General features: G+C 46.0%; 1 protein-coding gene and 1 long non-coding RNA gene across 3 annotated transcripts in view; both read right to left on the bottom strand.

Moving 5' to 3' along the window:
* Window positions 1–28,752: 28,752 nt before the first annotated feature.
* Window positions 28,753–54,533, bottom strand: LOC119402184 (uncharacterized). 2 transcript variants are annotated; one of them, XM_037669301.1, is made up of 4 exons: window positions 54,339–54,533; window positions 42,700–42,846; window positions 38,492–38,648; window positions 28,753–28,894 (listed from the first exon to the last, which is right to left on the bottom strand). In XM_037669301.1, the coding sequence occupies exons 1-4, from the start codon at window positions 54,366–54,368 to the stop codon at window positions 28,866–28,868; spliced, it is 363 nt and encodes a 120-aa protein (XP_037525229.1). In that variant the 5' UTR covers window positions 54,369–54,533; the 3' UTR covers window positions 28,753–28,865. The 2 variants fall into 2 exon arrangements, 1 of the variants encoding a protein (XP_037525229.1); XR_005185665.2 differs by lacking the exons at window positions 28,753–28,894; window positions 38,492–38,648 and adding an exon at window positions 41,701–41,904.
* Window positions 54,534–62,010: 7,477 nt separating this feature from the next.
* Window positions 62,011–72,089, bottom strand: part of LOC119402870 (uncharacterized) — a 13,488-nt gene continuing 3,409 nt past the window's right edge. Inside the window, exons 3-4 of the long non-coding RNA XR_005185978.1 lie at window positions 64,168–64,261; window positions 62,011–62,214 (exon numbers count right to left, since the gene is read on the bottom strand). This is a non-coding gene — a long non-coding RNA (uncharacterized LOC119402870). The remainder of the gene's footprint in view (window positions 62,215–64,167; window positions 64,262–72,089) is intronic.

Below are 72,089 nucleotides of genomic sequence, written 5' to 3' on the forward strand. Positions count from 1 at the left end.
ACGTGGGACTTGGTGGTGTAAAGTCTCGGGGTTTTTGCAGAGGCAGCTGTCATCTTTGCGGATAGTGGATCCGTATCGTGTGAAGAACTCGTCCCAAGAGGTCCAGTTTCTTGAGAGTGAGGCTAGCGCCTTTCTATCTGGTTTAAGCGTTGATGTAGAGGACTTATTTTTTTCACTGCTCCACGAAATACTGCTTTCCTATGTGCGTGATTGCATTGTAAATGATGATGATAAGCAAGTGTTTCAGGACCCTTGTGGTATTTCTGTTGGGGCTTTTCTCCAGTATTGTACTTGTATTTGCGGTCCACTGTGATTGGCTGGTGTGAAGACGTTTATACGCAGAAGTCCGGTGTATGTATTGGCTCTAGTGTTGCCCCGGTCTTACGAGAAATCTATTTAAGAAGAGTTGACAGAGAAATTGAAGCAGACCTAAATGACATTGCAGTAAGAACATTTACGTATGTTGATGATCATCTTGTTCTTGTTGATTTACCTCGATGTGTTAGGGCTAGAGTGGATGTTCTGAAACTTTTCAAGGAAAAAGGGGCCGGGCCTAATTTTACTTTTGAGTTTCCGAACGAAGGTGCCATACAGTTTCTAGATCTTTTTATTCGCTTATTTGCTGGCTTTACTCACCAGTTTTTGGGATTTTCGACCTAGCCACTCTAAGCTAGTAAAAAACTGCGTTGCTGTTTCGTGTGTGACATCACCATTAAAGAAAATATGCCCACACCTTCTTGCAGAAAGCTCCACTAAGCAACTGGAGCGGCTTTGGTAGGCACGCTTTCCTGCGGTCATTCTGGCTCGCCGTTGTGACGGGATTCTGCGCGGCTTGAAATCAGAGCAGAAAGTTTCGGCTTGTGTTGCTAGTGAACTCATAAGAAGGTACTTATCAGTATTCATTACCTGCATGCTGTGTCACACCATCTCAAGAAGGTTGGCGCGACGTACGGTCTTCAAGTGGTGTTTTCCGAGAGAAAAAAAAGTTAAGCAGTATATGTGGGGCTGTCGAAAGAAAGGTGGAGGGCACTGCATCGAAGTGGTTTGAGTGTAAAGTCAATCATAGGGACGGCTTATCAGACTGTGTTATGGGAGTGGTATATTCTGTTTCTCTCTCTTGCGGCAACAACTACATTCGGCAGACGGGCCGCTGTCCCAATGAGAGGTTGCATGACCACCAGTTGTCCACGAAAGGACAGCCTTTTATAAACCTGTCATTACACTGCCGTGATTGTTATTGCAGCCCCATTTTTCGAGGAACCAAAGTTCTTGCGCGGCACAAAGAACGCACGACACGTGAGCTTGTTGAAGCTTATTTTATTTTCAAAGCAGGACACAGTTGTGTCGCCAAGCCCTCCGTAGCATTACACAAAGCAGAGATTGGATATCTTGATGCGCACATGTAGTTCTTTGTTGTTTAATCGCGCATACGTGGGTTTGTCCTATATATTTTTCGTGTTTTTAATAAAAAATTTCATTTGTAAGTATGCGCTTGTGCTGTTCTGTTCTCAATTTGTCGACGTTTTTTTTTTTTTGCGCAGTTTCCCTCATAATAAATTACCAACTCACCCAGGAGTCTCTTTCTCCTCATCACCCTCACTTCCTTTTCCCACCGCTCGTTACACTCTACTAAACGTTGCTATCAAGGAAATATATCCAGCCAAAAAATTGGCCGCGTATCTGCGTGCTTCGCTGCAAATGTCGTGTAAAGACGATAGAAGAGGCGCTGTGTGAGATATGGACGCCATCTGGCATTACGTCGGGAAACATGAGTGCTGTGTTGCGTGCTGGTAGTCCCGGCGCAGCAGCAGGCGAAGACCGGCGGTGACCAACGCGACCGGCGGGGACGCCAGCCAGCCCGAAAACGCGGTTTGGCGCGAAGCGCTGAAGCAGAGAAACGTCCGCACTCAACGAGTACTCTCCACACACTCTTTTATTTACACGTCGCCTGGGTAAAACAGGAACGCCAGAGCGGCGCCCACAACCGGCAGCCTGAAGGCCGCCCAGAACGCTGCTTTTTCATTTTTTCAATATTTTTTTTTCACCTTCTTGGCCTTCTCAAAACTAAAGTTTTTCAACACCAACCCATGGCATTCGTACAGTGCAATACAGAACCGAAACCGAAACACAACCATGAGCTCGGTCGAAGGGCACGGAGGAAGGCAAATTTCAGCGCAGTCGCATTTTCAGCTTTGTTGAAACAGCGCTCACTAGACGACGACGAAGTAAAAGAAGGCACAGGACAGGCAGCGCCTGTCCTGTGCCTTCTTTTACTTCGTCGTCGTCTAGTGAGCGCTGTTTCAACAAAGCTGAACGCATACCAACTCGCTCAAGCTTCCATTCTCATGCATTTTCAGCGCAGCTTAAGAAACTAGGGTCCTTAAAATTACGTATGTATGCATTTTCTATTAAAGGAACACGCCACCTAATACTTACCTAGTGATGTTGCACCTCAGATATGCATGATATTTACTTTTTGATCGACAACGTTCACAAGTATGAACAGCCCTACCAGTTCAAGACGGCCGGCCCTTGGGCAAGTGGTTCAACTTTGGCCGAGTGGCTGAATCGAGGGACGTGCCGACAAACAGAAAGACAGAAAGACAGACCAAAATTTCTGCGTTTATGTTCCCCAAGAAAGACTATCGTCTTTAAAACGGACGAACGCAGGAAACGGTAAAGGAGACAGGAAAGCGGCTAGACTACCAACTCTTTAATCACCAAAGTGAGGCTCAAATATATACACTCATGTAGTCACATGGCCATATCAAAATCGCCTTCACGTCAATCGACCCAAATAGGCATAACACAATGTCATGCAATTACTGTGTGTCATCTTCGCATCCTTATTTGCATCTCGATATTATAAAAAAGAATGCAGGAAATATTGTTCCATTCTGCGCAACGCCACAGAGCTATAACTGTAACACGCTTCGCTCTTCTTTTCAATGTGAAATGCCTCAAGTATTTCACGTGCCATTGTTTCATGACTTCGGCCCAAAATTCTGATGTCATTCAGTACCGGCTTATACCTGCACTGTTTACAGTGAAGAGCCAGGTTCGATCCTGTTCCTTCTTTTGACGATTTGAAATGTTCCCACGCTCTATTGCTTACACAACGACGCGTCTGGCCTACGTAAGCCACCCCACCAGTCAGTGGTATCTCGTATATGCTGGTGAAGATAGTTAAGGTGCCTTCTAGATGGTGTTGACAGCATCGTTAGAACAGCACGGAAAAAGGACCCATCATGAGAAGAATTGTTCTTTTTTTTTTAAGAAAATGCCTCGTGGTATGCGGCGTCAGCTTGGTAGATTTCACTAGTAATGTTCAAAACAAGTACTGCGCTATATCCAAGATTGCGCCATTTAGTCAGTGCGCCAATTCTAGTCATACCGTAGCGAGGTGGTCGATCCTAAAGTTAGTATAACATAAAGGCGCCCAAATCTGGACTGCCAGCGAAGGATGAGACGTTTGGCGTGCTTCGTTTTCACTACGTGCACTTACGCCCTAAAATTACGAGGCTCCTTCGTTTCTTCTGTTGTAAGAATCTGCATAATAATTTGATTATGTAGAAGTCAACTAGAGTTGGCTCTCCCGAATTACTTTACATCAATAGCGTCCGCACGTCATTCTTGCTGAGAAAGTGTTATCAAGCCTGTACAAGTTCATTTACTTGACGCATTTTTCATAGTTACTAGCAAAAGATGTCGAGTTTCACAAAGTGTGAAGTATACAACTAAACGAACAAATTTTTTCTATACGATTTCTTATTAGTGGTGTGTGCAAGCTAGCTACAGGCTGCTGAGCCAGGCACTTCATAAACGTACTGCCGCAAACAGGAATAAGTCTCACTCAAGCACTACTAATTTGTCTTTACAATAGCGTAAAGTTGACTTAACAAGCGTAACTAGTTTCCTTTCTCGCCTCCTTTCTTTGGCAAAGTATGAGAACACAAAATACGTACTTGGATCGTTTAGCCTGGCAACTGATGTTACATAATTTGCAACTGCCTCGTGTTGTAGTGCCGAGCGCTTTTGTCGTTTCTGGGTCGCCGCTATTTTAAAGCAGAAGAGAAATAAAAATAATGATCAGCACAAATATTCGACCTAGATACGAACCTAGTTGCAGAATCATGAAACTATAAAAAGTATGTCATGCGACAAAAGGACTATTTTAATTGACCTATTATCGCAACGGAACGCCAGAGAAACCTTCGAGAAAGAACAAAACTGGTTGTTTTCACTTCGATTGTGTTTATACATATTAAACAATATTACATTACTTGATGCATGAGAAACTGTTCAGAAATCAATAACATTGGTGATTACAAATACTGGGGTCTGTTGACTTATTCCGTAGGAAAGCGAAAGCTGCTGAACAAAGGAAAAACAAACTTTTCAGAAAAAATATGATAACACTATGTTCGCAGGTGGCACATGCTGGGGAACATTGATTTCAGGAGAGTATCATAAGCTAGAATCGCATGGCGCAATCTCAGGCGCGATTCACGCGCGGCTGGTGGGGTGCGTGCGTCATTTTGATGCGCGCCTAGCAAGATCCATCCTAAAATAGCGCCGCGGCGTGTTACTACTAAAAAACGCCTCGCGAGGCGCGTCGCATGCGCTTTCCCCAATCAGAGTTCAGAGTACAGTCACATGGTGTTTTGCGTTGTCTGGCTTCATCCAACGCCACCGAATGGCCCTGCCCTCCACGCATCTCAAAGGAAACTTCTCGCGACGGAGCCGGCGCGCGCATTCCACAAGAACACGTGCCTCACTACACGTGGAACCGGGGGGGGGGGGGGGGGGGGGGGGGGGGGGGGTGAGAGCTCAAAATTCCCAAGGCACACTGCCATAGGATTACATGGGATACCGGCATGGGAACTTTTCACCACCCCTGTACGTTTGAGCAGTGTGCACACAGTTCGTTGCTGCACAGTATTCAAGATTGACAAAGCAGCGCTCAACGAGGCCCTGACCATCGATGTAGAAGAGCGCCCGTCCTGTGGGACGTATGCGACCGCAGCTACGAGAACACGATTTTTCACGTGAAATTGTAAACAAGCCATGGCTAGTCTGTTATAATAATTGTGCGAAACAAACAGCGGCAGCTCAGCATGCGGGAGATCAATGGTAGCAGTTTGGCACATAATCTTGCTGCTTGAAATTAAACACGATAACTACAATTCGGAAAAGAATATTCCCAGTCTAATTAAAGCAAAATAATTTTTATTGCAGTGTTCTGTAGATTTAAGATGGTATTATTTGTGTGGAAACGCAGACAATTCATGTCGTCGAAAGTTACGTTGTCTGACAACCCGGCCAACGCGGCGCGCAATCACCGCTGCATTTTTTTTTTTCGTGGGTGTGCTCTGGTGACGGTGGCGACGCGGGCTGTCGCCGCGCGTCGCGTTTTTTCTTCGCGAAATATGTGCCATGCGGTTCCAGATTAACTGTCACTGGGGCAATCACTTTTGATGCGCAGTGAAGCATCCAGTGATCTCACAAAACTAAAAACGTGTGCGCCTTCAAAGCCCCAGAGCTAAAGATTCATAGGCAAGCCATGATACAGGAGGGGACTATCTGCTGAGAATTTTTTTTTTTTTGATGCGAACTATTTCTTAGGGAACCCAAGCACTTTCAGCGCTTCTATCTATCTATCTATCTATCTATCTATCTATCTATCTATCTATCTATCTATCTATCTATCTATCTGTCTGTCTGTCTGTCTGTCTATCTATCTATCTATCTATCTATCTATCTATCTATCTATCTATCTATCTATCTATCTATCTATCTATCTATCTATCTATCTATCTATCTATCTATCCATCTATCTATCTATCTATCTATCTATCTATCTATCTATCTATCTATCTATCTATCTATCTATCTATCTATCTATCTATCTATCTATCTATCTGTCTGTCTGTCTGTCTGTCTGTCTATCTATCTATCTATCTATCTATCTATCTATCTATCTATCTATCTATCTATCTATCTATCTATCTATCTATCTATCTATCTATCTATCTATCTATCTATCTATCTGTCTGTCTGTCTGTCTGTCTATCTATCTATCTATCTATCTATCTATCTATCTATCTATCTATCTATCTATCTATCTAGCCATCTATCCGCGGACGTGTGGGTGCTCTCGTGATCGCCTCCTTAGCTTGGTGCAGACCAAAGTTAGCATGGAAAGGTAAGAAGGTTTCATAAATATGACTATCTGGTTAGAAAATGAACAACTTGAAAATCCTGTCGCGTACGTCGTCGAACCGTTTCCTTCAGACATGTGTGGCACACACCGGTATACCACAGGCCACGCTAAGTGGTTATGCGCCACAGGTGATTTACAGTTATGTCTACCCAGGAATGGCGAGAACAGACATTATAATTTAAACGCGAAAGAGTAAAGAAAAACCGACATCAGCAGCGTTGACGCAACGAATGCAAAGAATAAGAATCTGGATCCCAGCAGGAATCGGACCCAAGCGTTCTGCGTGGCAGTCCAGTATTCTACAACAGAGCCACGCCACGTCTTGAAACTGCTTTGGAAAAAGACCCTATGCAGGCGTAATGTCGGTGCAGCGTCAATTACGTTTGCAGTGCTGGGTATCTAATTTTTTTTTAAACAGCACTAAACATTACATATATGATCCTATGACACAGGCATGATGCCGTGTTAACGTCAATTGTGGTTCCAGTGTTGGCTATGCTTTCCTAGGAGTCTAATAAACATTACATTTTTAAATTCGAAGCATTTCTTAGCGAACCTTTGGCACTTTGAGCGTTTCTATCTACGTATCTATCTATCTATCTAGCCGCCTACATCTGGGTTTTCTCATGATCGCCCCCTTAACTTGGTGTAGACCAAAATTGGCATGGAAGGGTAAGAGGATTTCAGGAATATGACTGTCGGGTCATGACATGGATATCGTGACAATCCTGTCGCGCACGTCGTCAAACCCTTTCCTCCAGACACGTGTGGCACAAACCCGTTTACCGCGGGCCGCGGTGTAGGGGTATGCGCCACAGATGATGGACAGTTTATACACAGGGACGACGATAACAGACATTGGTAACTTAAATGGGAGAGCGTTAAGAAAAACCAACATCGGCAGCGTTGACCCGACGAATGGAAAGAATGAAAATTACGATCCCAGCAGGAATCGAACCCAAGAATTCTGCGTGGCAATCAGGTATTCTTCCACAGAGCCACGCCAGATCTACAAACTGGTTTGGAAAAACAGCCTATGCAGGCGTAATGCCGGTGCAACGTCAACTGTGGTTGTGGTGCTCGCTATCTAATTTTGCAAGAAAGCAATAAACACTACTAGATACTCGTACGATGCAGGCGTCATAATAGATTAACGTCGGTGGTTGCTGTGTTCCCCCCGCTCTTATAGCACTCTAATAAACACAACATTTGGTATTCCCATGACTCAGCGAGGTATATTGAAGCACTGCTAGACCCCGGAGGAATGGATTAACTTAAGTTACGTATGATATTCCCATCATCGCGCCGTAAAGTGCACTTAGTCCGCCAGAACGACGCAGTGTCCTCTTCATTTCTTACGAGGCTGGGCGATGGCCTCATGCTGACTGAGGATGATGGCAGATTGATTGACAGCCGCTCTGTAGACTGGGCTACGTAAACCACATACGCCGAAGCAGTCCACGAATACGACAAGCGCCATCCACTGATGTTTGTCTACGGAGCACTATCCAAGCCTAGCAGCCTCGACGGCCTATATCGACAGACAATTTGTCGACTAAATGACCGAGGCATTCACACTTTCCAACAAGCTGTACTATACCTCATACTTCACTACACATGGACCCTTCGTCACCGCGATCACGACCGGATCTGATAACAAGTCATGACCAGCTGATGGGGCTCACTGATCACGGCCATAATGACCTTGTTCAAGAACTGCCAAGAACCTCTTCCACAAATGTACACGGGTTCATGAAACGTGCGTGCGTTCTCCATCATAAAGGACAAGTATAAGCACTACATATCAGCTTGCAGCTTCTGGTGTTGGTAATACCCACGTTGCCGTTGCCAGCGTTACCCAACTGTAAGCAACTGGTTATATGACGCATATGCGGCTCCTCAACATATATATGTGCGTTTAAAATTTATACAAATATTTAGCGTCATTTCGTAACGTTTCGCTCAGTAAAAAAATTACGCCACAGTCACCTTCCCGCCGCATGCTTCGCATAACATCGACTCCCACGGTACGTGGGATCTGCCGAATTTTTATTCCTATGACTCAGCAAGCTATATTGAAGCGTTGTTTATGCAAGTCGGCTAGAACCACCCTACAGCACATGTTGTAGGGATGTCCAAAATATCAAGATCACATGGCAGTCTCCCCAATGGACCTACGGGCGCGGTGGTCGATCGCGCTGCTCAGTTCAGAACTAACGGAACAACTTTGAGCCGTCCAGCGAGCCGTGGAGGCAGCGCGGGAGCAACAGCTCCAAGTGACCATCTAGGCGGCCCCAGGCCCGGGCCTTCCATTCGCCGGATCTTAAATAAAGTTATTTCACTCACTCACTCTATTCTGGAGAGACACGCTAACGAAAGTTACGTATGATATTCACATCATAGCGCCGTAAAGTGCACTTCGTTTCGGTAGTACTCATGTCTGTATTTTAAAGTGAGTTCTGACGTTACGTCAGGCGTTACGTCAGACCTTTTAAACGTCAGTGTACACTCTATGAAAACAAAAGAGTACGTGTGACTTTGCACGTACAAGACTCTCTTTAAAGAGTCACGATGACTCTCTTGATGGGTCAGAGTCGGCGCGCTCTACCAAAGTATCCTGACGCTCTAGGAATTGTGGAAAGACTCTAATCTGAAGGATCACATTACCACTTATGAGGGAGTCAGACGACTCTTGCTAGTAACACTCCTACGAGGGTCAAATGACACACACCGAAGCGTCTAGCGACTCCACAACTATCTTAGATTGACCCATGCTTTACTTTTACCCGATACTGTTGGAAACTGTGAAATATTTATTTTAAGCAAGTCCAATAATACTTGCCGTTGGGCCCAGCAGCTGCAAAAAAAAGAATAGTTCAATTTTAGCATTACTTTAATGAAACTCGACAAAACAACACACCTTTTCGAGCATAGTAATCTAGAAAGCGCGAAAAGATGGTCTGTGAATTCCATTTATGCAGTTGAGGTATTACTTATTCACAGGCTTGTATGAGTATAGCCAACTAAAAAGTGTGGCTGTGATGTGCATAGTGTCATTAGGTGCAAAATAAACTGCAGAAATCGGCATCATGTTTCCATATTTATTCCTTATGATTATGAATAAATCAAAAAGTGGGGACGGCTGGAGGGATCACACTTGTGATTTGCCATGTTGTCGCTCCTGTTCAGCGTGAGCAGCCATGAAAAATTGTATCTGAAAAGCAGAACGTGATATTATGATAAGGAAACAGAATTGCAGTAAGAGTTTGCAAAACCTACACAATAACTGATTTACGCAGACATAATGAAGGCTAACAACAAAACAACAAATGCAAAAGGCATGGTATGGAACCAAGATTTTTGCCGTTATCGTGTAAAACACAACTTGCAAAGAGTATTTTTGTAACACGTCACTTGGCGACAAACTTGCAGCACAAGATGATGTCAGCCTCTTAAACAAGAAACGAAATTGGTTTAGGTGCCACTCACCTCTTTTCCTACGTCGTGTTGTCGAACCAAAAGAAATGCAGGACCGACTGCCTCGTTTACAGGGTGAACGCCTCTCATGATTTTCCCATAACGAGTGGTGAGGCGGCAGACTATTGCGACACCTTCGTTTCCCCGAGTGTGACTGACTCGCTGTTAACGAGAGTGGAGAGGCGGGAGAGGTGATCCGGGATCCTGGCAATAAAGAACACATACACACTCATTATTTGTATTTAAAACCACCCTTTGTTCAACACACCGTTACTGTACACACATCTCCCACGAGCGTTTCGTTTCCAATAATTTCGCAACGAAAACAAATTTTCACGTAAAAGAAGGCGGGAACTTCGTTTCACAATATGCACTGGCTGTGCACGAATGAAAGCACTTCTTTTCTGAGAAATCGCTTCAAAATTTGCTTTCACAATAATCCCGGCTTAGCGCCGGCATATTCCGACACAGTAGCGCATCCTCCGGCAGTCGGGGGCACGCTGTGAGCCGTTACTGACTGCATGTTTTACAAACGTAACTCATCCTTAAATGCTTAACGCATGCGAGTACGAGCGCCCGAGTGACACCCAGCGCGCGCGGACGCTGTCTACGTCGACATCAGACACGCCATATGCTAGAATCACCGCACATAGCTCCCACAGTCACGTTCACTCCCTCGATTCTGTTATAACGTGAAACGTCATTGCAGATGTAGGCAAACCACGAGAACAGCAAACAGAAACGAGGGAATAGAGTGCACGGCGGCGGCCGCAACAACGTGCTCCGTCGAAATTCTCGAACTTTTAACCTTACCGGCTAGGCGTACCCAACTTAAGTGACTACCGCGTACGAGCTGGAAACATCGTACTATATCTGCATCTTAAACTACCGCCTTCAAGCGAACAAAGACCATTATGGGGATATCGGAGATCTGTTCGTTCCGCTTGTTCATTCTCCTGGGGAAGAACAAGCGCGCTGATTGGCTGAAGCGGGAGATGCCACTCAAGGCCGGGGGGTGTCGCCATTTCTTTTTTTTTTTTTTGCTTGATCTTTTCTAATTTTGGTGACGTCATATCGCGGAATAACGAGTGGGGTGATCGGAGATCTCTGTTCTGCGCCGTTCGTTCTGTACCCATTCTGGCGGCGTACGCGATTGGCCGAAGCCGGGAAAAACCACGTCTCTGAGGGGCGTAGCCATTTTTCTTTTTGCGTGATCTTTTATTTTTTGGTGACGTCATACCGCGTCATAACGAGCATGTCCTCTGCTACAAACGAACGGAGCGCGAGGCCGTTCGCACGCGTTCTCTCGAGCGAACGAACGGCTTCGCACGGCACGATGCGGCGGTTGCGGCTGCCGCAACAGCTGATTTTGAGAAAATGGCGCTTGCGACGTGTGCTTCTCTTGCGGTTGGAGGTGCGAGATGCGTTTGAAGACATGAGCGAGTTCGGCGTCGCTTTCGGTTCTCGAAACGAACAGTGCGAACGAAATGAACGGGCCTGCCACTGGGCTGTGGTCTTACGCGCAGGGACTTCTTAATTCAAGAGCGCTATACCAGCTACTGCCACGTGTCGTCCCGGTCCTCACTCGTGGACGACGGCCCCAGCGGGCCCGACGGCATAGCTATCTGTGGGTGCTCTTATATAAAAGCCAGCAGAAGCTCCTTTTGACGATCCGACACCCGGGAGCCAAGCCGGACATTCCGGTGGGACGACATTTTGAAAAACTGCGCCAGCCCTACTTTTCTCCTTTTTTTCGCGTGCGCGACTTCACATAGCGAGCACGTTAGAAAAACTAATAGCAATAAATATCAGCGCTCAAACCTATTGCTGTTTCAGAAACTGTTTGAGCTTGAGAAGAAAAACAATATCTTTTCGTATAACAACTGCATTTATTAGAAGGCGAGAAACACTTCGTTTTGAAATATACGGTCCCCTTGCCGAGTACAAACGATGCGCGTCTACTTCCGGAAAGCTCGCCGCTCAACGCTTGACGATTGGCTGTCCTCTTCCTCTCGGCGGAAGAGAGCTGCGGACCGCCCACGTTTGTGACGTAACACCGCCAGAACGAACGCGGAACGAACAGAGATCTCCGATCTCCCCCTATAACTGGTGCGTCTGTGTTCTGTACACAGACTTTTTTTAACACGAAAGTGTTCTATGCCGGGTCTACCACGGTTCTTCTGACGTATTTCCGTCACGTATATTACGTTGTAAAATATAAAGCCTAACAGATTGCAAAGAATAAACCAGAAGAAAGAGTTCTGTCACCGGGATTCGAACTTACGACCTCTCTCTCCGCAGCGCGCGGCGCGAAACGATTCGGCCGCAGACGGCACGTTCTTCACCATGCTAACGGCGAGCTATTAATGTGCACGATTTGCCGGTGGCGGTACTCAGAGATCGGTGGTGGATCAGCATGTTTTCGTTATCACTAGCGATATGGCGCGAAGGGCTCGAAGAGCGCGCTTATCTCATGATGGCGGGGTCCGTCGGGGATGGCGGGGTACGTCTTGTGCTCTCACCGCAAGTTTGCGTTGAGAGCGCGAATGTCACTTCGCTTACTGCAGCGGCCGCTTTTGCGAAAAGAGCGCTCTGCTCACACAAAAATAAGTTACAACTGTGACAGCTCGCGCTCATCCTGTGTATGTTCGTTCCGTGCGTCCTTTCTGCTTGGGCAGCGCGTTGCAAGTTTCCGGCTACTTCTCGTTCTTCGCGTGACATTACAATTTGTTGCTATTGCATTACGAAAGAATGCCTAAGCCACTACGTCTGTGAAGACACGTTTCACTGTCGTGTTATACCGATTCTAATGACAGAGGAATCAGCCATGTATATATTTTTTTTCATTTTCACACGCGCGGAAGCATGCTGCACACAATGTCGATTGCAATGTTATTATGGAGCAGACTAAAGCACATCTCAAAACAACATCTTGCACCTTCAGCAGTGGAGACACAATGAAGAGCTTGGGTTGGGGCTAGTTGGAACATACTGTAGAAAAATTTTAGCGCTGCAAAGTTGAGGACGAAAAAACATGGACAACACAGACGAAGCGCATCTAACAACTGAATTTATTGAACCAAGAAGGTCAAAAAGGAGAGGAATAAAAGACGTAACATACGAAAGAAAGGGCACTGTAGGCAAACCACGCATGAGCCAAGCATCGGTGCTATCTATGCAGTGAAACACGTGCATAAATCTAATTCAAACTTTACGTCTGTATCAATGATGTCACTTATGATCCGATTACATTTATATTTGTGTCGCTAAACATGACACTTGTCTTTCCGTGAGTGCTATAGATGGGGAGCTAACGCATGCGCCAAACTTCCCCGACATCAAGCTTCAATGATAGTTCTTCTGTTTTTGTCCTTGCTGTGCGCCACAATGGAAGTGTCCCTGAAATTTGGGTTACATTTACAATCAGAGCAGTGCTGAGCGAGATTCCCTTCGATTGCAACCCTACTACACAAATTTTTGTGTTCCTGAAGCCTTTTGTTCAGGCACCTGCCCGTCTGCCCAATGTAAGATGCCCCGCAGGTTAAAGGAATCCTGTATACAACTCCTACCTTGCACTCTACAAATTTTTTGACGTGTCTGACGCCACATTCTGCATCTCGGGCTTCACTACTGTGGGAGTTGACTTTCCTACACAAGCCTTTTTGGGCGCCGAGAATACCACTTGCACACCATACCGGGAAGCCACTTTTTTTAATCTATGCGCTACGGTGTGCAAGTACGGCAACACTACCACCGGATTCTTGTTTCTTTCCTTTTTCTTCTCGGTGCTATTAATCTCTTTTAGGCAGCATTCTGCCACTGCCGACAGGACCCCGTTTGGATAACCACTCTTTTTTAAGCGCTCTATTTGCAAGCTCATGCTTTCACTCGTTCTGTGCTGACATGATTTTTTAGTCGCCTGCATCATGCACGATTTTGCAATGCCCCTTTTTATAAGTTTCGTGTGATTAGACTCAAATGGCAAGATAGGTTTACCACTGCGTGTCTTGTACATCCAACACGTTCAGTTGTTCAGTTGTTAGATGCGCTTCGTCTGTGTTGTCCATGTTTTTTCGTCCTCAACTTTGCAGCGCTAAAATTTTTCTACAGAGACACAATGTGCGATTTGCATCGCTAATTTTATGGGAGCTTGTACAGCAACGCACATAACAGTGTCAACTCGTTAACTGACAGTTTTAGTTGGGCATCCGAGACAGCCCCGTGGACGCAGGCTGCTGTTGTAAATGGCTGGCATCCTACTTCCGCAGAGCTGCTGCAGACGCCCAGCTAAAGTTGTATAATTAGCACCTGCGAAAGCAGTACACTCGCCGTTAACAGGCGCACGTTGTCCGTGTCAACAGCTCCGTGGATATTCCGCCCTTCAAGCGTCACTTCGAGCACGGAGCCAGGAGCGACTGCCACCAAAGATGCGCATGTTCGCTCGAACACAAAACTACAAGACAGGAAACTGACGCAACCCGCGCAACCAACGCAACGCACTCCAAAAGATCGAGGAGACTGAGAGAGCAGGCGGAGGCGCCGCGCCAGCACGGCTGCGTTGGCGAGCCGCCACAACGGCGCCGAACGGCAAACGCGCGATATGTACGACGTATGTGGCGGCGCCTTCATCACGGAAGTCAATCGAAACACGCTTCACGGGAGTCCAGTGACTCCCTTACTAATGCTCACTCTCTTTTTCTGATTCTACCTTCCAAAAGGGGTCCAATGGATACCCGAAGAGAGTCACGGTGCCGTGACCCTCGACGTACCTGGTAAGGTCATGATGTGCACACTACTACGCTTACAAAAACACGTCTATCCATTTCGTAACGCTTGGCTCAAAGCCAAGAAATGCAGTAAGCCGATTCCCACACGGCGTGGGATCTGCGCATTTTTTTCTTCTCTTGCCTCTCCTTACCTAACGCGCATTAACCTGTCACCTTTTTTTAAACTAGAAGCTGCTTAAACGAGAGTATCCGGCAGCCTTTTCGACAAAAGTAATCTAAATCTCACTTTGCTCTCTGCCGCTGCAAGATTGGTCATAGAAAAGTTATCAAGAAACACAGTCATTCAATAATTTTTGCTAATTATGGAGCCTGCACCTCTTGCAGTCTGACTAGAAGACGTGTATATATAGTCGCGGCCGCACTCAAACACACGCAAAAGTTCTAGTATTCAAGCGTGGCATTGGTACTACAGTAAATCTATTTGCCATCTTGCATTGATAGTGTAAATGCAATAGTGCCTATCAATTTATCGCCGTCTCATATCATGAGCGTCGCTACGAAATAATGTGTGCTATTCGCCTCGAGATCATTGAGTGGCGCCCTCTTGCGTGTGACGTCAGAGAGGGGCGTCGCGTGCCGCTCTTCACCCGCGCGCTCGCTACGTGAAGGCTGCTCGACGCTGCCGGCCAGTCTGTCCTGTTCGAGTTATTGAAACATTAGTGGGCAAGTTCATAAAGCAATTTGTACTGAATGTTCAACCAAAATATCCAGCGAAATTGAGTGGAGTTGTGGTCAGGAGCACGTTCAGTGTCGATTACTCCTGTTGTCGTCTGCTAGCCATCAATGTGTACATCTGCATGTATGGCGACGATTACTTTTCGCGACTGTTCTAGGGCTTTGGCGCACTCGACTTTACGGCCCGTTTTCGATCACTCACTGCAGCGCTCGCGCTTCAGGTTCCGTGTCTGCTAAAAGCGCAATATATGTACACCGCATGCTGCGCTTGTTCGGTTGCCAAGCCTGATCCTTCGGTTCAATTCCTTTGTTCGGAGTTTTAAGCGCATGCGAAACGCCGTGTGATGTCATTCAAATAAATGAAATCGTCGTTATAGGCAACAACCTTTGATCAAATTCATGTTTTCAGCAGCTGCTGTCTAATCGCGTCGTAAGTACTTGAAATTAAAGCAAGAAATAAAAAGGCTGAGAGCCCGAGTCAAAAGGGGATGCACGACGGTGATATGAAATATTGGTAAGTTGTGCGGAGTTGTTTTTTTTTTATGCAACATGTTTTAATTCCTACGCTAGTAAGTCGACGTTTTCTGTTCATAGTCGTCGACAGTATGGTGAAAAAAATTAGTGTAACCATACTAACGTAGTTAATACAGAGCTTTCGCATCGGAAAGCCCTAATAAGATCTGTTTGCAATAAAATAGTGTAAATCACTCTCACTGGACGACTCCTGGTAGGGCGTGGTGGATCAGTGTACTAAAATGAATCGCAGGGTCCCTTATGCATTCGCCGAAGGTGAAACCTTAGCCTAAGGACGAAAGTCTTCTTCTTCTTTTGCTGCAGTCGATGTATTGTTCCTTCCCCACCCCCCTTCGTATGCTTTCTGGGCGTACCGCGGTTTTGCACTGCCTCAAGAATCGGAGGCATTGCCAGCTTTCTACACATCACCTGGTTTTGCGTTGCCTCCGCGATCGGCCCACCGATCACGGAGGCAATGCAAAGCGACGATGTCATGTGATGACGTCATCGTGTGATGTCATGATGACGTCATAAGTCGACGTCATCATGTGATGATTTTTCGCATCACTCGTGTTGACGCTGCCTACACGGGATGCCGACGGCCAATTTTAGCGTTTCATGAGGAATCTAAGGCTTTCAACTTCAAATATTCAATCTTGTTACAGCGCGGTAACGAATAGCAATAACCAGCCAAAGGTACCAAAAGAATGGCGAAAAAGAGCTCTCTTTCTCCTCTTCGTACGCATTCTCCTATTTTTTCTGCTATTTACCAAGCTGTACTATCGGTGTCAAATGAAGCATGAGCAGTGGAGCGCGTTTCCCAAGCATTAGGAACTTTATAGTGCGCGCCGTCATGTCATTCCCATTGACAGGCCCGCACACCCGATTAGGCAGCACTGCGCTATCGAAAGTATGAATGTGGCTCACGAGCGACAAATTGCATGATCGCATCTCTAATCATAAGGGTGCGAATTTTACCACGCGCACCACTGCTGAAGTTTCATTTGGAGCCGATAGTACGTGTGACAAGTTTTAATGTGCATCCAACTCGCCCGATCTACGCTAGTTGTCGGCATTAAGCCGCTGGTCGGTGAACTGATCAATTTTTTTTTGTCGGCAAACGTTTTGTGTGCACATGCCCAGATGACTACAATTGTGACTGGAGGTGAATTTTCGTTCAACTCAAGTCTGTTTACACAACGCTAACTTTTCTTGATCGTGCTTCGCTTCCAAAGCAGCGTATTACTATCTTTAACTAAGCGTATAGACTCTCTTTAGCGTAAGCTATTTCAACGCCATCCAGCCTAATGAGTGGCGCTACGAACTCGGAGGCATGATCCTGACCGCGATGGCTGTGGCTATATAGAAGATACGTTAAACGTTAACGTTTCTTAAACTCTTGTAATGTTAGCAGCCATCTACAGAAATATCGTTAGACGAAAATACAGCTAGTAGTCGTGGAACGCTGCGTGACGTGAGCGAACTGTAACGAAAATACTGCTTTTCTAGCCAGAGCCTAGCAGACGACAAAAGCCGAATCCCCGCCTTTGCGTCACCGAAGCGCCGTTCACAGCGCCACCATCGGTGGCGCACGAGGCGAATAAAGTGAGATTGTTGTTACTTGGCCGTTACGTTATCCATGTCCAGTACATAACATTGCGCACCTTACGTCTGAAGGAATCCCCCCCAAAAAAAAATCTTTATAGAAAAGTTCTGTCGCTAATCCGCTTGAGCGAAGGTATTAGATCGGTCTAGTTATATTCTTGCCGTGAGATTGTTAGGATAATGACGCTAGTATAATTATGGGCTATCCTAGTCTCTCTGCAATGAAAAACGACCATAACTTGCGCTTCGAATTGGAAAATGGCATGGAAATCCAGTACCCAGTACAAAAAAAGCAATGTATCGACCAATTTAGTATCTTTATTTCTCCTCCGGAAAATGAAGCATATTTTTTACAGCGACCAGCTCAATAAAGATTACTTTTCCCACTACGCGTTAAGGCCAATCTGGAAGCACTTCTCTCGTTCGTAACGTAACACTCACTCACGACAGCATAACTTCAGAGCGAGTATGCCGTTTACCTCTCTTAAGCTGTCCGTAGGATTTACTGGTTCTTTTGAGACTTATAATCGATGTGATGCAAGATTTCAAAAAAGAACGTACCCGGATTTCTACTCTGTCTATGATGACTTTGTTGTTGTAAAGCAGGTGTCGGCTTCGGCAATCCGCCGTTGTATGGCTTTCCGGCAACCATATAAGTTGGAGCTTGCTCGAGAATAAGGAGAAAGGAAAATAAGGCCAGTGCTGCTAAAATGTTCATTTGAAAAACTGGCTTCATAGCTCCTCCAAATTTCTTCAAAAAAGCAACGTAGTGGATTGTGCACAAACTTCTGTACGTCTGGGTTCTACGTGTCGAAGGTAAATTTTGAGCCTGCCAAAAGGCACATAGCAAGCACAATACACGTGTGACAACGAAAACATAGGTTTTAGCATTATATACATTTTTTTCTAACAACGCTTCTCTTTGTCACACAGCCAGCGTGTTCGTTTTGTGTATGTGTGCTAGCCACTGTATTCCAACTTTAGCACAAAACTGACACCTGCCTTATAGCGCTGCACAATAACGCATACATATTCGAAGAAGAGCTCTCACATGATATATTAAAAACGACGGAAATTGTTGCTTCTGTGCTCTGTTTTGCCAGGATAGCGCGCAGCTGTAAGCGTACAGTCAGAATTATTTTCAGCGTTTGCGCTGCACGATATTTACTGTCGATCGAGCATTTCTTTTGTCAGTAAAGCTCCTGAAATAAATCAATAAATCGGAATGCTTTAATTTACAGAAAAACACTTCTGATTTTGATATCGCCCTACGCAATGCATATTTGCTGCAGGCCCTCGACATGATCCTATTCCGTGGCTACAACACACACATCAGTAATACCCTTCAACGTTGTAACACATCAAAATATGTTGCGGCTAACACTCCATACCATCCAATGTCTTTGTATAAAAATCCTGTGGACTTCGACTTTCCTCTGTCCTTTCTGAGAAAGCGTCATGAAACTGCAACAAGAGCGTTTGTTGGAGCGGAGAAGAAAAGGCGCTGCCACATCAGGTTGGCGTGGTACTCCCTATGCCAACGAATAACTTGTTGGGCATCATGTGCACACTGGGTTGTTCGATCAGCAGGACTTGAACATGCGCTGTTATCACGGTAACCTCAGGAAGCTAGGTCACGTTACGGAATGAAATAGTCCAAGTATCATGCGGTAGCGAAAACACCTAGCCGTGCATGTCCCAATAAAAAATTCTACGTAGCGACAATGCAGCAATTTGTTGCATAACTTACCTGGGGCAGTATGGTAAGAGATTGCTTTATATTCTGCTGCCATATATAATTGTTGGGGTTTAACGTCCGCCCTCCATGATATAATAATGACGGACGCAGTAGTGGAGGGCTCCGGAAGTCTGGACCACCTGGGGCTCTGCAACGTGCACCTAAATCTAAGCGCACGGGCGTCAAGCATTTTTGCTTCCATCAAAAAAGCGGCCGCCGCGGCTGGGATTCAATCCCGCGATCTTCGTGTCAGTAGTCCAGCACCATAACCACTACACCGTGGTTGGTAATATTCTGCATAAAGTTAAGTCAGGCTCTGCAACTACGGCGCCGGTGTCGATGCTTATTTTTCAAAGGATTTCGAAGATTGAAGAGCCTAAGCACAAGTAAGTAAAACTAAAACGGTGTCATATTAGAGAAAGACAACATGGAAAGAATAAGTAAATTTGAATATAATTATGCGTGAGACAAAATAATTGGTCAAATTAGCCTGGCGATGTAGCCATAATTTAAAAATGGCAGCAATCAGCCCCAGAACCGAGAATCAAAATTAATCACCAGCAGGGCAGCCTACTCGTGAGAACAAAATTTACCGAAAAAACAAGGATGGGCTGCAGCGCATGCGGCAGACATTTTGAAATAATGACTGCCAACTTACCGTTCTACTTGAACAACGTCGTACAACCATTCCGTTTTGGCAGTTCTAACATTATTGTGGCTGAAACATGCAGGGAACCAAGGAAACTGGAGCAGAAATTAAAGATCACGCAGCATGCAATGGTTTGCAAAAGGAAGACAGCAGAGGGTATCACAGGACAAACAGGGGTAGCCAATATATTAGTTCACATTAAACGGGAAAATGGAGCTGGACGGGACACATGAGTAGTACAGATAGTCGGGGGTCAAGCGAGGAACAGATTTGATATTAATGGATGGGAAACACTGACGAAGAACTTAAAAGTTGAAGGTAGGAGAGAGAGTGTGATGACAGTAGAAATTTTGCAGACATAAAATAAAATCGCCATTCACAAGGAGGGGTGAATTGGAGATCAATGCTGCAAGCCTTCGTCCTGCAGAGGAGATAAAAGTAAGCTGATGATGCTGAGAGTGTTAACGTGCAAGTGTTCACTTATGCAGGGCTTAGGATCATAACGAATATCGGAATATCTAATTTTTGATGCCTTCCTCGCAAAATAACGATTTCAATATGAAACACGTCTTTATCACATACTCCGGATTAACTTCAACCACCTGGCATTTTCTTAGCGTGCGCTTAAATATTGTGGGCATTTATCAGGCCCTTCTTCACCATCTGTACATGATCATCATGACACGGAGTTTGCTTTCATCGCTTGTGGAGACTCATCTTGAAGTTGTTGTGTGCCTTGAATGTGGTCAGTTGGCCACGCCTATAGGGCGTATTAAAGGCGTGCTAACTGCTACGTCACAAGTGGTCGAGGGGCTGGGTGTCCTTGTGCTTCGCCTCCGTCAAATATCAGAATATGGTAGCACGAAGAATATCAATATATTTTCTATTCCAAAGCTGATGACGTCATAATTCAAATTTTTTGCCTTCAGAACAATTGCTATTGTGTTAGAACGATGTTGACAGTTTCACACTAAATCTTTAGAGTTGCACTTGAAACTCTCGAACAATGTTCCAGCGGTATACCTGCTTGAAGAAGAAGGCTAAAAACAACTGCTATGTGAATCCCACCGCACCCCGGCAGTTAGAAGGCGTCTGGCAATGTCGACATAGTGTGCAAGCATTGCAAGCATCTGCAAGCATTGTACTTGTGTGTGCCCTAACTGTGATATACGATATCTATCATAGCTAGTTTGCGTCCGGTGAAGTGCTGGATAACGCTAACTTAACATTCACAAGTCGTTTCGTTCAGTTTATTCTAACAATGGACCCCAGCAGGCATGATGGTGTGTTTAAAATATATAGTACACCGAGCGCCAACTACAGTATTGCGTATGGAATTAAAGGGGCACTGACATTAAATTTCAAGCTCAAGATGTGCCCTTTAGTCAATATGTTCGGTATGAGTAAGTCTTTTTGGCCAAATACGAATGGCGCCCGTCAGCTGGAAGACATTTTATTTCGAGGGCAAACACCATATAAAAGCTTAAGCGGACGCTCAGCGCCCTGCAACACTGACATTACTGCGAGGTTTTCAGTGTGGCCCATAGCACTCGGATTGACGAAGATCTAGCAATGATGACGTCGGCAATTTGAGCGTTTTTATTGTAGCACCGAATGGCGTCGACACCTGGCAGCGCTCTCACTCCCTCCTACTTCTCATGTCTTACCTTCGTCGCGCCGCTCCTAGTGACTGGTCGCCTGCTCGTCAGCGCTATTCTGATAATTGGGAGCGACGATCTATATCGCATTACGTTTTAGCATATCGGAGAGCCATTGTGCGCTACAGTCGTGCTCTTCTAAACGCTGATGAAGCGGAGAGTGTGCGTCGTTTCATGATTTGCGACGAACATTGTAACGTTGAGTAAATCGCGAGCTATTACGACACTTTGTTCACACGTACGGTAGACGCCGACACGATCACAAGATATCAAAATATGGCAGTATAGGAACCTAAGGTATATAGAAACGGCATCGCCAACAGGTAACACGCTGATAGCGGTAACTGAGAAATTCAGTTTGTCCGTAGGCTTCTTTGCGCCAGTATTATACCGGGTTACGTATGGCCGAAGGCGAGAGCTGTACCTAGAATGCAATCTGTCACGAGGTTCCGGGAGGCTTCCCGCTCATTGGGTCGTGTGTCGAGTAAGCACATGTAACGCTCGTGTTCGTGTCAGCATACATCGCGAGGCCCCTAACTATGTTGCAGGTATGTACTGTGAAACCTCGGTGATACGATCACAGCTCATACGAATTTCGGTGTGATACGAATTTTTCGTTGGTCCCGGCCAAGGCCCGTTGGCCTGCAATGTAATGAAGTGCGGTTGGTGCGAACCGGTTTTCACCCAGCGACGTTTGATACGAACCTACGCTACCGCCCAGGTACGAAGAGATGCTGTCCGCGCTGTCGCTGAAGACGCGCCAAGCACGTGCGAGTGCGGAAACGCAAGCGTGGGCATGCGCGGCGCACCGCCAGATCGTCAGAATCACGGTGTAAGAAAAACACTTTTCTTGCGGTCAGAATAAACCTTCAGAGACGCGTCACGGCCTCCGAGATTGTGTGCGCGAATATTTGAGTCTCTATGTGCCTCCGGGTGCCTTCGCGTTTAGATTACAGAGGACATTAGCGCTATGCTTTTTTTTCTAACGCGCCGACGCGGGCTGCTGTTATTGTACTGTGTTTACACGTGCCTGCCTCGTGCATCAGACATCCTATGAAAAGTGGACGAGCAACGCAAAGAAGGCGAGGACGATCTTGGCGAAGGAGTCAGGCCTCACAACGTCAACATGCGCGACCGTTGAGGTCGCACTTGTGCAGGCACGGCCGTAAATCTCCCAAAAGCATCCCCAACACCTCCGCAATAACAAAATCATAACACAGGACCGTGGTTTTGTAATTTTGTGGCCTTGATCCATCGCGTCAAAGCGCTTCTTTTGTTACTTTCGCTGCAGTACTACAGTTCCATGCAAAAAAGCATACTAAAATTAGGCAGGGGCTACTGCTGTCGCGGGTCACAACGCACCTGGTTCATTAAGTACGCGCGTACGGGGCCGTATATTTACGAGTGCTGGTATCATTGACGACATCTAAAAAATTAACTGACAATCATTCAGTGTTCTTCCCGACGTTGCTGCGGCCCTTAAAAACAATAAATGAAAATGTACGCCAGCTTTCTTTTGTCGCATGTTAATTTTCCATGCATTCTGGTGATACGAATTTCGGATGATACGAATATTTTTGGTGATCCCGCGAGATTCGTATCACCGCGGTTTCACTGTACATCAAAAAAGATACAAAAAAGTGTGCGCTAGAGTGATATGTTCATGGAAAACCGCTTACATTGAACCGGATACACGTGCAAATGTGTTGGGTGGATCAAAAAACGCTGTGCGCGCGCCTTTATCGAGGTTGCGCTCCGCTGCTGAAAGCCGTGTCGCTTCGTTTGCAGCGACCCAGAAAGCACATGGAAGTAGACACAGACATATGCAGCGAAAAACAAAACGTTGACGTCGGGATGCTGCACTTGGTAAGTTAGTGTTGCAGTTTAGAGCGTAGCTATGATATGCATTTTTGGGCTTGGCAGTACAATCGTACAAGTGAGGCCGGAAACGATGCTTAGGCAGCCGCTGCAGCTTCCTCTACTGGCCCCCTTACTGTGCTGCTCATTCAGTGAATGCGTATTGCTCATTGCACAGGGAATTGCCTTTCGTGGGATAATTGTGCGAGAAAATTTAAGTTAAATCTAGCGCTTCGAGTGTTTCAAACGCAACAGAATAAGAATATATATATACACGTTTATTGTGGCTTCACCGCAATACAGCTTTGTGTTTATGTAACGATAAGTGCTAATCTGCACGAATGCCCAGCGTGAACACCAAGTCGCAATTCACTACACGAGGGACGTAGCCCGAAATTATTTTCGGGTGGGGTCATATATACACGCATGTCTGCGTGTATATATGACCATGCATAACTGAAACTTTTTGGAAATTGTTTGAACCCCCCCCCCCCCGCTCCCAACACTCCGCGCCTAGGCCAGTGCACAATACACTTAGTTACGCGGTGGCGCCCTCAGGACATCAATACTGAAATCCGGACTTGTTCGTGGTTTCAACATTCATTCGCCATAAAACAATAGGCTTATAACAAAAGTGTCCCATAAATTAAGAGCATAAAAAGCTGTGTAGTCTTCCCTGATCACCGTTCAGCTGATAAATATACAAGCACCTCTTGGTTTTATTGAAGTCAGTTTAGCACTTTTATTGTTTTTTACACACAATGCATGTTCTAGCAAGGCAAATAATTTGTAAAAGAGTAGAGTATACACATGACACAGTACTACACTGCACTGCTGGGCGGATATGAATGCATGAAGGATCAACTTATTTGTGTTTGTTTGCAGCACGCTGCTGAAATATCACCTTGGCCCTTCGCACCCCTGCTAGTTCAGGACGCATGCAGAGGAGTACAAAACGCTATTGGAACTGACGGTAACAGTTAATGTGGTTCGTAAGTACACAATACGCTAACATTGTTATTAAGAAATTAAGAAGTTCGTTATCGCAAAAGCGCAAGACCAATACAATATCAAAATGAAACAATACCACACTGTTGACGCATACTCGTTATAAATTATAGCTTGTTTAAGAACATATCAAAATTTTCCACCGTCTTTTATTGCCTTGGAAAGATCAGCCCATAATTTTGTTTCAGTGTATAATAACCTTCGCTTATCGTAAAAGCTGGTAACAGGTGGTATTTTAAAATTTCTGTTCAACTGTGTTCATATGTCTCTGAGCCACGATGAAAATACTATACTTGGAAGCGGGTTATTGTCGGATAGTATGTCATGAACTTAACACGCTGTTTTGAAATCCCTAATAGGGAACAACGATGTCATTTTAAACTTGTTGAATAACGGTTCTGTGTGTTCCTTAAACTCAGAAAACATCATTTAAAGTGCTCTTTCTTGCAGCTTGATCACTGGATCTAGCTAAGACAATTACCTGTGTCCCCATGTATTTACACAATAGGATATATGAAATGGAATGGAAAAAATGAAAGCGAGAACTACCAAATATATGAGCCGTAGCATGCATTAGGGGAAATGCTGATGTGCTTGATATAGAGTGAAACGTGTATGACAGCCGGCTGCTGACATTTACTACGGGTGCCCTGTAATGGCGAAATGCATTTAACGTTATACAAAGGTGTTTAGTTACTGTAACTGTTCTTGTCACTATCATCAAAGTTATTGGTGGTGCTTATCCATATTGGGTGTAAATCTCATGTACTTTGTTTAGATATATTTAGCGGTGATCTTCTGTCCATAAAACATTTCCTTGTGTTCCCTAGTTCTCTATTGGCAATAGTTTCTAAGTGAATGGCATTCTTTCGTCCGCTTAAGGTTACGGTATAAAAAGCTGGCAATATCGCGTCACATTTATCCAGCCTTTGGGGAATGTCGCTGATGTACAAGGAAAACTTTATTGAACTCAGCCCTGACCCTTGCAGTACGCTGTGACTAATATGCAGGAAATTTCACGAGACACTGTCAAAATGCAGGTTCTGGTACCGTTCTTGAGGATAACTAGGAAAGAAATGATATGCTGTCACCTCGATATCCATAACGTTGCAACTTTTTTTAGTAGTTGCTAACAACTGATCGTGTCAAAGGCTTTTTTGATATTCACGAACATGCCAACCTACTGGGAGGTTTGGGGTTCAAGTTCCTATATACTTTGGAGGCTGAGGGTTCAATACATCTATGCACGTCGAATGTCCAGGAGTCTGAGTGCCTGTGTTTAACGGATGTCGAGGGTTCGAACCCCGAAACACTTGGTAAGCTGTTGGTTAGATTAGTTTACCACTGTATGTTTCCTATGCAGCCCTGCGTATTTCTATGGGAATTTTTTGAAGAGCAACTTAAATGCTGCCAGTTAGTCAAATTTACTAAGTTATATTTTTACGTCACAAATTGGGCATTTATCATATTCTTTATAAATCCCAGGGTGTTATGTTAGAGACACGGTTTTGCCAGGGAGCTCACAAAAGAATGCTTCAGCACTAAAATCAATGTTGCTGAAGTTAAATGCGTCTGCCCTGCTGCTAAAATGAGGTGCCATAGAGAGCTACTGTCTGGAGATGTAGGCTTGTTAAAAATTAAATGGTGTAGTTGAACACACCAAAACTAAACAGTGAGTTATGACGAAAGAGCATTTGAGTAATTTTTTTAGAAAGTGTGACGTGCAAACTGAAACATAGTATGCTCAGAACTGAAGTATAAAAGAAGTGTTAGTTCGCTTACGCTTCAGCCAGTCAAGTCAACACCAGGCTACACTGCGTCATTAGTTCTCTGGTGTCCGTGTTTGCGCGTCTTTCTTGCACAATGACCCTTCCGACTACTCAAATTGCTGTCGCTTGAAGCTCTTCATTAGTTTCCGTCATCTGGAGGCGGTTTTTATATGGCGCTCGCGCCCGCGCAGCACCCGCGCGAATGCTTTCAATAAGCAAGCATTTGCGCGGTTTTCCTTTTGGCAATCCCACTGCAGTTGCCAGAATTCAAGTTGCGGTACCGTGTTCAGCAGCTCAGTGCCACAGCCACCCAGTCACAGCGGGCTTGGGGAGACATTCTTGTGAAAGCACCATGAACTTTCACCTTTACCAGTCCTCATATCAGCAGGTACATTCGAGATTTGTGCTCACTGACAATTTGAAATACATGCACTCATTGGAAAATTCTTCTGTAAATAGTGTCAATTTTTACACATACACTAAACAATTATGCAGCAAGAGTTGTGCATAATGAGATCTGGCTGAGGCGCACAAAATAAACCAGTACAACGAACAAGATCAATGTTGAATGGCTTCTGAATAATTTTCACTTACAGTGTTCACTGTAAGTGAACACTGTAAGTGAAAATCACCCGGATAAACACAGGTTCTTGAATTCTTGCAATTTAAAATTATTTTCATTCCGCAAACCCATGAATTTCTTAACGAATGCTGTCTAATATGGACTATGGACCTGCTTGGAATATGGACCTGCTTTGTATGGTAGATAAGCGTTCATGAGGCAAAATTATTTTAGAAATCACATGCTGGAGCGACTGCACATTCATTTAAGTACGACATGTACTCATGCTCAGTCGTGGCTCCCCTCTCATGTTTACGCTGCCTTCGTCATGCCTTGGGCGATCTCCTCGCATGGCCGACCTTGCATACTGTCGTCGAGCTTACGAGCAACTGAGGGCACATGGTCGATGTACGCAGCGTAAGGCTGAGTTGATGCTTGAGCATTGCACGAAAAGTCCTTCTTATCTTCCAGCTCGCGACCAATTAGCCTCCGAAACTGATGTTTTAGTTTTTTTTGTAAAGCGATCGATAGCCTTAGATGCCTCATCAAAATCCAAAATTGACCGTCCGCATCCCTCGGCGTCGGTGCCAACACGAGTGACGCACCACCACGCGATGACCTCACCATATGACGTCGTCATGACGTCACAGATCACCACAATCTGTGACGTCATCATGATGTTACTATGAGGTCATATAACATGAAGTCACATGATGACGTCATCGCATGATATGGTCGCTTGGTCAAAGATGGGCCGATCGCAGAGGCGGTGCAAAACCAGGTGAGCTTCGAATGTCATAAATTAACAAAAACGCGCAGAGTGAAATAGGTGCATTTTATTTCTCCTTGGCAAAGAGTGTCCAAACTAAAGTGCCTCGCCAATTCGATCTCAACAGCTTGTACATAAGTTGTGCGGTCTGCAGCCACATTCAACCTGTATCTAGCTATGCTTTTTCTTCAAATATGCAAGCCTACATAAAGTATACTGGCGTGCATATGTCGTATAAAACTGCAACAAAAACTTTGCGGCCATCTCATGGAGCAGGGAAAAACCTAAGTCAGCTGCGCCGCAATGCACTAGTGTTATACGCAGAAGCATATCAAAAATGAAAAGGGGCTGCTGTCACGGCCCATAGTGTGCCTACAAAAAAAGCCGCACCTCCCCGAAGGGGATCGTGAGGAAATGCGAATGCATTTGGGTGCACCCGATGAGTGTGCGATTAATTAATGAAGAGAGAAGAGAGTGTGCACGTAAGCATTATTTATTCATACATCTGCACCTGTTCGTGTTATCGTTGTACCTGACGGCCACAATCACCGCCTTGTAGTCGCTGATGTGCACGGTCAAAGGGTCTTTGAGAAGCATACGCGCGGCACAGTTTCCCGTAAAAACCAGGTCAATGCAACTCCCGTGAATGCGGCACAGAGACAATGCATAGAGTGCTTGGTCTGCATGTACTCCACCAGCCACTCGCCACTCTCCTTGCGCACGTCAACGTTGAAGTCGCCGACCAAGACAATGGGATCGGAGGGTTTGGAGCGCACACGCACACTTTCCATAGAACGGCGTCCCGAGCGAGGTTGGGCGCGAGGTACACGGTCACCACAAAGACTCCGTCTCCGGTGTAGGCAAGGGTATACAAGTCCTTGTACGGAGACGCGTCTCGAACGGGAGACGTGGCAACGGGGTGCGATATCAGTTCCCGTACTCGCATCGTGGAGCGAGCTCCGCGATGCGAGCGCCCTCACCGGGTACACTCCTCCTCTCCCTTACCTTCCGCTGCTCCGCGACGCGAGCGCCATCACACGCCCGCGCGCTCCTCCTCCTCCTTACCCTCCGCCGCTCACCACCTGCTCCGGTTGCTAGGCGCGGCGCAGCTGTTGCTAGGGGCGAGGAGGCGCGCGCGCGGAGAGATCTGTGCGCACGCCGACCAGGGACGCACGACAACCCCCGACTAAGAAATGCATTCGGATTTAAAAACGTGTTCATTTTTTCGAGGATGGATTTCGCAGACCACCCAATAATGGCTTCGCGGACCCGCATTTCTGAACCACTGCTCTCTTGTGTGTTCTTTTTCTGCTGTAATGTTTCCAAGCTGTTGATTTTACGGCAATCACATAAGGTTTTCATAATAGGGGCGACAATAAATTAATGAAAAAAAACGAATTGAAGACTTTCATCAAGAAGGACTTGTCAATATTTGTTTTTGTTTTATTTTATTGTTCTCAGAGGTCAGGATATGCTTCTACGAAGTAAATATACCGACATCAAACCAGATCCGTGCAATTGTTTGTATTACTTGTGCCACTGATATATGGTCTGTACAAAATACTTCATTCCTCTTTATTTTCTTCCACTCCGTTCAACAACATCTGTAAGAGACGTCCTCCCAGTTACCAGCATGAATCCCCAGATAGAGTAGTTGAACTCATTAAAGGGAAAGAAACCCGGCATTTCACGCTGTGTGTTTACTGCATCCGTTCGTGTGTGGGACAAATTGACCATTCTATCGCGCAAAACCTTTAAAAAAACATGGCTGATCCCTCTGCCATAGGAATTTGTATATCACGAAAGCGAAACGTGTCTTCACAGACGTAGTTAAGCGTTTGTCGTGCATTCTTTCGGCCCAAGCGCGAAGGAATAAATGCTACAGCAACGAATTGTAATGTCACGCGAAGAACGGCAAGCAGCTCGAAACTTGCAACGAGCTGCTCAAGCAGAAAGGACGCACGGAACGAACGTACACAGGATGAGCGCGAACTAAGTGTCGCAGTTGTAACTTATTCCTGTGTGAGCAGCGTGCTCTTTTCGCAAAAGCGGCCACTGCAGTGAGCGAGGTGACCTTCGCGCTCTCAACCCAAACTTGTGGTGAGAGCACAAGACGTACAAACCACCGCCATCACAAGATAAGCGCGTGCCCGACCGACCCCGCCCTGTAGAGGCGTGCGCTCATCCCCGTGGCTCGACGACCTTTAAAGCGCGCTCTTCGAGCCCTTCGCGCCATCTCACTAGAGATAAGAAAAAAAACGCCAGGCCTGCGCGGAAAGCGCAGCACCGTTACAGCGAAAGCTGGAAGAGTGGCATTTCTAGAGCCCGTTATAAACACTCTTGTGGCTACTAATACAAGCACATTAGCAGCGTACCCACTATGCCACAAATCATAACTTTTGGAAAGTTGGGAAGCACCCACTACGACATTATTTGTTATTTTGCGGAGAAGCGAAGTACCATTTGTAAGGCATTATGTGCATTTTGTTGATGCGACGGTTGATGACAATGAAGAATTAGGAGGGAGCTCTTTGTAATGGGTTGGAAGCTTTAAACGACGCACTAGTTACGTAATTCATATTGTGTGACGCCCGGTCGTTATTTAACTGTCCCACCACGCTTTATAACATACGTTAACCGGAGAAACGGTGAGCAAGAGAGAGAGAGAGGGAATTAACTTTATCGAGAGCGTGAGGAAATGGATCATGAGAGCCTTATGGGCTTCCTTGGCAACCAATAGAAGTGCACTTCCGAGGAACCCACTACGCTATATATCATCATAATTTTTGTGAAGTAAGAAAGCAGCCACTGTGCAATTTTTCGTCATTCTGCGGAGAACCGTGGTACGCGCTAAATACCTGTAAGGTATTATGGGCACTTTGTTGATGCTGTGGCTGATGACGATGCAGAATTCTCGCAAAGGCCTTTCAAGCATTCAACAACCCACTCGTTGCGCAATTCGCATTGTGTGACGCCCGGTTACAGAATTCGCGTTTGTGTGAGGTCTGGTTATTTTACTCTTCTACCACACTACATTACATATATTAATGTGGTTCCTTCTCGACATGAAGCCTTATCGTGCATTTTTGCAACGCAGTTTCAAGCACCGGCATTACTGTAAGTGGTGTCTGTTATTGATGTACATGTGACGTTAATAAACCGGCAATAAAGAAAAAAAAACCGACATGGCCTTGAGGTAGAACACTGGGCTCCCACGCAGAGGGCCCAGGTTCGAACCTCGTTCCATCCAGGAAACTTTTTCTTATTTCCTTTTTTTTCTTATTTCGTGCGATAGCAGTTACGGACACCGGTGGCGGCGGACAACTACGGCGCCAAAAACGGCCATTGAAATGATCTCATAACAGCTTTCGCTGTAAAACACGCTGATGTACCACCGATATCTGTGTACCGCCACCGGCAAATGGTGTAGATAAATAGCTTGCCGTTAGCATGGCATGGAACTTGCCGCCTGTGGCCGAATCGTTTCGCGCCGCGCGCTACGAAGCGACGGATCAAAAGTTCGACTCCCGGTAATGGAACTTTCTCTTCTAGTTAATTTTTACAGCGAAAGCTGTTATGAGATCATTTCAATGACCGTTTTTGGCGCCGTAGTTGTCCGAGATGTTTAGAATTTGCCATGCGTTTGATCCGAGACGGTTGTTCGACGGCGGCCGCCTCGGAAGGCAAAGGAGGACGCGGCGCGCCGGCGTCTTTTAATACTTGTTTCTTTCCTTGTGCGGGCGTGTTGAGTGAACGGTTGGCGCCGTGCTTTCCCGCTGTCGTCTGAAAGCGGCCGCGCACGCCTTATTAACGCGCTCGTTTTTGACTGTGCTGCGTGATCCTATATGAATAATGATTCTATGAAGATAAAGTGCTAAGCGAATAAAACTATTATAGTTGAAGATATACTGTAGAAACAGTCCAGTATCAATACGGTAACGAAGTACTATCGGCGTCAAATGGAACGCGAACAGCGGCAAGCATTCGCAAAGGTTTAGTACGTGCCGTGCAGTTATTACCATGGACATGCGTCCACAAGCGGTTTGGCAGCACTGCGTATATGCACGTCTGTCCATGGTGATGACCGGAGGGCGCGCGCTATGCAATTGTGAATGCTTGACCATCCCATCCAGGGCAGAATTAGCAGGTGAAAATGACTTTTAATGCCACGAGTTCAATTTGCATGTCACATTTGCATCACCGTAGCCAGAGTAGTCAACGCAGGGCAAATAAACAATTTTTTTTGTTTACGGAATTCACTCTACGACTTCTAGCGAGCTAATCAACAGCACGTGAAATTTTTCCAAAATGCGCGGATTTACATAGAATTACATGACTCCAAACCCTCGCTTGCAGCCAAATAAGCTTGAAATTGGAATTTTGCTATTTTTAGTTTGATCATTATTATTATTATTATTATTATTATTATTATTATTATTATTATTATTATTATTATTATTATTATTATTATTATTATTATTATTATGACAGGGAAGTTGGCCCATGGGCATGAGACATTTACATAACAACGCAAATGTGCGTCGCACGTGAAGAAGCAAGTTCGTTTCGACCATGAAGTTTAATAAGAATCGGTGGAACGATGAACGTGCCAATCACTGTAATTTGGGAGGGCGAAACGGTCGATGACCGGCTGCTATGAGGTGGAGAAGGTGTACTTGATTGTTCTAGATCTGAGCTCGACCTCAGCAAGTGTGCCACGTCCACTGCAGTGACAGAGGTATCACAAAAGGGGCATGTGGATGCGTGCGCTGTGCTTTAGTGTTGCGGACTATGGGCAATCACTGCCGGTGTAAGTGCAACCTAAAGGCGATGTCTCCGAAGCACAACCTCAGTGTTTTTCATTTTCTTAAGTATCCACATTGGCGGCAGCTGATACTTCTTAACAAGAAACGAATGCTTTGTATTCGACAATATTTCTTGCACAACTATAAATGGCGAAGAGTCACTGCGCTGACAAAAAGTCGTTGTACCGTGTATATTTCATCTGAACATGATAGGTGAAACACGCGCGTTTACCCATGGTGCACAGTAGAGCCACATATCTTGTGTTTTTACCAGTCGTTAATAACTATGCGCTGAAAAGATGGACATAGTGTTACTGTTACGAGAAGCGGGGCTGGTGAACGCGTTACTACTTGTCCTTTTTTTTTTTACTTTTCGAGAAGTTTTTGTTATTCTGCGCGCATGTTTATGGTTATTTAGTGCTTTTCCAAGTCGTAGTAGTGATATGTCCTAACGGATAACAAGGGAACTTAGGGATCTTGCGTAGGCCTTTGAATCAGCGTTTGATCTGCGGAACGTGCGCAGCATGTCCGAGTTCATAGGTAACATTGGGCTATACGTAGATATTCATATATCTTCCAGCACATAACTTGCGTCTGTTGCTATTCCGTCACAAAACGCAACTCTTTATCCGTCGCGATCTGCTAATAGGAGTGACCGACGGAAGAGTCTAACGTAAATCTGGGCTCACCCTATATGTTTGAACCACGGAGAAAGAAGTATTTGAGGAGGAGAATCTCTAGGCCGCGGCAGCGCGCGAGGGCGGCGCGATAGCGTCACGGCGGAATGTGGTTTACGCCGAAGGACGACAGATAACGCTTTCGGCCTGTTGCCATCTTATACACGATCTTCTATGGACGAGAAGCATAAAAATCGTGATAGCGCCTCGTACGATGTAAAATTTCCAAGATTTCTGTCTGTAACATCAATCGCTGGATATGACAGATATTTTAGCTGCAGTTACTAATCGATACTGCCAGAATTATAGGCCGTATAGCGCTTGAAACGAACTGCTGGTAGTCGCCCCTGAGCAGACGACGTCTGCCGCCGCATGCACGCGCTCCTCGCTCGCATGCTGTGCGCGCGCATGCGCAGGTGGCCTTGGGAGGGAAAGTTCCCTTCGCGATTTGCTGGTTTCTTTCTCTTTAACGCTCTCAGTGGCTTCCGCGCGTTGCGCTGGCGGCGCCGACTACTCGGTGTTTGCGCGCGCTTTTCACGCCGCGACAAAGGAGAGTGCAGATTTCGGCCAGTGCTTCTTCAGGATGGGGCGTAAATGTGTCTTGCCCAACTGCAGCAGTGGGTACGCGTCCTGCAAGGAGAAGGTAATTACCTACACAGTTCCTAGTGACCCAGTGAGGTTGGAAGCGTGGGCTCGCGCCATACCAAGAAAAGACCGACAGCTGACGCCTCGTGACTACGTTTGCGAGAAGCACTTCTCGGACAGTGACATAGACAGCCGGTGTTATTATGGCGAGCTTGCTGGCGAAGTTCTCCTTGACAAGCCGAAACGGCCAGTGTTACAAGACGCCGTGCCTTTAATCTTTCCGCACGCTGTCCCAGCTACTTGCCTGCTGTTCTCAAAAAAGATAACGTGAAATTTCGACCACCTGGGGTTTTGTAACGTGCACCTAAATGTAAGCACACGGACCATTATCATTTTCCCTCCATCTAAATGCGGCCGCCGCAAAACCTAAATCTGAATTGATGGCATATAGTGTTAAGTCCCATCAAACGTTGAAATAGATTACACCTCACTCCTTGAGTTCACCTTATTAAAAATTATAGATTTCGCGTTGTACAAAATATATCACGCTGGTAATTTTCCTTATGTGACGCCATTTTTCTCCTTAATTTACGGAAAAAACTTTGACTGCGCTTGAGCTTCGCCTTTAAGAGTAGAACGCGATAGCGTAATCGGACCCCGTGCCCATCACTTTCTCAATTGCTACCCTCACCGACACCGACGCCGACACCGGTATTTCTGCGAAACGAGCTTTTTAACGCTGTCGCGTTAAAATTTGGAGCCGGCAAGGACGCACAAAAACACATCCATTCGGGCGTGAAGCGCAAACGGCGAATCGGCGACGAATGGCCTTGAACCGACGAGCTTCGTCGGAGAGCGCGGTGACAGGGACGCGCGCATTTTTCCTTCTCCGCTAGCAGACTCACGACAGAGGGCGCGTGAGCGCTGTGCCCGATTCCGTGACTATTAGGACGCCCGAGCGAGCGCAGTTTCGCCTCCTCAAGAATTCTCGCTCCGTGGCTTGAACCGCTTCGTAGTGAACCGGTGACTATTATTATTTTTTCTTAGCTCAGGTTCAGGTTCAGGTTGCTTCTGGTTCGGTTACAGTTACGCCTAAAGTATGGTTCTGGTATATTTGTGGGTTTTGGGTGCGCACTTCGTACGACATCGCGGCTTTAATGCAAATTAAAACAGCAGCGTTCAATCCAAAACACAGTGGCCCGGGTGTACTTAGGCTTTCTAGTTTCGTCAGACAAGCTCCCTTTTTATTACACCCCCCACATGCAGAATTATTCGGCGCGTGGATGCCCAATGAAGCGGAATGTCTGACCATACACATGACCGATTCAACGAGACAGGCATTCGCAACAGAGAAAGTGATTAAGAAGTTGAGTACGTGCTAAGTCTGAATAAGGTGTCGTTATCGTATATAAGAAAGCGCCTCCAGGATGCTGAAAATCAATAAGGGCATCTAGAGAAAACGAAAAAATTACACCATCTCCCGCTAAAGGGGACCATGAGGCGATGCGATGCCGGAGCACTTGCAAGATCGCGTTCCGTTGGCGTTCGTTGGGCATGCTACCGACCTCGCGTCGGGGAACGCGAAGAGGAACGCTACGCGCGTCTTGTCTTTCCTCTAGCCTGGCCGTTAATTCTCACAGGGCGAGCGGCGAACGCGGTCGACAGGCGGGCGAGAGGGGGGCAGCGTAGGAGAGGAGAGAGAAGGGGAGGGGACGCGCATGCGCTCGAGCTCATCGTGGCGTTGCGCAGGAGAGAATTTCGGCATGTCTAGCCATTGGTCTAGCCCGCGTTTCAGAGGAAGAGTGGAAAGGGGGAGGGGAGGGGGTATGGGAGAGGGGGAGGGGAGAGGCAATGTGGAGAGGGAAAGCGGAGAGAGGGAAAGTGGAGAGGGGAATGAGAGAGGGTGAAGGAGAGGTGTGTGTGTGGAGAGGGTATGCGCATGCGCAGTAAGGGTGGTCACGCCGCACACCACCACCACCGGATTGAGCTCCGCCTTAAGATACTTCGCATCTAAAATAACTAATATCCAACACATGTATTGGAATATACGTAAGAAGATTCTGTCTCAACGCGTCTATTTCAATACTAAAATAATCGTATTGTGCAGCGTATCAGTGCGGCAAGGCGGCACTATAGGCAGACCTCACGCGACCATTGAGGCCGTGGCGTGCACGAGGTGTCAGCAAACCCCCGAACCTCTGACACGTAAATGCTTGCTTTTGGGCTTCTATGGGAAGCCGAATACAGTAACTATAGGACCACAGCTTCGTCCTCGCCAGCTGTTTACTTATAGGGGGTCACAATCGAGCCGGACGCATGCCCAGTGGCTTACGCTAGGCTCATTCCCTTATAAAAAAATTTGAGGCATGCGTTATGTTATAGTCATCTAATCTAATTAGTTATGTCCTGTTTTATCACTTACATGTAAATATTTGAACAACTATAGGTTTGAATAATTTTGATTACGTTCATTTTGTTTTATTCGCTTGCTGTTTTTTCCTTAGTTGCCACTCTTTGTTTCTACATTTTTATACATGTATTCACAGGAGGTCCCCCAGACAGTTTTTACTTTGGGACCTCCCTCTGTATTAGACCAAGTTTCTACTTGCACTGTATTGTATTGAATATTGAATAAACACTCTCTCTCTCTCTCTCTCTCGAGAAGCTTCAGTCTGTTTAAGCCCACACGGAGACATACAACACAGGTGCTGTGTTGTATGGCTCCATGTGTTTGTATTTCTATCTTCGCGTTACACCGTGACGATCAACTTTGTTGAATTCTGGACTTCCACAGCGGTGGCACCCTGCTGGTACTTGCACAGAATACCATAGGTCGGCAAGCTCACTCACGAGTCCACTCACTCAGACTCGCTCAGACTCAGATTGGGCCGTCAGCCTGAGTCTGAGTGAGACCGGGTGAGTAATATTTTGGTGAGCTTGAGTCCGAGTGAGTCCGGTTGCGCAAAATTTTAGTGAATCTGAGTCCGAGTGAGTCCAATTGAGGAAAATATTGGTGAGTCTGAGTCCTAGGGAGCCCTAAGCGCAAAATATATTTCTCGAGTGCGTCCGAGTGGGCTCCACCTTTCGTTGCCGACTTATGGTCCTATCTACTCATCTTCAGCATTACTATCTTCGACAGAGGGAGGTGGTGCAGACTCTCGCGAGGTAGGTCCCGTTGTAGTTGAGTCAATGGGCCTGGCGTCCTCACTTGAAAGTGGCCGCCGAGTTCTGGGGAGGGGCACGGGGCGGCGAATCTCCGGCTCTTCAGCGACAGGAAACGTTGCCTCTACTATATGATCTGCGTGAACGAATTGTTCTTGATTTCCTACGTTCACCACGTATGTCACACCACTGATTCTTCTGATGATGATTCCAACGATCCATGCAGGGTCACATGGTCTAGTTCCTTTCACCCGAACCCTGTCACCTTCTCTAAACTCGCGCCAGCGGGCAACAGGCGGCTGGGCTTGCCGTCGCTCGTGGTTCTCCAGGCGGTTGTGGAGCTCAGGGTGCAGCAACGTTAGTCGTGTCCTTGGAGTCCATGACAAGAACAACTCGGCCGGGATTTTTCCAGTTGCAGCACATGGTGTGTTGCGGTAGTGGAAGAGAAACTGGTCTACGCGATGTTGAATGGATTTTGAAACTCCCATTCCTTGTTTATCCTTCCACTGATTTTCTAAGTTTCTCTTCACGGTCTGAACCAGGCGTTCTGGAGCTCTATTAGACGCCGGATGATAAGGTGGTGTCGTCTTGTGGCGGATTCCGCTGGATGAGAGGAAAACTGTAAATTCCGATGACACGAACTGCGGGCCGTTGTCGGTGACGACCTCTTCCGGCAGGCCAAAAGCCGCGAAAATAGTTCGTAGTTTCTCCACCGTTTTAGCTGCAGTTGTAACAGACATGCACCTATCTCGAGTAAGTGTCTACAAGAACAAGCAACCAGTGAGGATTGCAATACGCAAAGTGAAGATGAAGTATCTGCCATGGTCGCGTCGGCCACTGCCACGAAGTTATAGGCAAGCGCGGCGCGGCATTCTGAGTTAACTGGCAGCTTGCGCACTTCCTCACAGTTTTTTCAATGTCCTCAGTTTGATTAGGCCACCAGACATGGCTTCGTGCAAGCATTTTCACGCGCGTCTCGCCCGGATGCCCCTCATGCAAGAGTTTCAGTACCAAGCATTTCAAAGAATTTGGCACGAGCACCCGGTTGCGCCATGTGATACAGTCTTTGTCAATAGACAGCTCATAACGTCTAGAAAAATAAGGCAGAATAGCTTCTTCTGTTACTTTAAAAGGCCATCCATGCTTCGTGTACAGCAATACCTTGGACAATACTCGGTCCCGGCTAGTTTCCTTGCGGATATTATCAGCCGATACCGGCAGCTCGTCTGTCACCGAAAAGAACTGGACGTAGTTACTGACGTCCTTGATGTTTTTCAGTGGAATACGTGACAGCGCGTCAGCATTATCCATCGAGCTGCCCTTCCGGTATTGCCACGTGTAGCGATATGCTGCGAGCAAAAGCATCCATCTTTGTATTCGGGCTGCTGTTGAGGTAGATATTGGTTTGCCATGTCCAAGCAACCCTTTTAGAGGCAGATGATCTGAAAAGATCGTGAATTCGCGGCCGAAGATATACTTATGGAAACGCTTTATTCCAAACACAACAGCCAATGCCTCTTTTTCCAGCTGGAAATAACCCGTTTCTGCTTTGCTCAGTGTGCGTGAAGCATATGCTATTGGCTTTTCTTGACCGTTTACAACATGAACAAGCACCGCTCCTACTCCGTAGGTAGAGGGATCTGCCACTAATCCAAGTGGTTTGGAGGGATCATAGAACGTCAAAATGTTCTCGCTTGTTAGCCATTGCTTGCTCTCTTGGAAGCAGCGCTCTTCTTCAACTGACCAATGTCACTTTCCATTCTTTTTCAGCAGGTTGTACAATGGCTTAAGCTTGGAAGACATGTCCGGAATGAACTTCGCATAAAACATAAGCATCCCCAGATATTGAGCTCCGTCTGGTTTGTGGGAGCCGGAGCGCTTCTCACAGCCTCAACATTTTCTGTGCAAGGGCGCACGCCTGAATTTTCCATAATGTGGCCTAAATACTTCACAGAAGGTTGAAAAAACTTACATTTGTCCTGCTTCACTCTAGCTCCATGGAGTTGAAACCTTGCGAGCACAGTATCCACTCGAGTCTGGCACTCTTCGATAGATTCTCCGGCTATGAGAACATCGTCCAAATAACACACGACTCCTTCCAGTCCCTTCAGCATCTCGTCCATCAGAGACTGAAAAATTACCGGGGTGCTTGAAATACCGTAAGGCATACGCAAACATTTAAACAAGCCAAGGTGCGTACTAATAGTAAGCAACTTCTGAGAATCTTCATGCACGGGAAGCTGCTGGAATGCCGCGGTTAAATCAAGCACTGTAAAGACTGTTCCGCCAACTAGGACTGCGAAAATGTCCTCTACGAGCGGCAATGGGTAGTGATCAGTCTTTATGGAAAGGTTTAATGTTACCTTATAGTCTCCGCACAATCTCACCTTGTGGTCAGGCTTTGGGACAATGACAAGTGGTGTGGCCCAGTCGCTCTGCAGGACGGGCTGCAAGATTCCTCTTTCCTTGAGAGCGAGTAGTTCCTGTTCGACGACTTCCTTCAGCGCATAGGGAACAGGTCGAGCCTTACAGGAGACTGGACGAGCCTCTTCTTTCAAGACTATTTTTGCTTGATAGCCCTTAATCAAACCAACTTCTGGGTTGAACACATCCCTATACTTTTGCAGCAGGAGTTTCACGCTTTGCTCTGCTTCCACGTTGAAAACGTTACCCCAGTTCAGCTTGAGCTGAGCAAGCCAGTCGCGCCCCAGTAGGCACGGTTGAGTTCCCAGAACGATAACAACCGGCAAGTTTTTCTGTTGACCTTGATACTCAACACACACTTGTGCTTGCCCTGTCGTCTCATGTGGCGTGCCGCCATAACTTTTAAGGTCGAGAAGACACTTCCTCAAAGCTGGCTTCTGTGGCAATTAAGCGTATATCTGCTCGTTAATTATAGATACTGCTGCACCGGTATCTATATACATGCTCACAGGATGCCCAGCAATTTTGACCTCTACCAGATAGGGCGGCTGTATTTGCTTGTTTAACTCAATTTGAAAAATTGCAAGTGGTCAGTCTCGTTCTGCACTTCAAGCGTATTAACATCTTTGCCATGCTTCTTCCTGCACACCTTCGCTAAGTGACCTATGTTCTTGTACCAGCGGCATCGAGCTTTATGGTATTTACAGTCACTTTCTTCGTGCTTATCGCCTCATCTATGGCAATTTTCACCTTGACTGAAAGCTTGCGGTGCGCTCACCTTAGGCTTTCTCTGTGTATGGATTTTCTTGCCGACAGCGTGGATGGCTTCGTCCATTTGCGCGTTTCCCTCGTGCGATCGGAAGCCCTTGGACTCTCTGTCAGCGAGATCCGCGGCCTTTGCCAAGTCGCACGCTGTTTCAAAGTTCAACTCTTTTTTCTTCAGCAGCGTCGCTTGAACGGCCAGATTGCTGAGTCCCGCCACGAACCGGTCGCGGAGCGCGTCGTCGAGAAAGTTTCCGAACGCACACTTGGCTGCCATGTGTCGCAGTTCTACGGAGAACGCCGAAACTGACTCTCCCTCCAGCTGGTGCCGGCGGTTAAACTTGAACCTATCAGCAATCACTTGGTTACCCGGCGCATAGTGTTCCTTCAAGACTCTGACGAGGTCTTCGAACGACTTGTCATCCGGTTTAGCAGGCAACAGCAAATCTTTCAGGGTCCTGTACGGGCGTTTCCCTAGGGCAGTGATGCCCGCGGACTTCTTCAATCTGCTGTCTTCGATTTGCGTTACTCTCCAATAATGCTCGAAACACTCAACATACGAATTGAAGTCTTCGTCACCTCCCTCGACGTAACGGTCAAATTCCCAAAACCTCGACATCTTGAGCCGCTCTGTAGCCAGCGGGACGCAGGACAGACGGAGGCCCGACGCACGGTGCCGATGATAGCTAGGGATCCGCCGCCATCGCTCGTCGCCAGATGTTGTAGCAATCCAGACGCACACTCGATGCCAACGAAGGAATGCTCTTTATTCACAGAACGTGCGCGTTTAAGTAGGTTTCCTCTTTTGGCTCACTCCTCCCTCCCCGGGAACGAAATCGCGCACGACCTGGCTCGAGAATTGGCAGGCCGAACAGGTGCAGCACGAAACCCGGGGACGGAGCGAGACCGCATGGTTAGTTACGAGGAGATCACAAAACACTACAGGCTAGGAAGGGCTCGCTTTCCCCCGGCACACACCTCGCTAAGCAAGCAGCAGACGACGGCTTGGCGCCTCTTACAGATGAACACGTTCCCGAGTCCGGTCGCGTATCACTACTACTACCCTGAGTTATACTCCGATATGTGTAGGTTTTGCAATCGAAGGGCGGACCTGAATCATATATTGTGGGCTTGCCTCAGAGTGCCAGGGCAAGACAGAACATACACTAACGGAGAGCAGTGGGAGACGGCACTGCTAAGCCCAGACCCAGAAGTGCAACTCCAAGTCCTTCGGCAAGCCGAGGGTGCCACCAGAGCTCAAGGACTCATGGCTGCCACCTAGGGAAGGGAGCCCATCCCTCAAATCTTGCCGTCTTAAATAAAAGTTATTTCCTCCTCCTCCCTTTTGCCTGCGGTGGTGCTGCTGCGGTCGTTGATGTTGGCGCGTTCACACAGCACTATCAGCCTTGTATCGGTTTGCGTTTATACTCAAGCAGTTAGGGGTTGGAGTGCCATGACATCCCTCCCGCAAACACTTCCATGGGAAGTTCACGATACAAATATCTCATTTGAGTTGTGTATTGCCTGAAATGTGCTTACTGGGTGGGTATATGATAATGATGATATATTATGTAACGTGATAACTCGTGTTTGAAGCCACAAGATCAAAATGCATATCGTAGAGCACCGATTATGAGAGATACTGGCGTTAAAAAGGATTCACACCATGATCGAAAAAGCAAATTTTACGCCAATGGACTCATGAGTCGACTCACTCAGGCTCACTCAGACTCAGGTGAAGCAGTGAGTCTGAGTCTGAGTGAGTGCGGCTGAATAATATGTTTGTGAGTTTGAGTCAGAGTGAGCCCTCAGAGCAAAATATATTTCTTGAGTGAGTTTGAGTGAGCTCCAATTTTTTTGCCGACCTCCTGAGTATACTCGCTGTTAATCTAGGATTTGCTCCTTTGTTCCATCGTGCTGGTTCTCTGTGCTTGAGAATTATTGCACTTTATACTGCTCCATGAACTGAGGAACGAAATAAATACACACAATAAAGCACCATAGCAAGAAGGTCGTTTAATTTTGCTTGAAGGACGTGTCGGGTTTTTTTTTTTTTTTTTCCGGTGATGAGTCCATAGATATTTCAGGTTAATGTACAAATATCCAGTTGTAAAAGTTGCTTTTGTTATGATCTCCTGCGAAGTTGAAATGGAATATTCTGCCATTCTTTTTTCTTTTTATATATCTTCTTATTTATTCCTGTTAAGCAAAAATGAAGAAAACAAACAAGAACCTTGATTCTTATTCTAAAACAAAGTGAAGTATTGAATTCGATGTATTATTTCGATTGTGCCAGTTCTTTAAGCGGTGTAAGCATAAAAACGCTATTATAATTCGGCGACAGGGTCACAGCATGGTAGAAAAAGCTAGGATCGAAACTTTTATTGTTTAAAAACCATTTTTGCGAACATGGAGACAGCACTACGACAAGTGGAAAGGTAACTAATCCATAAATTTCGTGTCTGCGTGGTTTTGATTAGTCACCGCTATTCCCTAGACTTGCGGGATACGCTGACATGCTGCCTTGAAAACAGACGGTGTAAAAGTCCACTATAAGCAAAAGGTAAACTCGGTCTCGCGCCGTCGTGAGCGCCACCGCGTGACTCGACCCACTAATTCGACCAATTCGACGTGACTCGAACCACCAATCTCTTTGCCTGCCCTTGGTGAAGGACTCTGGCCGAAAGATAAAAGGATGTATCTGCATTCATATTTAGTCGGGTGGCTTAGGGACAGCACTATCAGCTTGAAAAGCGGAATTCAGCCAACGTTTATTGTTTCGAACAGTGGTGTTGCGATGGTAGTACTTTGTATCTGAAGATAAACGACATATTATTTCATGTATCAGAAATACAGATACTGATACACGTCTTGCGAGACGTATCGCGATACAGGTAAAAGACGCCCGGATAGTATGTAAAGAGCATTGAAGATACAGGCATTTTCGATACTGCACATCAGCAATTCTTACGATGGAAAACACGCAATACTTACTTTGACTAAGTGTAGGTTTATGTGGTCGTCCTGGTCGAGATTGAGATTGCGATCGAGATGGAGATTCTGGCCGAGACGGAGGGTGTGTTCGAGATGGAGATCGTGTTCTTTGTTGTGTCCCATGTATTCCTGCACCCATACGTGCTCCTGTTTGGAAGATATCAAGAGAAGAGAAAAAATGACAACCATGCAGCGTTTAACTAGGTTTGGCATTCCGCTACCGCACATGCATCAATGGAAAAGCACGTGTTTAGCGGTAAATGATCCGTTAGAACCGGTGTTTCAAACACCCGGTCCGCGGACCTCTCGCTAGTGGCACTGCCCGCAGGGACTGAAGTATTCTTTCATATATATATATATATATTAGTTGACTCGCTGCATTGAGAACCTCAGGCACGACAATGCTATGCTTCATTTTCACACCTTTTTTTATAAGAAAAGCAGGGGAAAGAAGCAGGCAAAAAACATGCGTTTTTGGCATTACACCGGTGATATAGATACCGGTGCCCAACTAAGCGAACGAAATTGACTAAAGGTCCAAGGTAAACCTTCAGTGAACTACGAGTAGGCAGCTTCACGCTCAGGTGCCTCGTGAAACAGCATGCTGTACCAAGAATCTCAGTCGAGCAGAGTGGTGACCAGTGGTGTGCCGTGTATTGGTGAATTGCATTCAGCAGTATGATGATACCAGTTTTTAGATGCGAAGCATATTATGGCGGAGTTCAATCCGTTGCACTCTAAGGAGCAAGAGAGTGCTGGGCACTCTCTTTGGGAGGGTATATTCTTGTCTTATATTTAACTCCCTTATCCAGAGTAAATCACATCTTCTTGAGGCAGAGTATAGTAATGCCCCCAGAATGGGTTACAGTACTCCACCTCAACACAGTAACACGACTCTTGCCGAAGCAGAGTAGCTGGACCCCTCTGAAAGGAGTAGCAGTACACCTCAAGAAAGAAATAGCAGAACTCGGGCCGAAATGGGTCCTTAAAATTTCTTTTGAGAGTTTATTCATCCGTAGATCGTAATGATGACATAATCACAAAAAAGAAACACGTGCAAGCGAGATTCGAACCAGCGACCCTCAGATCGTGAGTCCGACGCGCTACCGCAACGCCACACTCGGATACGACGAGCTAGTCCTTTTTCTTTTATGCTGTCACTCATTGCACTACCATGTCAGTGATCTGTCTTCAATTTCTTGTTTAGAAACGCCGGTTTGAGTGTCTCCGTACACGTGCCAACCAAACACAAGATAGTTCACTTGTTTGTTTTGTGCTTCCCGGTATCAGAACGTGAATCCGGCCCGTGTCTCAGGAAACAACATTAGCGTAACCGCGGCTATGTGCGGCGTTCGCATTGACCGGCTAAGCAGTTAGTCATTTCTGTGTAGAAAACGCTGTACTTCTGAACTGCACATTGAACACTTCAGTTTTCCTCACGCCCTTGGACATATTTTCGGTCATTATTGTTCAAGTTCCGCGACTACAGCCGTAATAGCGCACTCTAGCCGTACGGACCATTTAGCTTAGGGCAGTGTACTCCGTGCGCGACGTTCGTAGCGAAAAACGTGGATTTTGAAATACGAAGCATTTAAAAACTTTTCGAGTGTAGTTTCGATCGTCGACTGACTCGATGAGGTGATATTCGCTTATTCAATTGCAGAAATCCAAAGCTAAAACGTGGATATTAGGCTTTACTCTAGTGCCTTCCACTACACTGAAAAGCACTGGGAGGCGCTGGATTCCAGTGCATTCCAGTACACTGAAAAGCACTGGGAGGCGCTGGAAACGCTGCTTTTTTTTATTAATCGTATCCAGCCCCGCGACGGACGCAGTGCTCTCTATTGTATATGCGTGTGCTTAATAATGAGTGGTCATCGCTCGCGGTATGCCGGCACATCGATATATATATATATATATATATATATATATATATATATATATATATATATATATATATATATATATATATATATATATATATATATATATATATCCATCGTCGTGCATAACCAGTCGTGACGCTAGTACCAGATCTTGACCTCCAAGGTGGTGCCGGTGGGAGATTTCTCCTGTGCGTTGTTGAACAATATAAAATTCGCAGCGTGCGCGTTAACTAAAAGCCGAATTTTTCTGTCTCTCATTCCCCATTAGCAGCCATTGGCATGTTCCAGTAGGAAATGTTAGTAGAAGTAGAAGTGTAAGTGTTAGCTAAAAGCCGACTTCTTCTGTCTCTCATTCCCATTAGCAGCCATTGTTTACCTCCAAGGTAGTGCCTGGTGAGATTTCTCCTGTGCGTGAATAAACAATATAAATTTTGTTCAAAACGCCGTTGATTGATGAAATAAACCAACGAAAGACGCCAGATGTTTTCTAAAAGCAAAACGAAAAGACGCCAGATGCTTCTAAAGCAAAACGAAAAGACGCCAGCTGCTTAGCGAAAGACGCCAGATGTTTTCTAAAGCAATGGTTTTCTAAACAATAAAAATTCACAGCGTACATGTAAAATTAAAGTGAGCTGCAAGTCGTCATAACTCTCACCGAACCTTTAGTATAAACGCGCCCGATCTCACGTCGGTGATGATGTACTGGGCAGAATTCACGGAAGATTCACGTTTTACCGATGAACCTCCGCAGCTTCGCCCACTCATCATCATTCACTCCGTGGATATGCTGTGATTTTTTTACTCTTGCGATACCCTTACCAGTTTTTAGAGTGTGGTGGTGGTGGTGGTGTGCGGCGTGACTACCCTTACTGTGCATGCGCAAACCCTCTCCACACACCTCCTCTCCCATCCCCTCTCCCCGTCTCCACTCCCCCCTCTCACGCACATCATTCTCTCTTGCGCAACGCCGCGATGAGTGCCAGCGCATGCGCGTCCCCTCCCCCTCTCGCGCACCTGTCGACCGCGTTCTCCGCTCGCCCTGTGAGAAATAACGGCCAGGCTAGAGGGAAGACACGACGCGCGTAGCGTTCTTCTCCGCGGTCCGCGACGCGAGGTCGGTAGCATGCACAACAAACGCCAACGGAACGCGATAGTATAAGTGCTCCGGCTTTGCATCGCCTCATGGTCCCCTTTATGGGGCTATGGTGTGATTTTTCTGTTTTCTTGACGGCCCATCAACCGAATAATCGCAATGAAATCAGTATTCGAAAACGTGGAGTTATTATTTCCCCGCACGAAGCACTACTGCCAAAAAATCAACTCCAACACTTGTCAAATGGGTGCCGTAGTGCTACAGTAGAACGGCCGAGGGGGGTTGAGCCCCTCCTTAAAAAATGATGGAGGGGCCGGGCCCCCTGGGGCCGCTCCTGACTTTAAGCCATGCCTGCCCGCACAAGTGCCCCCCTCCCATATATTTTTGTCTTAGTATGTGCATAAGCTAAAACGTGACTGGTTGCAATAATGATTTTTTTTTCGTGAGACCCCCATGCATTCGCCATGTGTTAAAAGATAAACCTGTAACAAAAGCTCTATATTTCAAAATTAGCGTCCAGATTTCAATCATACTGGATATCAGTATCGATACGTTCGTCGAATCCTGACGCCACATCTCCTTCAGTACTGGGCGATATATGATACGTATGATACGTGATACATTCGAAAGGTCTTCTTTGAAATGACCATTGGCTGACATGCGAGAGGCTAAATTTTGTTACTGCGACCCGCTAGGTGAGGTGAATGTTGGGCCCATGCTTTAAAACAACAGAGTGTACCATAAGTCTTCAGAGATAAACGAAAAACACTCGGTTGGAGTTTTCACACTTGTACCTCCTTATAGCTCTAATTTCGTTACGCCTGATAAAGGTGTGCAACATATGGTTATGTTGACTAGTTCCGTGTTTGCAACGCGCAATCTCATTTGGCACGCAAGAAAGGTATCACGGCTTCGCCCTATTTGAGCCAAGCCTGAAGGAACAGAGGATCTGGTTGGCCTTCCTTTTGTATCTTTATTTCTTCTTTCTTTCTGCTCTTACTTTCTATTTCTCTCTGTTTTTCGTATATTTTTTCGTGTCTGTTTCTTTCTATCACTTTCTCTCTCTTTGTATGTCTTTCTCTGTCTTTCCGTAATTCTATATCTGGATTCGCTTTTTTTGTCGCTATTTTCTTTTTCTTTCTATCTCTTTCTTTCTCTCCCTCTCTTTCATGTGCTTCACGTGTTCCACTTCGTGGAGCAGAGTTTTCGTTTATTCTTCGCTACTACTGTACTGGGTAGTGGGCCTTGCCCAATTCCTGTGGCGCATACCCACGACCAAACTGTGCATACCCACACAGTTTGGCCGGACGGAGCACAAGTTACCGATAGCTTAAACAGCTGCGCTGGCAGGGTTGCCACTGACTTTCGAGTAAATGTCGCCAAACGGCGAGCAGAAAGTCGCCAAAAGTCGCCATTTTGTTACGAATTTCGCCAAAAAGTCGCCATTCTAGATATGTGCGGCATATCCTAGTAATAAGAATTTCCACTGATGTATAGCCCCGTAGAATACAGTGCCATTCAAAGCCCTTAAAGTATATTGACATTTCTCAATGCCAGGCGCATCGCCCCTTCACCATGGGAGTGCTTGGTGCACCGGGTTCTCCGACTAGCCGCAAGATGTGCGCGGAGGCGCAAGTATGAAAGGATAAAACGCTCATGATATCCTTCCATCTCTGTCCGCTCGTTTCAAAGGTAAAAGTGTGGTAAACCTTACGCGAAAGCCGCGAAGGCGTTGTTTGTAGACAGCTTTACATCCCCTCATATGAAAAAAAGGATTAACAGGTTTATTGAAAGTAGTAAGACAGAATTCTCACAGGTATCATTCATTAGTGAGTCTTATGCCTTTCAGTGCGAACTAATGTGATACCGGACGCCACTGTCCCTTTCATATATAATCACTTATATCTACCCGCGTCAATCCAGTGCGTTTTAATTGAACAGGTAGACATTGTAAAATGTTATATAGCAATTGTATTCATTGCACACGTCCACCGAGAACAGTAGAAAATGCCTGAATAAATCATTTTTTATTGCACGAACACCCGCGTATCCGCCCATCTTTGCTATACGAGCTCGATTAGGGGATACTTCAGCGGTGAATAGGTCGCCAAGCTATTCAGAATAGTTGGAACTTTGGCGGAACAAATGGCCGGAACACACGACCAACCCGTCATCTAGCCCCTTCAGAAGCGAAACTTTAGCGAAGCTCTGAAGCATCTAGATGAATCTAGATGAATGGAGGAGATACACACGAGTTACAGGACGGACATACAGAACGGCGCGCAATGTGCACCTCAAAACCCAGAAAAATACAGAGAATAGTGCCGCTCATTCGTTGGGAAGGCACTGAGCTTAGGATGCATAACTCAGTGGAGACCTAAGCTGAAAATCGCCAAAAATTCGCCATGTCGCCATTCATAATTTTAGGTCGCCACGGGCCTCTCAAATTCGCCAATTTGGCGAAAATTAGCCACCATTGGCAACCCTGTGCGCTGGTAAACTCAATTCAATGTCGACGTTTTTTTGTGCATGCGTTCAATGTGCGGCAGAAATACTCAACGTAAGTGCAAAAGTTCTTGCACTTGCGTTCTTGAATCATGGCTTCAACTAGCCATTTTATTCAATAAAAAAAATGTCGCCCGCATCTTCCCACGGGGGGAACTCGAGTAAATGCGTCGCAGAGTGGTGGGGGTATCGCGTGAATGTTGCGTAATTTGGTTTCGCAGAAACGTCGCGCTGCCCGAGTGATGGATCCGCTGCTCGACGTTCAGGAACGGTTGCTGCTTCTCGAGCACGACGTTCAGGATCCGCAGCCCGTCGTTGCCGTCTCGCAGCAGCTCCTCGTGCACGAAGTTCCGGGTACCGCAGCTCGCTTCAAACGCTTGCGTTCAGCGTCGTATGCTCGTCTCTTCGCAGCCTTGTCTTCTGCGTTGCTTGCTGTTGTTGACGCCGACGACAGTGAGGGTGGGGTGACCTTGCCTTGAACGAGTGGTGGGACGCTGAATGAAGGTGCTGTTGCTTCCATCACATCTACTCGAGTCAAGCAAAGCGTCAAGGCAAGCGAAAGCCAAGTAAAGACGCCCTTGACTGAATTCCGAACGCGCGCTCCGCCGCTTATATACACACCGCCCGCGTTCGATCGAGAGGAGGGAGGGACGGAGAGGAGGGAGGGAGGCAGGCAGGGAGAGGAGAGGCCTGCTGCCGGCACGAGACGAGCCGAGCATGCGAGGGAGGGAGAAGAGAGGCTTGCTGCCGGCACGAGACGAGCCGGGCATGCGCAGTGGGGGTGTGGACGGCGGCCGACGCCGCAGGTGCGACTAAGAAATGCTGCGCATTTAAAACTTGGAAGACGCTAGGCCTTCGCCTTCAAGAGTAGAATGCGATAGCGTAATCGGTCCCCGGGTGCATCGCCTTCGCAATCCGCCTTTTCCGCTCGGGGAGGGCACGGCGCCTCCGCGAATGTGCTCTCCCCTAGCGGAAAAGTCGCGGAACGTCTCATCATCTCGGTGGCTTTGCTGCTGGCAATACCGGTTGTCCCGGCCCCTACCTAACCTCTACCAAAACTGCAGATGGCAGCACAGGAAAATGAAAGAGGCGGATTGCTACACTCTAAGACAAAATCGAGCATTTTGGGAGTGTTTCTGCCACACAACAACAATCATCATCCACCTCGCGTACTTTCCTCGCATTATCACCGCAGTCGTGGCACTTCCCGGTCACGAACGGCACGCGCGTTATCAGCGTGACATAGCATTCTTGACAGGAAAGTGACGAGAGCTGGGTTTTCAAGAAAGGAAACGCGAGCACGCCAGATGACGATTATTGTTGTGTGGCAGAAATACTCCCCAAATACTCGATTTTGGCTTAGAGTGTAGCTTGGCTTCGGTTCTCGGTGGACACCTCAACCGTGCCGCAAGGACGCGAGCGTCTGTACGCGTAACGTTGGCCGTTTCAAGCTGCCCTAAAATGCCTACTACAAGTACACTTGGGAGGTGCCCACTACGCCGTAATTCATCGTTTTGCAAATCTGCGAAGGCCAACTGTCTCCGCAAGGCAACACGCGAACCTATGCAGCTGCTCACTTTTTTTATGCTTTTAGAGCTGATGATGATTAAATATGTCTGAGAGCTTTGTAATGGGTGGACATTTAAAACACCCACTCGTTGCGCAATTCACATGCTTCGACGGCTGGTGCCATTCTACGCTTCTGCCACGCAATATTACATGCGTTAAGGAGACTCTTCCCATTACATCACATTCTTATAATGTTTTTTTTTTTTCGAAGCCGTTTCAACCAATGGCGTCGCTCTGTGGTAAAACACCTGCTTGCTACGCATAAGGCCCGGGTACGATTCTCCCTCAATCCTGATATTTTTATTATTCATTTTATTTGCGTCGTTCTCGAGTTTTCGCTCCCGGAAAACGCCGATCTTTCGCTCGTACCAATGACGCCAAAACCGACGCCGATGCCAGCACCGGAATTTCTGCGAAACGAGCTCGTTAACGCTATCGCGTTCACAATAGCAATATTAATATCTTAATTTTTACGTGCAAACACCACGATATGATCATGAGGCACGTCGCATATAGATTTTCATGCACAATCAAAGTTGTACACACGAAAATACATGGGTTCATGGGCCCTTATTACCAAGTATCAGAGGCCAGTATCATTACAGTACGTTAAGACTGCAGAGATAACGCTCTCCTATTGCCGCTAACTTGGAGTTAAGGTCACATAATTTCACCATCCCCGGTTCCGTCATCTGAAGGAGATAAATGGGACAAACATTGCTGAATGTTTTCGGAAAACGCAAGCACGTTGGGCACCTCCAAACCTGGCGGCTGTTTATATACTTATATTGACATGCGCACTAGAGTTTATACATTGTGACAAGGCTGACTCGCTTAGCTGTTACACTTGTTAGCGGTTGTTGCAGGCAGCGCCTGAGTGTATTCAAACTTCCTCGAGGGCTTTCGCAGGCTGGAATCAAATCGCGCGCATTCCTGAATTCTCGCGTATCATCTGCAGCGCACGTGAGCACGAGCGATAATTGATGAATGTAATATGACGCATTCAAAAATGGTGCCATGTTCCACACAGGGATGAGATTGTGGACGATCGACGACAGTGTGCGCGGCTGATATTGTGCTGTGAGCATTCCCCTTTTTCTAGGCGTAGGTTTGTCGTATACTGCGTTTATTCATCACTGGTTTGACAGCCCGTTGCTCACAGTGACAACCAAGTGACAAAATGGTCACGGGGTCGTGACATTGACGAAGGCAGCAGTCGGCGTGTCCAAGATAAAACTTTTTATTTAGGCGAACGTTTGGCCGGGAAACGGGAAGTCAAACTACAGCAATGTACACTGTGCACTGACAGCGGCGAACAGAGCGTCGGACGTCGATAATCTGATCAGCGGTAAAGCGCGTCGGCATATACACACGCGGCATCGAATGTAGCGTTATCGCTGGCGCTTGCTAAACTCTTTAAAAAACTTGACTATTCGCGTCCTGCGCGTAATCTTGACAGAATGATCTCAGACAATGGTGAACCTTCACGAACATTGTGACGTCATCGCGTGAAGATCTCAACGTCCCGTCGTGGCAGACCTGATCGCGGGTCGCCAAAAACCCCGCAGGGTAATTCAATAAAGTTATAAGCAACCCGATGCCTTCCGTCGCCCGTTTGTGGGCTGGTGTGCCTGTTTGATTGTTTTCTCGCCAGTAGGCGGCTGTTCTGTGTACGACAATCTCCAGGATAGCCCACTTTATTTTGCACGGACCCTAGGGACAGCGGTACAGCAAAACTTGCCAAAAACCAGAAGCCTTCGGTTAGGTCACCACAGCTGTCTTGGCTGGCAGGCACTTAAATGCAATAGTGGAAAATCGTATGCGTGTTATGATGACCCCTATAAGCCCAATAGGAGTTATCACAGAATACTACACATTATGGGAAGGTTGCCCAGTCGGGAGTCTCTCTATTAGTGATGGCTTTGCATTGGTCCCCTATCGCGAATCACCAAAGAGCGATGTCCTTCAACAGCACTGACAAATCTAATCATCAAGACAGCCTTGCGATATTCCTGCCAGTATGCAGGGTGGAATTCCTTCTGTGCAGAAATAATCGTTTTGAGATTTCCGGTCTGTAAGCATGCTGCGAGCGCATATATACGAAGTTTCGAACAGGGTGTCGAATCAAACCCGAACTCGAGACAGAATTTTGGCCGCTACTGAATATGAACTCCAAGTGATATTAGTAAAATATCCCTAAAGCGGAACCTATCTTAAACTGAGAAAAACAATATCGCTACGGAACACAGTAGTAAATTGTATAAGCGACAACAGTTGTTCCAGTCTTCATGGGGATTGATTGATATTGAAGCTCGTACAAGCATAAACGTGCGCAGGCTTCCCCGTCAAGGAGGGGGGGGGGCGAAGGTTCATCGCGGCGCCCCCCTCCCTATTAAGTCAATGTATGCGGCAGACTCGGCGCCCCGCTGTGCGCACGCCTATGTGTACAAGTGTTTCTGACCCGGCCGTACCTGACTTTTTTTTTCAAGAGGGGTGTGACTTCGGTAGGTGCACATGCGTGCGTGTGTTTCTATGCGTGCATGTAACATGTACTACACGGAAACTACAATAGTTTCGGGGGTATGTTTATACCCGCTATCACTCTCGGGCTACGTCTCCGTTTCGGGTGTAATTGCTGTTGCGGAAATAGCTCCATAGATGAAGAGACAGAGAAAAGGTCACTTATACAAAACTCTGTCCTGCTGTTGAGTAAGCATTTCTAGACTATATGTAGCTTATCGATTTGCTGCACTAGCTTAGACAAGGCGATGTAGTATTTCACCAATCTTAATATGGTCATATTTCCTTATGGTGAACCAGAATGATGTAGCTTTTAACTCAGCAAGCACTGCACTCAACTAAGCGTATAGGTATGACGTACGGATCTCTTTGTCATTAACTTCAATGCGATTGTCCCCACACTTAATCCAGCCGCCCTGTCACTTGTTATTAGCACCTATCAATTAATTACAAATATTTGTTGTTTAGCCGACTACGAAATGTTTCATTTTATTTTAAAACAGTCAATTGTTGACGGTGGTTTTTCTCGTATATTACGATTCGAAACCAGCCTCGATGGTTTAGTGGTTATGGTGCTCTATTGCCGACCCGATGGTCGGGGGATCGAATCCCAGCCGCGGCGGCAACATTTCGATGGAGGCCAAATGCGTGAGGCCCGGGAACTTACATGTGCGCGTTTGGAAACCCCAAGTGGTCTAAATTTCTAGAGCCCTCCACAATGGCGCCCCTCATAATCATATCGGGGTTTTCGGACGTAAAATCCTAGGAATTATTATTAGGAGAAAAGCCTTAGATGCGTCATCAAACACAAAACTTGACCGGTTTCCCGCGTCGGCGTCCCACGTCGGCGACGCCAACACGAATGGCGCAAAAATCATCATCACGCGATGACGTCGCCATTTTACGTCGTCATGACGTCACTGTGGCGTCACATAACTTGACGTCACATGGTGACGTCGTCACATGACATTGCATGGCCAAATGTAGGCCGATCCCGGAGCTAGTGCAATACAAGGTCAGGTGCCGAAAGCTTACAATGCCTCCGATCCTGGAAGCACTGCGAAACCACGTTATTTACAGAGAGCTTTTGGAGGGGGGCGTGGGAGGTTCAATGCATCGACTTAGAAGGAGAACGACAAGGTCGATTTCACCTTCCAGTCGACCGAGGGAGATGCATGAGGGACCCTGAGTTTTTATTCCGGTTCGACCCGCTTCGAAACTCTGTATTTTCGAAAGTTCACATAAATGTTTACCTTTGTTTTTCTTTCTCAGTATCATTAGTATTAGGAAGAAACCCACGAAGGAGAAAGCTCAGAGATGGCTTGGCGAATGGAGCTCAGGAATGGAAACCCTAGTGCAGGAATAATTCTTGGTCACCACTGAGCCAGTGGTGTAACTCGAAAGAACGAAAGGGAAAGCATTAAGGGCTCGTGTTTTGGCTAGACAAAAGCTAGTTAAACCAACAGACAGTGAAGCCAGGTAAAGCATGGGGAGCATTATTTGCAGTTTTTAGCTGTAGTGTAGTAATTACGTCAAACGAGTGTTTATTGTTGAGCTTCCCGCTCGAAAGAAGATCGCGTTCTACGTAGCGCCAGCTGGCAAAGAGTGTTCCACACTCGCCGTCATGGCTACGAGACGCGCTAGCGAACACCCCCTGGATGGCACACACGAAAAAAAAATACCAGATAATGTGAACGAGAAATCGACCGCCCCTGTAGCTCAATCGGTACAGCATTGGGCGCGTTATCTGAAGGTCTTAGGTTCGGTCTCTACCAGCGGCAAATAATCGTCCCTGTGCCTCCCTTCGCTTCATTGTCAGTTGGTTTACCTAGGCGTGTAGGTCGTACAAAGACAACTGAGTGATGGCATGAACGTCGCACAGCTAGGGCTGCTAAAGAAAAAAAGGTCTCATTAGTATATTATAGTTTTGTGCCTGCGGCGAACCGTTTTCTGCACAGGAAGAAAACAATTATTAGTGAAATTTTATATGCAGTTTCTCTTTGGGTTTGCACTTCTAGGCCCCGAAACGTCGCAGTACCTTCTCAGAATAAGTGGTGTTACAGTACCTGTCTCTCCACCTGAAGTATATCCCTCATTAACTATCCCTTGAGGATAGCGTCCCCTTCCTGCGAGTGCGGATGTCGGAGCATTTTCCAACGTTGACAAAGCACAGAATATGGCGCATACAACTAAGACATTTAGGCGACTAAGCCGCCCCATATTTTGCTGATTCAAATGCCTTCAAGCACATGTTTCCGTTCGCAAGCTTTCTGTTTTATCGTGGACAATACTCACCAATTTTCTTTGTTTTTGTTCGTTTTTTTCTCTTTGTCGCACGTCTTTTGAGCTTCTTACCAGTATGCAAGCCATTCTATTCAGCTTTCTCTAACAGCCGTGCATTTGCTATATCGCCGTGAGCATTCACGAGCGAATTTAGACAAAAGAGCTTTGGCAACGTGTAAAAATAACTCAGGCGAAATTGCCTTCGTGGAAAGCTTACCTACAACGGCGCGTAGCAAGATGCACGTACTTAGAATTATCAACATAAACGGTGTCGGGTAACAGAAACCAAACGTTCCTGTTTTTGGGGGGAAGGGGGAGGAGGGTTAAATTTTCCGATGCAACCACAAATATACACTTTACTGAGAAATAAGTTTTGCTTCAGAAATAGCTATGTATAAACCTTGTTCTCCTTAAACACTCAACGACATCCGCTTTCACGACTGCGAACGCATCGGTGTAATGACGATAACAAGAAGTCTCTTCCTCTGTGAAATGGTACGAAAACTCCTCCAGGGTAATTGCATGGTGCGCTGGGAGCTTATGCTTCGATTACGTATGACAAAAGTAACCAAACTTATTCCATGTTTGTACTCATGTATAAAGTAATGCGTTTTTGCGGTATAACCTAGAAATCTGCAAAACCACGAATGCCAGCAAACCAGAAAGGCAGACCACTGTACATAATTTTATCAACTGTCGCTCTCAGGGGTTACAAATGTGAAAAGTGAAACACCCAACTTTCTGCCTGCGGTCGCAATGCTCGGTAAAGTGTTCTGAACCTTACAGCAAATTCCAGCTTTACTTTAGGGCATGTAATGCATTTGACGGTCGTCAGGATATTCATCCTATTAAGCAGAGCGAATTTATTGAAAATGGTTGTAGCAACAATGTCAGCAAATAATAATTCTGCCATACTTACAAATATTACGTGTGTGTCGTTAGACAGGGAGCTCATGCGACTCGCAAAATAGCGCGTCAGCCGGACAAAAAACCAGGTTTACGCCCACGCATTTGTTCAGCGCAAGTAGTTGGTTTAGAGCACAGCTGAAAACATTTCTGAGCATCTATCAGGCGCTCCAGACATACTCCGTGAGACGTGCCATGGCAGACGCCCTACAGCCGAATATTAGACACTTTGAACGCGATAGCGTTAAAGAGCTCGTTCGCAGAAACTCTGGTGTCAGCGTCGACATCGTAGGTTGTGAGCGAAAAATCAGGGTTGTCAGTGAGCGAAAATTTCAGATATATGCACAACAGAAATAATAAAAACATTCGGTTCGAGTGGGTATCAAACCCATAACTTCTGCGCGGAAAGGAGGCCGGTGTTCTACCACACACCCACGCCTGCGCTTGCAACTGTTTCAGGAGAAAGCCGTATACAAATGTCCTCCTGTGCGAGGTTGTGCCCTTAATGCATGTAATTTTGCTTGTCACAGGCGTGCAAATGTACCAGGGGTAAAAACTTGGGAGTTTCAAAACCAGTCTTTGGCTTAAAGGCCGACCAGTTACAAAGCCTACAGGCACAATTAATCATCCTTATCAGCAACAGCAGCAACAAAATGTGCTGATGCGCAGGGGCACGTGTTTCCTTACGTACGCGTAGTGGGTACATCGTCAATTCGCAAGCAAACGAATTGTTGCATAGTAGGCACTTCGCAAATGTACTTGCGGTAAGCATTCTAGGATAGTTTGAAGCGGGCAATTTTACGCCCGCAGACGTTCCTTTCCTTGAGGCAGGTTGAGGTGCACACCGAAAAGCGAAGCCAGGCTTGCGATTGAGAAGGCAATGCGAACAGGGCACCGATTACGCTATCGCATTCTACTCTTGAAGACGTAGCTTCAGCGTCATCCATGTTTTAACAGCGAAGCTGTTTAAAGCCGTAATTTGCGAGGCCTATCTTGTGTGGCCTGGCCTGTGTGGCCTGTCGGGTATGTGCCACATGAATTGGGAAATCCCACTACTCGCCACTGGTTCACTAAAAATGAGGAATGCAACTGTTAGCCCAACAAACGGGTAGGTGCCACATAAATTTGTGCGGCCTGTCAGAAAACTATCGTCGTCATAAACGGTTATGTGCCACACCAATTGGGCAAATCCCACTACTCACCACTCGTCCAGTAAAAAGGAAGAAGGCAACAGTTAGCACAACGTGACGGAACGGGAAAGGCAACAGCCGCTGCGAGAAACCCGTGAAGCGATGGAAGGCTTACGCCAACGAATACATGCCGGTAGATCTATGAGAGCTGCGAACGCTTGGTTTCAGTGCAAGATTCTGTCTCTCGAGTTTGGACATCCGTGTCGTGTATGTGACTGTCTGATTTAACGCTAACCTCTCGGCGCTCAGAATCAACGTAGAAACAACCTAGCGTCACCTAGCTAAAACCAAGTAACGACCAACAAGCAGCACAGAAAGAACCCTCATCACCTAGCTAAGGCCTAGAAAAAACCCTAGAAGCAACCAGATTAGTCTTCGGAATTGTCCAGTTTCACTTTTCGTTTCGCGCTACCGTGATAGAGAGGACTAGGAGAACAGCTTTACGGTGCTGCAGACATTCGATTCGGAAAGTGTGACTAATTAAAGCGGGATAGCGCCTACTTGCCGTGTTCTCAATGCGCCATCCCGTGACGGAGGATGCATGCTTTCTAAAGAAACCACCTCAACAATGGTCGATCTTAAGCTGCTCAAAAGCAGCCCTACCATCTACGACCTGCTCTGCGTCGGTCTATACGACCAGCTCGTATTCGAAATTCGATGTCTTCTCTATACTTCACATGAGAAAGGGCACCACGTGACGTGTCAGTGGATGCCAAGTCATTGCGGCGTCATAGGGAACAAACATGCCGGTTATGCCTCTCGGGCAGCTCTTGAAAGCACACAGGAAGATACCATACCACTATCAAGGTTTGACGCTGCCAGCAGCCTTTAAGGGCTTGCACAAGAGATCGCACTCGCTCTATGGTGCCCACCAAGCAGCCAAACCAACTGGACCAATCGTCAACGCAACCTGTGCTCTTTTATGAATACCTATATGCCAACTGGACTCCGCCGAAGAGAGGCCACCCTGCTTTATCGCTTATGGCTAGGGGTGGCATTTACAAAATTATATTCCTTTCGCATTGGAATGGCCGGCAACGCTGTTTGCGATGCCTGCCTTACCGAGGAGACGCTACACCACATCCTGTGCGACTGTCCGGTATATAATGTTCAGAGACAGTAACTGGCGTCCGTTCTAGTGCCTGTTGACAAATGCCTGTTGAAACTATTCTTGTATGCCGTCAACAGACGACATCGCAGCTGAAGACGACGATGGCACTTCTGAGGTTTTTAAGAGAAATGGACTTGGGCAAGCGGCTGTGACCGTAACGTCGCGTACTACGCAAAAGTGACGGTCTGTGACTGACCGTGTGTGTGTGCTGTGTTATGTACTGTCTTTCTCTATTTCTTTCCTCTCCATCTTTAGATCTCCCCCACCTCATTCTCATGTGTAGGGTAGCAGACCTTTTTTTCTAAAATGGTTAACCTCCCTGCCTTCCCTTCTCTACTATTTCTTCTCTTCATAAATTCATAAAAGAGCGAAAATGCTGACCTGCATCCACGCAAGTAGCAATATTGCAGACTTTAGAAGAATAATAATAAATAAAACCGTGCAACAGAACTAAAAACCCTTATGTTGCAGAATTGTTCACAACAGTGTTGTTGGTAGGAACTGGAGCGTTTGAACTGGGAAGCTCGCTTGCAGACTCCGCTAAGCTGCCTTTAATGTCTTTAATACTCCATCGTCGAAGCTTCCTGAAGTTAAGTGAAGCAATTTTAAACACTCATTTGCTACAGACAAAATGAATCCCTCAACAGCAACTCGATATTCTTTTGGAAGTGGGCGCGCGAAACCGCCGCCGTTTTACGCATGTTTCGTAAACCACGCAGACACGGTTAATTTCAAAAACAGCCGACGTACGCTAAACCATATGGGTCGTTTAGCGCTGTCGGCATGCGCATATCCCGGTGTTTCGATAACCGCATTACACTAAATAATTATTTTTCAGCTTTTACGTGCAGTCTATGCGTGAACCATGCATGTATAATGCACTGTCTGTATAAATTTTATTTTCTTCTTGAACCACCGTTATGCTGACGCGTGTGTGAGGTGGCCTGGTCACTTTGAAGCGGCATGATAAGCTTTTCGTCCCTGGTCTCCGGCATCGTCGTTTTTATTGTTGCAAGTAAAGTTAATTCAATTAAAAAACACGAGATTATTATGTGTCACGCCGTAGTATAGCATTTCGGAAGTTTGGACCACCAGGGTTTTCTAACGAGCATGAAAATCGCACAGTACAGGGGCCTCTAGCATTTTCGCTCCATCGAAACGCGACTGCCTTTGCCGGGATTGAAACAACAGTTTTTGGGTCAGCAGCCTATTGTGTCGCGGAAACAAGCGTTGGTTCTCCGTTTTATTCTGTCTAAAAGGGCACATGTTTCACCATCGTAAGGAGAAATAACATCCAATAGGCTAATGGTATTGTGTGCGACGCACGACTGCTCACGTCACGACATTGTGAAAACACAGTTCTGCTTGTTCCCCGTCGCACCCGCTTCACAGCTTAGTTGTTCCGCGTCTACACGCAATATTCCCAGTCATTTGAATATTGAGGTGGTACACGCTTGCGACAGATATTTTTTTAAAGCATTGTATGACGAAGTTTCGCACTTCAATTCCAGCTGCGTACCTATGTTTCGCGGCGATGGAACAAGGTTGCTTAAATTCACGCAACAGTGTCTATGTGGCTTTGTTCTCGCATTTTTGACACTAACAAATGAATTGCTCTTTGTTTCCCCAGACGCGTATCGTCTGTTTGGTTTTCCACGTTGCAGAGGGAACAGCTTATATCGTGGCTTGCATAGAGCATTTGCTATCGTATATAGTTACTAAATTTACTAAAAAATTGTGCCACCAGTGGCAACCAAACGTACAAGACCACAGTATAATTGTTCGAGAAAAGCTAAAGAAGTAGCGCGCCTTCACAGCTCTGCTACCCGCAGCCCGAAGTAGCACGCACTGGCATTCAATTCAAGTGCGCGTAAAACTAAAACCAGGAGAGCTAATAAAGTCCACACGCTCCGCCTGGTGCACTACGATAAAATGGCTGCAGGGAGCTACGGCAGCGTCCTTCCTATTCTTCCTATATCTGTTTTTTCTATACCCGTTCGCATGCTTTATCGTGCGAGTGAGTGAGTCAGTGAGTAAACATACTAAAAGACTGGGCGTGCAAACACGGACACAAGGGAGAAGTCGTAACACCATAAATGCCCGGCGTTTGTGGTGTCTTCCCTTCTCTTGCGTGCATGTTTGCGCGCCCAGCCTTTTAGCACGAATACGTACCAACTAGCTCAGCTCTGTCATATTCTCAGTGAGTAAAAACATTATTGCGCATAAATAAAATACACTATAGATGGCACCCCAGTTCTATGGCACCACTACCACGAGCTGCTCACTGCGCATGGCCCAGGAGAGCCCCTTCGTTCTCCAAGCCATGCCCACCACTGCCTACCATGTCTACATCCTCATTAGTGGGTGTTTGTGTACTATGGGCCTCTCCATGTGCGCAGGCCCTTCGAGACATTGGCATGAGTTCTGTTTTAATGTGGAGGTGTCTGTGCACCATAGGCACTCACAACTGAACCACATGGGATGTATCTTTCGTAGGTGGTGCCGGTTGGGATGTGCGTTCGTCTGATTACCTGTGAGCACACAAGAACGGTGACACAGTCGGCACTAATGCGTCTCGAGAGCCCGGTAATTTTGTGTCACAGTGAAAACTATTGCGCCCTTGTTACATATTTCGGGTTCGAAGCGATGGATCACGACAAGACTGCAATTACAACACGAAACTCCTATCAAAATAAAACGCGTGGCACCGAGAAATATACAGAATACAAATATACAAAATACAAATATACAAAAATACAAATATATAAAAATACGAATATACCAAAATACAGGTATCTGATAATAAATTCACACTAGCCACAAATTCAACGACTACGTCCCCCTGACTCACACTTGTTCCGCTTTAGATAGCCTGGCACCATAGACGTGTGCACAGGGGGGGGGGGCACGGGGGCCGGCTGCCCCCCCCCCTTGTCACCTAAGAGGGGGGGCGCAAAATCTGCCTCATACTTTGAGCCCCCTAGTCACCTAAGGGGGGAGGCGTAAAATCTGCCGCGTACATTGACTTAGTAGGGGGGGCGCTGCGATGAACCTTCGCCCCCCTTGATGGATAACCCTGCGCACGCCTATGCCTGGCACATCTAGCCCTAGAACCACTGATGTGTCGAGTCAATCTTGTTCTCGCAGACTCGGTTCGTTGCCAATGTCCAACTTCCGCATCATCCAGTCATCCGTCGTGGTCTTCTACGCTGTCATCATTCTCGTTGTGTTTCCTTCAGCCCGATGCCTGGACTGTTGATGTGCTCAGGTCGTAACACCGCTAACGCGGCATTAGGCCCGTTAAATCTATAGCGTTCTTTTATTTCTTTTATAGTTGATCACACTTCATCACTAGCAAGTGCAACATTCTCTGATAAAGATGCTTACCTAATCGTTCCTATTGGGATGAGCAGGTTGAACACGTCAGCGGTGATTAATCCCTTCAGAACGTAAATGTCCTTGGACGTTGCCGTCGAGCTTAAGACAAAGTGCGAGCGCGTCCTAGATGTACTCAGCCTAAGGATCATTAGACGTTCGAGCACGTTACGAACGTTGTTAGCAAGAGAGCAATAGGCTTCCCAAGCATTTTTTTAACTTTTCCTTACATGCGTGCCACATCGTTATATCACCCTAGTGTTTGTCAATCCAAACTAGCGCTGTACCTCAAAGATAAAATATGTAACACTGGCCAATATTTGGTTTGCATCCTACCAATTGAAACTGTAGCCTGGCTCGGGCCATCAAATTACGTCTTGAACATCCTCACCATTAGTGCTAGAGATGGTTCCCGGTTCTCTCGGCTGGGTAAAGACGATACAGTTTTGAGTGCTACGCCGCTAAAATTTGTTTCTGCGCCCCTGGTCCGCCATTATTGTAGAGCTCACGCGGTGTTCTCTGCGGAGTACCATAGTTAATAACCGAACACCTCCACCTAAATCTTCGGGGTTTAAGTAACCTGACAACTGCTTCACAGAATGAAGTTGCACAACTAACACAAAGGTTCATGATTATGGCAGTTGCTAGCCGACGATGTTTAACTTCCTCTTCTTTGCTTTCAGTTCACCGGTCGGCTATCACTGCGATAACATGACGAAGTTGTGGTTTTCATTGTGTAAATAAAACTGGCGACAGACACAAAATATTTTTCTCTGGATGCCAAATTGCGCTTGTTCTTTGATTTAGTGCTTAAATAAATATTTATTTCCGTGGTACCGTGTCACTTAATGGCAACAGTAAGGATAGGAAAAAACGTGTTCAATGCTTTTATTATTTCCAATACCCCAGCCTTTTTTTGTTGTTTTCTTTATTGCGATGTCAAATCAGGACGTGATTGAAGAAAGATAGTCCACGAATCTGCAAGCTGAAATTGTGCTGTGGCTGATATTGCTTGTGCCATTGATATATTACCTCTACAAAATGTTCCGTTCTTTCTCCTGCTTCGATAAGCAACATCTGTTAAATATGATAGCATAGAGAATACAAGCATGAACATTCCAGTAAGAGAAATTGAACTCGGAAAAATTAACGTAAACATTCTGCATGACACTAAGACTCAGTCATTATTGTACGACTTATTCAGTGGTGTAAATTGGCGAACGGGTCGCAGAAATTCAGATGAAAATTTCGCATGTTGTAACAGTCTTTCAGCGAAGGTTCGGTCGCCATAAGAGCAGTCTGCATCAGTCTTTTCTTTTAACTTTTGAGCACCGTGGCTTGTTCGCACTTGGTGAGGTATGCATGGCTGCTGGCTACTCTGCTTTACACCTGCGGACATCCTTATTACATCACCGTACCTAACGCTCGGGCGCCGTTGGATGCGTTTCCCGTCTGTTGGTATCCATGTCCTTTCTCTAACTGAGCGCAGTTTATTTGTCCTACGCATTCCGCGGACAGTCCAGGTTCATTTTTTTCTCGTCATTTTGAACAGCGATAAAGGCACACATAGAAGACAGGACACAAGGACCGTCGCTGTTCACTGTCTTTGTGTCTTGTTTATTCTTTCTTGCGGGTTCTTTTGTATTTTTACAATTTATGCCCACTACAATATCGGCTATACCAGTTTGTTCTCTGATACATTCTGCTGTCTTCCGATCTCTGAATGTTGCGCCTATAATTTTCCGCATCATTCCTCATTACATGGCCCTTAACTTACTTCACGAGTTTCTTTTTTGTTATCCTCTAAGTTCCAGCCTACCATTACAGTAATGACAGTATCCAATGAGTGTGCACTTTCCGCTTTCGGGACAGCGGTAAATTGCCCGTCATAACTTAGGAATGCCAGCAGTGTGCGCTCCAGCCCATGCTTAATTTCCGGTTAACTTTCTTATCAGGTGTAAGTTGTCCTATTTGTAATGTAGCAGGATATGAATTCTTTTTTAATATGCACAAATTATTCACAACATAGAACACACAAATTTGGGAGCCTACTCACCTATTCTGTGCAAAAAATGACAAATGTACAAATATGCATTGTAACTTCGTGTCAAGTTAAGTATGTAGACCAGCATGCCTGCAGCTAATTGAATAACAATAAATGCATGATCATTTTCGTTGCTTCCTCTATGAGCTTTGGTCCTGCTGGGTAAATATCTGAACCTAATGTGAAAGTACTGCGGCGCTAACCAAATAATATTGAAGCTACAACTTAAGCTACTAAGCCCATTAAGCGAAAAAAAACCGAATTTCGAAGCTGAGACCTTTATCCCCCGCGTAATTTCAAAGACCCGCCAGTGGCATGGAAAGCGAGTATCGCACTTGGTCACCACGCTAACAGCAAAAGGGGTCGTGTAATACGTGCGCTTGTTGAAAGCAGTTGGACAAATACGGTCGCGTGGCTGGGACATAAATCGCCTTTGTGTAGTAACTCAAAAAACCTGAGGTCAGTCGTCGTATGCGTCGGAATTAGGTTCCTAGAAAAGAGCACCGCGCACAAGATTGGCAGAAGGGAAGCGACGGCGTGTTGCAACAAAACATGGTTGCTTTGCCATTAAAAGTGTCCGGGCCAGAAAACACCGGCTCTACAAAAACACTGTTTCTGTGCAAAAAATGACGTATGTACAAATACGCAATGTAATTTGTGCCAGGCTAAGGATGCAGACCCTTTGACTGCATGTAATTGCATAATTATAACTACAATGTCATTTTAGTTGCTTGGGTAAATATATGGCCGCCAGCAACCAAAATCTAGCGCTTACGCGATGTCTTGATGGGTTCTGCTGATTTTTGAAACATTCCTCAGTGCAAAGATTATGCAGTGCATAATTTACGAGATGAGTGTGTCACGTGTCAGACAGCAGTGCATTATGAAAGTTTTCCTGGTTTTGACTGCCATTGTGCATGCGAATATACGCATTAGCACCTGTAAAGTGAGATAGAAGTTGAGCATGAGAACGTAAATATACGTACAGCGGGATGACGGAGAAGGAGCCTTGACTAATGCAGTAAAACTTCCTTGGTAGATTGCATCATACCCAAGTAATTCGAGGTCTGTGTGGCCGTCCTGCAATATTAGAAGTTTGCACATTACAGATTGACGTTTAAGATAAGGCTGAAATAATCCTTTGGAAAACATTCATCTCATTCGGCACATCCTCTACAGCCAGCGAATTCTGATTTGAACTATCGCTGTTTTGTGTGGAAGGGAATCCCAGCGAATATGGGTAATGCCGCTTCTTTCGAAAGCAATATTTGAAAGTAATATTGGTATTTCCTAACGTTGATTTCGATAGCGCCTTTTCAGACTGGGTCACTTCCGTAGCTTACCGCCGTTCAGAGGCAGCCGCAACGAAAAAAATCCGGGAGATCCCACGCACTGTGGAGATCGATGTAATGCCAAGCCTCCTGCAAAAAGCTGCAACGCCAGCTTTTCTTTGAAGCAAATGAGGTCATTCATGTCATGACATCTAGTTCACTATATACGCCATGATTGTCATGCATGCATGCATGTACAAAATGTTATGTACTATGCGAATGAAACCTATATTCTGGTGTACATAATGCATGACCTGACATTATGTTCGCACTCATGTCATGCCATAGCATTTTTGGCACATATGCAGTCAACAAAACGGCCATATGCGCACCATGAGCGTGGCATGTAATTTATGCTGTACATGAAATGCATGTCATGATGGTCATTTATGCTCGTCATACAGTCGCGTCGCACAATACCAATATTGGTGTATATCAAGCTCGCGAAACGGTCGCGAGCACATAATGAGCGTGCCATGCAAATCATGTCCTACATGACAAGCAACTATGGTCGAGGCTTGGGCTAGTTGGTTCATGGTTAAACTTGGCCAAAAAACAGCGCAAAATTGAGACAGGACGCAAGACGAAGACGGCAGGCGAAGAAGTCACGTCGCGCAATACCAATTTTAGTGTATATCAAGCTAGCGAACCGGCCGCTAGTGCAACATGAGCACGGCTGGTAAATTATTCCCTACATCACATGCATGTCATGGTTTTCATGTCACTACCTGTCGTTTATGTTCGTCATACACTAACGTCCCGCAATACCACTTTTGGTGTACATAAAGACAGCGAAACAGCCGCGAGCACACAATGAGCGTGGCGTGTAAATCACGCCCTGCATGACATGCATATCATTATTTTCATGTTACCACCTGTCATTTACGTTCCTCGTGCAGTGGCGTCGAGCAATACCAGTTTTGTTGTATATCCATTAAATTAAACGGCCGCGAACGCCCCGTGACAATGCCATGTAAATCATGCTGTACATGACATCCGCGTCGTGATTTTTTCATTAGAGCCTGTCATTCATGTTCGTAATACACTCTTGTTACGCCTTACCAATTTTGGTATGCATCGAAGTTAAGAAAGAGAAAATAGACGACCACCCATTTGTAGCACTAAGCCACAGGGAATTCCATACGAATTTCTCAGAAATAAAGCATCTTAGTCGCAGAAAAATTTGTCCTGGTTCGGGGATTCGTCCTGGTTCCCCTTCCGCCACCTTACGGGATTCCGCAAAACTGATTTGCATTGCATCAAAGTTAACAAAACGGCCGCAAGAGCATCAATAATAATAATAATAATAATAATAATAATAATAATAATAATAATAATAATAATAATAATAATATTATTATTATTATTATTATTAATAATAATAATAATAATAATAATAATAATAATAATAATAATAATAATAATAATAATAATAATAATAATAATATCTGGGGTTTTACGTCCCAAAACTAAGATATGATTACGAGAGACGCCGTAGTGGAGGGCTCCGGAAATTTCGACCATTTGGTGTTCTTTAACGTGCACCTAAATCGAAGTACACGGGCCTCTACCATTTCGCCTCCATCGAAATGCGACCGCCGCGGCCGGGATCGAACCCGCATCAAGACCGTGGCATGTAATCACGCCATTCATGCCATACATGTCATGATTTTCATGTTATGACTTTTCACCATACGTTCGCCATACATTCGCGTCATGCGATGCCAATTTTGGTGTATATCAAGCAAGCGAAACGGCCGCGAGCGTACTATGGACGTGGCATGTAAATCATGCCTTACGTGACATGGATGTCATGATTTTGATGTTACTATCTGTGATTTATGTTCGTCATACACTAACATCCCGCAATACCAATTTTGGTGTATATCAAGATAGCGAAACAGCCGCGAGCACGCCATGAGCGTGGCATGTAAACCATGCCCTACATGACATGCATATCATGATTTTTATTTTCCCACCTGCCATTCACGTTCATCATATAGTCACGTCAAGCCATACCGATTTTGGTTATATCAAGCTAGGGAAACAGCATCGAGTGCACCATGAGCGTGGCATGTAAGTCATGTCGTACATGACACGCATGTCGTGAGTTTCATGTTACCACCTGTCATTTATGTTCGCCATACCGAAATGTCATACCAATTTTGGTATTATCCAATTAATTAAACGGCCGCGAAAGCCCGAGACAATGCCACGTAAATCATGCTCTACATGACATGCGTGCCATGATTTGCACGTTAGAACCTGTCATTTATGTTCCTCATACACTCTTGTTGCGCCTTACCAATTGTGATATAGATGAAAGTTAACGAAACGGCCGCAAGAGCAGCAAGACCGTGGCATGTCATTTATTTCAATCATGACATGCATGTCATGATTTTCATGTTATGACCTGCCATTTACATCCGCGTGCAGTCATGTTATTTCATACAAATTTTGCTATATATCCCGCTGACGAAACGGCCAGGAGAGCACAAAGTCGTAGGCGGCTAGATTGGATGGATGGATGGATGGATGGATGGATGGATGGATGGATGGATGGATGGATGGATGGATGGATGGATGGATGGATGGATGGATGGATGGATGGATGGATGGATGGATGGATGGATGGATGGATGGATGGATGGATGGATGGACGGATGGATGGATGGACGGATAAGCTCAAAGTCGCAGTAGTTCACTAAGAAATGCTTCGCATTAAAAAAACTCTAGAGAACTGTTTGTTTCATGAATTCATTGAATATTTGTTGGCTTTTCACTTCTTCCTGCGTCACGATTACTTCTTGAATGGCAGAGTGGCTAGGCGAAAGCCGATAAAGAAACGTATAGTACAATGCAGCGGATTAGGTTAAGTGGGTGCCGTTCATCAATAAAACACAAAAACGCATCTGTAATTTATACAGTGTAGTTTATTAGCACTGTCGCTTTAGTACTGCTTATGTTTATTATAAATGCCTTTCAACAATACCCGTTCACACTTTGGTAAGAACTTGAACCATTCTGAAGTGTAATAATCATACCTTTGGCCCAGCGGTTTTCTCGGAGGCCACCACTTCAGCAGTGATGATAAGGTAGGTCACAAGCTCTATTTATTCATTCCTGTGATAAAAGAAGCATTTTCTGTGCCGTTGGCATCCATAGTACTGCTCAAACGCTCATGTGAGCGCGCCACTTTCACGGGAAATTTGATCTTGAAATGAAATATCTTGCAATCGGCGAAATAAGTTTTGAACTGCAAAAGCAGCCAGGCTTTTATTTGAGGAACCCTATTGGCTGACGTACTTTCCTACTCCAAATCCCATTTTACTATACAGCTTTACATTGTCCGAAATATCGAAGTAAACTCTTTCACGTACGGTTGCCAAAGCCTTCCCTTTGAGAACTTTGCTTTTTTCTATCTTTTATTGTCAGAGGGAACGCTGTCAATAATTTTCTATGAAAGCATAACGGCAAGTGCAGAAAATCGTTACGCGGCTATTAATGGGCTCTGACGAAATACGTTTTGCGCGTGTTCACAATATATTGCAGAAAATCATTTCTGTTTGAAATATACGAATATCTTATTACTGAAGCTAATATCGAAGGGCGCCTGAAAGGAACACTTGTTCAAGAATGATTAGTACATTTTCATGCTACGATACTAAGGAAGTCAGTTTCACGATGAGAAGTGTCTGGATAAGCTAGGGGGAGAGGTTGGAAATAAGTAAATGTTGCCTTGTCTAATAGAAGTTTTCACACAGACTCGTCATGAAGGCATGTCCCTTGGAACCGTCTCGAACTAATTATTTGTTACACGCAAAAATGAACAACACAGAGTTCTAAAGGAGCAAAATGCTTGTGATAAGAAACTTCCAGATTATTTTCGTAAACGGACGTCGTTACAGAAATATGCTTTTTAATCCTTGCCATCAGACTTACGCACTAGCATTGCGGCGTTGACACGAACTTCCCAAGACATAACAATGATCAATGTGGTATGTTTTATTATTTTACTATAGATGCGCCGTTGACGACAACATATGTTTTTAAAACAGTAGGTAACAAGTATAAATTCCATTGAGGTTTCTGTTCAGTGTGCCTGCAAGTAAGCGTGTAAGAGCAGCAAGTAAGCGTGGACAGATATGACGTCATAAGCCGTTGACCCAGCTCGTGGACGAGCATTGCTTGGTTGAGATCGAAGCACCTCGTTCCGCTTGATCCAGATAGGAAGTGTTATTGTATGCTGTATGATTTGCTAGCACTGTGACACATCACAGTTCTGCGTAGCCTGAAACATCAATGCGTTCCGTCTAATGTATCCAGCTGGGGCAAGTTGTAGAGATATCGGGTTCGCAAGGACAAGAGTTGTGCGTGCTAAAATCTGTTATTTGTAACATTATATCGCAATGTTATCGCAAATATTTAGTTGCGTTTCCGTTGCCTACATTCACTAACTGCTTGGTCTTTACGAAATATCTTCGTTATGTAATTCATCGTATGTAAATGTTGTCTTCAGTGCCAGTAATATTCACTCGGTGCAACATTTAGCACGTATCATTATATGCATGGCGAAGTCAGAACATGTAAAATAACTGAAAGAACGTTTCGCAGAACAAGTATTTCTCCTTAATACTTTCAGGGACAAGAAGAGGGATGTGTATTTTTCTGTCACGCGCAAAACAATGCCGGTACGGTACTTTGATTAGCAGCAATAAAAAGTCGCAGTTTCCCGCAAGGGCAAAGGAATAAATGCGTTCGGCACAAATTAGAATGTCACATGAAGAACGGCAAGCAGCTGAATACTTACAGCGCGCCGCTCAAGCACAAAGGACGCACGAAAAGTGCCCACACAGGACGAGCGCAAACTAACAACGGTCACAGCTCGACAATAGACGAGTTGCAAAAAACAGCGCCATCTGTACATATGTAGAGGAAGCAGCCAACGGCCACCATTGTGCATGAGCAGTCCCGTGCGTTTGGCTGGAAGTGCATACTACCTGGATCACACAAAACGTTCACATCCAAGTGAAACGTTTATCTCACGTTCATACTTCTTTTCACTCGCACGAGCGCCGCGTTTTCTTGCGTTTTTTTTTGTTTTCATGCACAATGGCGGCCATGTCCAGTGTTGCCTGAACAATTTGGGGCTTTTTACAGTGTTGCTGGTATTTATGCAACTCGTCTATGGCAGCACGCTGCTCATACACAAGGAAGGACGCTCAGAAAGAACGCACTGGTATACACAGGCCGAGCGTGAACAAAGAACTGTCAGAGCTGTTACTTCGTGTTTGAGTAGCGCACTACAACCCAATACTCTCAGATAACTTTTTTCTTGAAAAGTGCAGCACGTGGAGTGACACCTCCGCGTGTCCTGCCGCGTGGCAGCGTTCGAGGCATTGTTTACCCGGCGTTCCACACCGCGAGTTGGTACAGAAATAAGCCATTTCTAGAAAAGGTCCACTTCAGTTTTCAAACTGAAGCAAAATCTAGGAGCGTTGCTTTAAAGTGCGGCCTTCGGGTAATCTCGCGGGTGATAGCGCTGAAGCACCTCCGAGGTCTGCGTACCGCCAGCGGCCACTGATGTATATAAATATCTCACCATTAGTATTCCAAACAACAGATGATGCGTGGCCGTACGTCACGCAGATCTAGACGCAAGGCCAATAGGGAGTTATTTCTGCAAATCTGTTAGCCGAATAATTCGCAGATACTATCGGCGTCAAATGAAACGTCAACAGCGGAGCGCGTGCCACAAGCATTAGCGACGGTATAGTGCACGCCGTCCAGTCATCACTAATGAAACGCACGCACATCCGGTGTGGCAGCACTGCGCGATTCCCCTAGAGTGAAATATTTTTGCTTGTGTTCTAGTTCTGATAGTTGAAAGGAAAAAGTACAAGATATAAACGAGCCAAAAATTGGGGGACGCTTAAGCTTCACCTTTAAGAGTTGAACGCGATAGCGATATCCTGCCCCTAGTGGCACTTTGAACACTACGAGTGCAGCACCTTGGTGCACCGTAGTGCGAACATAATGCGCGCACTAAGGTGTGTGCCTTATGTAATGGATAGCATGCTTTAAACCAGAAGCAATTATGCGCGAGAAACTTATTCGAAGTTGCGATGCACCCACTACGTGGTCTTAAGGGAATACGCGCAGTAATGTGTGTGCCTTTTGTAATGGGTGGCTGTATTTAAACCACCAAGTCGTTATGATATTGAGATGGTGTGACGCCCGATGGCCATGTACGCTTGTACCACGCAATATTACTGCGATATTACATCTCGTACTGTGACACCCGTATACAGGACGCGTATTTTTGGGAAGCATGAAAGTAACTTTCAGTGCCTCTCCAAGCAGAGGCGCGGCTATGTGGTAGAAAACCTGCGTGCCACGTAGACAGCCTGGGTTCGATTCTCACTCGGACCCAACATTTTTATTATTTTTTTTATTTGCAGCTTTTCGGATTTTTCGGTCACGGACAAGATGATGATTTTTCGCTCACAACCAACGGCGCCGACGCCGACGGCAGAATTTCTGCGATACGAGCTCTTTAACGCTATCGCGTTAAGAGCGCCAGGCACGTCCACGCCGGCCGCCTTTATCACCATATCAGAACCAGAACAGAAGGGAAAGTCGCACAATAAGGGGATCGCACAGTGCTCGACGGAGGCGAAAATGCTTGAGGCTCGTGTACTTAGATTTAAGTGCATGTTAAAGAACGCCAGGTGTTCGAAATTTCCGGAGCCCTCCGCTACGGTGTCTCTCATAATCATATCGCGGTTTTGGCACGTTAAACACCAGATATTTATCGAACAGTGCTGCCAAACCTGATGTACGCGCCTGGCAGTGACTAGACGTCGCGCACTAAACCTTTCCTAATGCTTGGGCCACGCGCTTCGGTGTTCGCGTTTCATTTGACGCCGATAGTACAAGCTCCAAGAAAAAGAATCGCAGTGGCTTCCCAGGTTAAAAACGCTCATGCACATGTCTGAGTATTGTTTTTGTCTCTTGACAGCCTGCGCTGGGTTGGTGTGTTTGTTGCCGAAGTCTTGGACTGTGTGGAATAAAGGCAGTTAGAAAAAATGGCGCGTGCACGAATAGTCTAAAGCAGTGTGCTGCGGTGTCAGGGGCCGCGGATTTGAATCCTGGTGGCGCGGTTCCGAATTCTTTTTGTTCTGATTTATTTTTCTTTCTGGTTTTTATTTCCCTATACATACTTATACATATCCGGGACATGACGGTCACGGCAACGCAAAAAACCGCCGATATAAAGTGTCCATATAATTGCTATCGCAATCAAACGTACTCCATTTATAGGAACTCTTTCACTCTACGAGAAGACCCCGCCAGAGAGAACATGTCAAACTTTTGTTCAGCCTTCCCCATCCCCATCAAGGAAGCAGGGGCAGTTGCCACAAAATGAAATACAAGCCATGTGGTGCGAGATCGCTCTATATTCGCAATCTTGATTATCAGGAGTGTGAATGCCGACTACAATTTGAGTTTTTTGACGCGACTGGATGGGCTGCAGTATCCTAAATCACCATATCGTAGCGTCTATTCAGTACTTA

Source organism: Rhipicephalus sanguineus, chromosome 8 (assembly GCF_013339695.2).
Source record: "Rhipicephalus sanguineus isolate Rsan-2018 chromosome 8, BIME_Rsan_1.4, whole genome shotgun sequence".
Lineage (NCBI taxonomy): Eukaryota > Metazoa > Arthropoda > Arachnida > Ixodida > Ixodidae > Rhipicephalus > Rhipicephalus sanguineus.

Bases quoted from the DNA above. Each gene is read 5' to 3' on its own strand.
- LOC119402184 (XM_037669301.1), bottom strand. From the start codon at position 54,368: ATGAGGGATATACTTCAGGTGGAGAGACAG. The intron at 38,649-42,699 runs GTAAGTATTGCG...GTAATTTTTCAG, and splicing joins TAAACCTACACTTAGTCAAA to TCTCTGATGGACGAGATGCT. The intron at 28,895-38,491 runs GTAAGTTTTTTC...CGTCTCTTACAG, and splicing joins TAGAGTGAAGCAGGACAAAT to ATGTTGTTGAACGGAGTGGA.